Source organism: Oncorhynchus gorbuscha, linkage group LG05 (genome assembly GCF_021184085.1).
Source record: "Oncorhynchus gorbuscha isolate QuinsamMale2020 ecotype Even-year linkage group LG05, OgorEven_v1.0, whole genome shotgun sequence".
NCBI lineage: Eukaryota > Metazoa > Chordata > Actinopteri > Salmoniformes > Salmonidae > Oncorhynchus > Oncorhynchus gorbuscha.
This window is the reverse complement of record NC_060177.1, coordinates 37,049,026-37,120,857: the sequence shown is the minus strand read 5'-3', so window position 1 is coordinate 37,120,857 and position 71,832 is coordinate 37,049,026. Positions and strand designations below refer to the sequence as shown.

The 71,832-nt window shown below is 42.1% G+C and overlaps 3 protein-coding genes across 7 annotated transcripts in view; 2 read left to right on the top strand and 1 right to left on the bottom strand.

Annotated features, from left to right (window-relative positions):
* Positions 1-11,502, top strand: part of LOC124035914 (transcription factor E2F8-like) — an 11,806-nt gene extending 304 nt beyond the window's left edge. For 2 of the 3 annotated variants that reach the window (XM_046349799.1, XM_046349801.1), the window contains 14 exons: positions 1-20; positions 1,086-1,161; positions 1,392-1,640; positions 1,734-1,887; positions 2,149-2,463; positions 2,669-2,830; positions 3,066-3,203; positions 3,485-3,679; positions 3,783-3,870; positions 3,999-4,503; positions 4,665-4,934; positions 9,309-9,435; positions 9,591-9,943; positions 10,219-11,502. The exon at positions 1-20 is cut by the window's left edge. In XM_046349799.1, coding sequence (XP_046205755.1) covers positions 1,093-1,161; positions 1,392-1,640; positions 1,734-1,887; positions 2,149-2,463; positions 2,669-2,830; positions 3,066-3,203; positions 3,485-3,679; positions 3,783-3,870; positions 3,999-4,503; positions 4,665-4,934; positions 9,309-9,435; positions 9,591-9,943; positions 10,219-10,392 — 2,799 coding nt within the window. In that variant the 5' untranslated portion in view covers positions 1-20; positions 1,086-1,092 and the 3' untranslated portion in view covers positions 10,393-11,502. Of the gene's footprint in view, positions 21-410; positions 840-1,085; positions 1,162-1,391; positions 1,641-1,733; positions 1,888-2,148; positions 2,464-2,668; positions 2,831-3,065; positions 3,204-3,484; positions 3,680-3,782; positions 3,871-3,998; positions 4,504-4,664; positions 4,935-9,308; positions 9,436-9,590; positions 9,944-10,218 lie in introns of those variants that run through there. The other variant, XM_046349802.1, reaches the window with a different exon arrangement.
* A 455-nt stretch (positions 11,503-11,957) lies between these two features.
* On the top strand, positions 11,958-21,756 carry csrp3 (cysteine and glycine-rich protein 3 (cardiac LIM protein)). Its single transcript, XM_046348530.1, has 6 exons — positions 11,958-12,074; positions 13,073-13,204; positions 15,807-15,978; positions 16,222-16,351; positions 16,452-16,545; positions 21,581-21,756. Exons 2-6 carry the CDS (start codon positions 13,093-13,095, stop codon positions 21,652-21,654), a joined length of 582 nt encoding a protein of 193 aa, XP_046204486.1. The 5' UTR covers positions 11,958-12,074; positions 13,073-13,092; the 3' UTR covers positions 21,655-21,756.
* Positions 21,757-26,440: 4,684 nt separating this feature from the next.
* Positions 26,441-55,359, bottom strand: LOC124035913 (putative palmitoyltransferase ZDHHC13). 3 transcript variants are annotated; one of them, XM_046349796.1, is made up of 17 exons: positions 55,049-55,359; positions 47,237-47,448; positions 34,508-34,630; positions 34,037-34,114; positions 33,090-33,234; positions 32,870-32,934; positions 32,537-32,699; positions 32,159-32,284; positions 31,731-31,864; positions 30,942-31,042; positions 30,179-30,303; positions 29,918-29,980; positions 29,608-29,701; positions 29,245-29,328; positions 28,981-29,138; positions 28,266-28,363; positions 26,441-27,940 (listed from the first exon to the last, which is right to left on the bottom strand). In XM_046349796.1, the coding sequence occupies exons 1-17, from the start codon at positions 55,070-55,072 to the stop codon at positions 27,805-27,807; spliced, it is 1,929 nt and encodes a 642-aa protein (XP_046205752.1). In that variant the 5' UTR covers positions 55,073-55,359; the 3' UTR covers positions 26,441-27,804. The 3 variants fall into 3 exon arrangements, with proteins under 3 accessions (XP_046205752.1, XP_046205754.1, XP_046205753.1); XM_046349798.1 differs by lacking the exons at positions 47,237-47,448; positions 55,049-55,359 and adding an exon at positions 36,333-36,367; XM_046349797.1 differs by lacking the exons at positions 47,237-47,448; positions 55,049-55,359 and adding an exon at positions 34,908-35,032.
* Positions 55,360-71,832: the final 16,473 nt, after the last annotated feature.

The window sequence follows — 71,832 nt, the reverse complement described above, 5'->3', positions numbered from 1 at the left end:
AAATGTAACCAGTGCTATAGGTAAGTAACTACATATATTTGTGGTCTTTATGGGACTGATCGCCAGTCAGATCTTCACCTTCAGCTAGATAGCTACTGTACTTTACACCATTTGTTGGGAATCATAGTTAACCCACGCCTTACTGTACGTGGCTTGCTGGTCAGCTAGCTATTGCTATCCATATTGCATGGGATCTCGTAAAATGTATGTGCATTTGTAGTTTCTATCATATTTAATACACCTCTTGTGATGTATTAAGGCGCGTATGTGTGACTTAGCAACAACAAAAAAAGTAGTGGTTTTTTGAAGACGTAGCTAGCGAGCCAGCTGATTAGAAACCGGTGCGGTGGTGACATTAACCCGCGCAATAGCTCATTAGCTGGCTAACAAACGAGTTGGAAAGCGATACAATTTTTATTCTGCCAGCCTTTATTAACTTATAACGCTAATTTAAAAAAATTAAAAAATACACTCGTTTATTCATGCGGGCTTGCTTTCGTGCACTAGAAGTCATGTCAAATATCACAAGTTATCCGTGCGTTTCACATTTCAATGTTCCGGGTTGTGTCATTTGGAATGTGTCTGGAACTTCCGCGCCAATATTTTTTTTATTTTAAATTTACCTGCGCGGGACGGTCCGAATTTCCTTGAGGTCATCTCCCGCTTCATTCTTACTGGTTGCTTGTCGCAAATAGGCGTGTTCGTTGAAACAGTTTCGCTTGCTCATTCGATAGTTTAGTGCATGTCATTTACTGCCAAGCATTAACTGTGATATTTTTGGTTCGATTCGATTTTTAAGATTCGTGTAGGTAGTCGAACAAGAGGAACGGTATTATTTGGTAAATGTGATTTTGAATTAGAGGCGTAGCTGCTAGCTATATCATTAGTGTATGTTAACGCTGAATACATGTAATGCGGTTAGGAAACGGGAACTAAAACCTTGAACAGTTTGTGAAACTTAGATTTAAGTGAATCAAATACATTGATCCGCTTGCTAATGTTAACTGTTATTAGTCTAACTAGCTAGACACTGTTTTTTTGTTATATAATATCAGTCTTACATCCTGTGTTTGATTGAAATTTAGGTGGAAAATGTCGAGCACTTTACCCGAATCACAGAATCTGAGCCATAAAACACAAGCCACCACCTCTAATCACAAGGTTAGTCATTTCTAGCTAATTTACATGTTTCTGTTGTTTAAAAAAAATCCAGGTTACTGTTGTTTAAAAATAAAAACAGGTTACTATCTTAGTGTTTATATAGTAGTTCATGTGCTGTATAGCAGATTATGTTTAAGGTATGTTCAAGGGCATTTGACTGACTGTTACATAAACTAACTCTAACCATGACATCCTTAAATACTCTGCTATCTAATTACTTTGTCCAAAAGGGTAATGTCTTTGCAGAGCCACAAGTACTGACAACAACACCAAGGAAAGTATCTACCCAAGGCACTGTGCTAACAGAGATTCAAACCAACATGGGACCCCTTACGACCCCAACTAAAGGAAAGGAAACTGGACCTAGTGAGCCTTGGACTCCAACCTCCAATTTGAAAATGCTGATCAGCGCTGCCAGCCCTGAGATCAGGAACAGAGAGAAAGAGCTGTGTATGGACCCTGAGGGAGGGGATGCCATGGTAAAATAATACACACACACATGAATGAGTCTGCAGCTAAGACCTTAGAAATGTATTGATTGCCTGTTTGATCTATTTCCTTTTCACCCATAGGACCCTGAGCTTGGAGAGGAAGGGGAGAAACAGATCAGCAGAAAAGAGAAGAGTCTGGGTTTGCTCTGTCACAAGTTCCTTGCCCGCTACCCCGATTACCCCAACCCTGCACTCAACAACGACATCAGTCTGGATGATGTTGCCGCAGAGCTTAGTACGTGCTGTTTTACTTCTCTCTCTCCACTGTCTTTAATTCCCACTTCATTTTTTCTCAGAATAGTCGAGCTATATTACCCTTACATTTTCAAATGTAGTTTTTTGAAGAATGCAATAACTACAGCATGTATTCCCTAAGCTTAGGCCTATATGCCGATGCTGTAAATAAGCAGTTACAAACTATAGACAGGCCGTATACAAACAAGACCACTTTACTCCTGTTTATTGAACTCTCATTCGCTCTTCTCTGTCCGAACAGACGTGGAGCGCAGGCGCATCTATGACATCATGAATGTGCTGGAGAGCCTGCACATTGTCAGCCGGCTAGCAAAGAATCGCTACACATGGCACGGACGCGCTAACCTGCCACAGACCCTGGCCAAGTTGCGGCAGGTGGGCGAGGAGCACCGCTACGGGCAACAGATGCAGCAGATCCGCCAGCGCAGCCTGGAAAGGGAGTTTGACTCGGACGGCGACGAGAAGGAGAATGAGGAGGTGGGGGAAGTGCAGGGAGGAGGAGGGGGCCCGAAGGAGATGTTCTTTGTGGAGCTTCCTGGGGTGGAGTTTAAAGCAGGTGAGAGGCCAGGTTGAACCTTGTTTGATTACGAGCTATTAATACAATCTTTTGTAATATGTAGCATGATTGGTCCTGTACTGTAAGGCTTTTGTAGAAGAAAAGGTTTTCCCTGTAGATATTTCTTGTTTTAGTGGGCTGAACGGAGTGACCATGGTCTTGGCTATATAATAACCTTGCTATTATTCACCTGTGTTCTCTCCAGCCTCGGTGAACAGCAGGAAGGACAAGTCTCTGAGGGTGATGAGCCAGAAGTTTGTCATGTTGTTCCTGGTGTCCACGCCTCGGGTGGTCAGTTTGGAGGTGGCTGCCAGGATCCTCATTGGAGAGGACCAGGTGGCTGATCAGGACAAGAGCAAGTTCAAGAGTGAGTGTTGAGTCCATGTGGGCAAAGCAGTCCTTCACGCCTCTGGCACATCCTGTGTTCTTTCAGCAGGTTTCTAGCTTGGACACACAAGCTTTATGGTTAAAAGTTGAGTGTGTAGTTGGCGCGATAAGTAAGATTCTGCACACCGAGATGCTCCAACCAAGTGTGTTAAGACCGTACGGTCTTTATCTGGTGATGAGTCTGTTTGGATGTGTGTGTGTCTGCGTGTTTGCAGCTAAGGTCCGCAGGCTGTATGATATAGCCAACGTGCTGCGGAGCCTGAAGCTGATAGAGAAGGTCCACGTGACCGAGGAAAGGGGGAGGAAGCCAGCCTTTGAATGGACCGGCCCTGAGGACTTCCCCAGTGTGAAGGGTAAGTACTTATCAGAACACAGTTTTCCCAATAATACTTCACTTGAAGGGGTTACCATACATAATAACACTATCACAAGGCTTTTTATAGGCATCACATGTCCTTGATTTCTACATTATATACAAGTACCATGTGCCATTGAAGCTATGCTGAACCTTTGCTATACAACCTAGTGGTTTATATGAGCTTTAAGTCAGAACCATTTAATCTGTAATGGTGCCCAACCTGCCTCTCCCAGTTCACCAGACTAAATCTTGTCTTTTGTTTCAATTCAAACATAGAGACCGCTGACACTACAGCCACTGCCAAGAGGACACTTGAGTCTCGTACCTCCATAGACAACTGTGCCAAAAATCTATTTTCCTCTCCGGGGAGCAAACACAGCTTCACCCGCCACCCCTCCCTCATCAAACTGGCCAAGAGCATCCAGGAAGACCGACGCAAGATCAACTCGGCCCCCACCAGCCCTGTCAAGAGTAAGTCATGGGAGATATCTAGACATTAGTCTGGAAGATGTAGTGTTCAGATGTTTTTACGTGAGAGTTGGGTGTCTAGATTAGCTTCTGTTTTTCTTTTCAGATGATTCCTCGAGCAGCGAGTTCTTTCCCACCAAAATGGCCCAACTAGCGGCAATCTGTAAGATCCAGCTTGACCAGCAATCAAACAAGTAAGTGCTGCCTGATTCTCATTGCAATATCGTATCCTTTAGTCTTCTAAATAAACCAGAAGTATTCTACATTTCCTTAACATCAACTCAGACCGTCAGATGTTACAATGAGTCTTGTCTTGTTCTAGAGTTGTTGACAGGACACCTAAGCCTGCAGTTACTGTGACTGAGGCAGTGCCAGATCATGAACAGAAAGCTGCTAAAAAGCCAGGAGCTCCCCAGCCACCAGTATTAATACCCACAGAACCCCGTGCCAGCACTGTCCACCTCACCCCACAGGCACAGTTCACCCCCCAACCTACTGGGGCAATGTCCTTCCACCCTGCCCAGTGTTCACCCCTCATCCCTGTGCTGCTGCCCCAACTCCAGGGAGGTGGACCCTACGCCATCTATATGCACCACTCCTTCAGGCCACACCCCCTAATCAGGCCTCAGCCAACCAGCCTCGCTGTGCGCTCCATGACCTTCGAGGATAAGACGGGGCGGAGCCCGAGTGATGCCACAGTGCACGGCCACTCGCCTGCTACGAACAACCTGTCAACCAGCAGCCCCTCGGCACTAAAACGTGTGTGTTCAAAGAGACCCTCTGAGGAAAGCCCCTCCAAGGCCAAGAAGATTGACCCCAGCACCAGGGTAAGACCTGTTCTTTACACTGTACCTACTTTGACCAGAATGTGAGGTGACATGTCACTAGCAGAGAACTTTGGCAATGTCATACAAATAAAGAAGCATGTTAAATAGTAATAGCAAAGGTCATACGAAGCTAACCCACCTCTTTCTCTCCTCTCCTCCAGGACACGTCTCCTAAGCTGTGTGAGATCCTCCAGGCTCGTCTGAAGGCGCGTCGCGGGGGACTCCACTCCAACCGTCCCTCGCCCAGGGCCCTCCACATGGACCCTGAGTTTGTCAACACACCTGGGAGCTCCGTGGCCGCCGCAGCCAATCAGACACTGGAGCAGAACCTGGAGACCTTCCTGGAGGAGAAGGTCGTGACCTCAGACAGCGAGGCAGGGCTCACGCCAGTCAGAGCTGTTCCACTGACCCCCCACCACCTACACACAGAGGTAAACACACAAGACATATACACAAAGTAAAACGACACACACACACATAGCTAAAAGACCGATACTGGTGTTAACCGAAAACACTTGGCTTTAGATGCTGTGTGTGAATAGTATCTTTGGATGATGTGCATCTTTCCCTTTTCAAGAAGATTGGATAGGTATCCAGATACATGGGCTCTAAAACAGGACAGATACATTTTACTTTGAAATGATTCGGTTTGATTAGGGAACGATTCTATGCACAACCTTTTGTTGCACGAACACATTCATATAATAAAAAATATACACTGTTCAAAAAAAATAAAGGGAACACTAAAACAACACAATGTAACTCCAAGTCAATCACACTTCTGTGAAATCAAACTGCCCACTTAGGAATCAACACTGATTTACAATACATTTCACATGCTGTTGTGCAAATGGAATAGACAACAGGTGGAAATTATAGGCAATTAGCAAGGTGGTGACCACTTCTCAGTTCCTATGCTTCCTGGCTGATGTTTTGGTCACTTTTGAATGCTGGCGGTGCTTTCACTCTAGTGGTAGCATGAGACTGAGTCTACAACCCACAAGTGGCTCAGGTAGTGGAGCTCATCCAGGATGGGACATCAATGCGAGCTGTGGCAAGAAGGTTTGCTGTGTCTGTCAGCGTAGTGTCCAGAGCATGGAGGTGGTACCAGGAGACAGGCCAGTACATCAGGAGACGTGGAGGAGGCTGTAGGAGGGCAACAACCCAGCAGCAGGACCGCTACCTCCACCTTTGCAAGGAGGAGCACTGCCAGAGCCCTGCAAAATGACCTCCAGCAGGCCACAAATGTGCATGTGTCTGCTCAAACGGTCAGAAACAGACACCATGAGGGCCCAATGTCCACAGGTGGGGATTGTGCTTACAGCCCAACACCGTGCAGGACGTTTGGCATTTGCCAGAGAACACCAAGATTGGCAAATTCGCCACTGGCGCCCTGTGCTCTTCACAGATGAAAGCAGGTTCACACTGAGCACATGTGACAGAGTCTGGAGACGCCGTGGAGAACGTTCTGCTGCCTGCAACATCCTCCAGCATGACCGGTTTGGCGGTGGGTCAGTCATGGTGTGGTGTGGCATTTCTTTGGGGGGCCGCACAGCCCTCCATGTGCTCACCAGAGGTAGCCTGACTGCCATTGGGTACCGAGATGAGATCCTCAGACCCCTTGTGAGACTATATGCTGGTGCGGTTGGCCCTGGTTTCCTCCTAATGCAAGACATTGCTAGACCTCATGTGGCTGGAGTGTGTCAGCAGTCCCTGCAAGAGGAAGGCATTGATGCTATGGTCTGGCCCGCCTGTTCCCCAGACCTGAATCCAATTGAGCACATCTGGGGCATCATGTCTCGCTCCATCCACCAACGCCACATTGCACCACAGACTGTCCAGGAGTTGGCGGATGCTTTAGTCCAGGTCTGGGAGGAGATCCTTCAGGAGACCATCCGCCATCTCATCAGGAGTATAGCCAGGCGTTGTAGGGAGGTCATACAGGCACGTGGAGACCACACACACTACTGAGCCTCATTTTGACTTGTTTTAAGGACATTACATCAAAGTTGGATCAGCCTGTAGTGTGGTTTTCCACTTTAATTTTGAGTGTGACTCCAAATCCAGACCTCTATGGGTTGATAAATTTGATTCCCATTGAAAAATTTTGTGTGATTTTTGTTGTCAGCGCATTCAACTATGTAAAGAAAAAAGTATTTAATAAGAATATTTCATTCATTCAGATCTAGGATGTTATTTTAGTGTTCCCTTTATACACTTGAGCAGTGTATATATTTGTCACCTGCGCCGAATACACCGGGTGTAGTTTTTACCGTGAAATGCTTGCTTACGAGCCCTTCCCAACGATGCAAAGTTTAAAACTAGTAACACGGGAAATAAAATGCACAAGAATGGAGCTATATAGACGGTACCAGATCAATGTGCAGGGGTAATTGATATATATGTACATGAAGGCAGGGTGAAGTGACAAGGCATCAGGATAGATAATAAGAGTAAAATGAAGAACAGAGTAGCAGCAGAATATAATGAGTGTTTGTGTCGGTTTTGCCTTTCAGTGCAGTGTGTGTGTATATATAGGCTAGTGTGTACAGTTGAAGTCAGAAGTTTACATACACTTAGGTTGGAGTCGTTAACTTGTTTTTCAACCACTCCACAAATTTCTTGTTAACAAACTATAGTTTTGGCAAGTCGGTTCGGACATCTACTTTGTGCATGACACAAGTCACTTTTCCAACAATTGTTTACAGACAGATTATTTCACTTATAATTCACTGTATCACAATTTCAGTGGGTCAGAAGTTTACATACACTAAGTTGACTGTGCCTTTAAACAGCTTGGAAAATTCCAGAAAATTATGTCATGGCATTAGAAGCTTCTGATAGGCTAATTGACATCATTTAAGTCAATTGGAGGTGTACCTGTGGATGTATTTCAAGGCCTACCTTCAAACTCAGTGCCCCTTTGCTTGACATCATGGGAAAATCAAAAGTAATCAGCCAAGACTTCAGAAAAGAAAATGTAGACCTCCACAAGTCTGGTTCATCCTTGGAAGAAATTTCCAAACGCCTGAAGGTCCCACGTTCATCTCTACAAACAATAGTATGCCAGTATAAACACCATGGGACCACGCAGCTGTCATACTGCTCAGGAAAGAGACTCGTTCTGTCTCTTAGAGATGAATGAACATTGGTGTGAAAAGTGCAAATCAATCCCAGAACAACAGAAAAGGACCGTGTGAAAATGCTGGAGGAAACGGGTACAAAAATATCTATATCCATAATAAAACGAGTCCTATATCGACATAAGCTGAAAGGCCACTCAGTAAGGAAGAAGCCACTGCTCCAAAACCGCCATTAAGCCAGACTATGGTTTGCAACTGCACATGGGGACAAAGATTGTACTTTTTGGAGAAATGTCCTCTGGTCTGATGAAACAAAAATAGAACTGTTTGGACATAATGACCATCGTTATGTTCGGAGGTTAAAGGAGGAGGCTTGCAAGCTGAAAAACACCAATCCCAACCTTGAAGCACTGGGGTGGCAGCATCATGTTGTGGGGGTGCTTTGCTGCAGGAGGGACTGGTGCACTTCACAAAATAGATGGCATCATGAGGAATTGAAAATTATGTGGATAATTTGAAGGAACCTTTCAAGACATCAGTCAGGAAGTTAAAGCTTGGTCGCAAATGGGTCTTCCAAATGGACAATTACCCCAAGCATACTTCCAAAGTTGTGAAAAAAATGGCTTAAGGACAACAAAGTAAAGGTATTGGAGTGGCCATCACAAAGCCTTGACCTCAAACCTATAGAACATTTGTGGGCAGAACTGAATAGGTGTGTGTGAGCATGGATGCCTACAAACCTGACTCGGTTACACCAGCTCTGTCAGACAGAATGGGCCAAAATTCACCCAACCTATTGTGGTAAGTTTGCTACCTAAAATGTTTGACCTAAGTTATACAATGTAAAGGCAATGCTACCAAACACTAGTTGAGTGTATGTAAACTTTTGACCCACAGGAAATGTGATGAAAGAAATAAAAGCTGAAATTAATCATTCTCTCTACTATTCTGACATTTCTCTTAAAATAAAGTGGTGATCCTAACTGACCTAACTCAGGGAATGTATCAATATATATTGTTTACAGATTAGCTATGACATAGCCAATGAATACATTTCACAACTTTGGAATGTATTTCACCCCCGAGCAACTCTATTTGGAAGGTGTTCCTAATGTTTGGCATACAGATTGTTAAAAGCAAACCTACCAAACCTATTGCTGATGGTGAACCTGAATAATCCAAATGACATCTATTGTACTCTCCTTTCAGCAGGAAAAGCCAGGTGAGAGTTGTCTCTGGTAGTTTACTTTAGTTCTAGTAAAACACTATTCAACAGTGCACCGGTAACAACCTAGCAAATCACATAGGTTGTCACAATCTTAATATCACGCGAGCCATTTTAGTATTTCAATGCTGAAGGTGCCACACAGATTTGCAAGTGACCCAGCACGTGAAGCACGTTTGACGAGGCTACTGATATTGCCTGGAGTTGTTGGGCATGCAAAATGACTTGTCGATCGATGACTGTCAGTTAGATGCAGTTCAACACAAAAGAGAAGAGTGATTTTCGGGAGGTAGAAAGAGCCCCCAACAATTATGAACCAGTGATTTTGTAACGTTTGAATCGATTTTTCTGACCAATGCATGCTACATTTGGATTGGTTTGCGGTCTGCGTACCGACGCACATTTATTCTTAAGCATTTGAATCTGGGACCGATGTATATCTGTGCATCGTTACATCCATAATGCTGTGTTAATGGCTCTCTCTGTGTGTGTTCCAGACTCTGATCCCCACTGGCTACCTGATCCCCATCTCCCAGCAGTCCCCCTTCAGCTACAAAGACATCCACAACCCCGAGAGCAGCAAAGCCTCCACACCCACCTACATCTACCACACACCCACTGCAGGTATACACACCTTTAACATTTATTTGCAGTCTGTACACACACTAACGCAAATTTGAACTACGTCTTTGAGTAAAGCATACTGTATCAGATGACTTAAATCTGGAAATCTGTATCTTATGACTAATTAACATGTCTTTCCCCTCTCTCCTTCCCAGGCTCTAGACCTCCCCCGATCCAGGAGTTGACCCCCACCAGCTTCTCCCTCCACAGGCCTCCCCCTGCCTCGCCCTTCTCTGCCCAGGGGCACCGCTTCCACAGCCCCAGCCCTGCCATTCTCAACTTTACCCTGCAGAACCTGGGCCTCATCCCTGGGCCTGGCTCTGTACCCGCTTGCAGCCCTGGCACTGCCCAAACCCCGGAGCACCCCAGCTCCGTGCCCCTGCCTCCCCACCTGGGCCAGCATCAGAGGGGCGGCATGGTCTTCGTTAAACCCATGTCCCCCGTGCCAGTCCAACACCAGATGACCGGCCCAGACGGGCAACCACTCACGCTAATCAGCCTACAGCAGGTGAGAGGCATACTTTCATACATACATCCACACAAACACTGTTGCACAAACACTGGGTCACACATACAGCATACATACACACACACACAGCCTCAAACCCCAAGCTTAACACACACAGTCAGTCAAACCCCTCCCTAATTGATAATTGTGTGCTGCTGGTTCAGTGCTTGTGTAAATAGCCTCACAGATTATATAATATTATGTGATATTATGTGATGTTGATTGCAAACATCTGCTAACTGACTTCTCTGTTGTCTATTTCTCCTCCTCTTCAGGTGACCACGCCCAAAGGGACGGCCCTCACCCAGCACAGTTTCTTCCACACCCCTGTCTCCCTCTCCCCGCTGGCTACCGTGGTAACCACCAGCCACGGGCACACGGCGCCGACGGGCGCTAAAACCGTTTACATCCCTCAGAGGAAGCTGGAAGTCACCACTGAGGACACCTAAAGACTATGCTGCTACACAACGTGTGTGTGTGTGTTTGTACCAGCCCTTCAATGTGTGTGTCTGTGCATGTCTGCATGGTTTTCTATGGTCTGACTGTCATATTGTTAAGGCGTACTGTAGGTTGAGTGATTTTTATGTTTTAGGGTATGTGATGTCTCCAAATGATTTAATCCAAAACTAGTCCATGGGTTATTGCAGCGTTTCCCAAACTCTACCTCAGGACCCCAAGGGGAGCGTGTTTTGGGTTTTGCACTACACAGCTGATTCCAATGATCAAAAGCTTGATGATTATTTGAATCGGCTGTGTCGTGCTAGGACAAAAACCAAAACGTGCTCCCTTTAGGGTGCCATGGGACCGAGTTTCGGAAGCCCTGGTTTATTCCATTTCTACAGGGGGAAAGACAAAGTATGTGAACTCCATGCAGAAACAGCTGCGTGTCACCGTCAGCTCCAAATATAACTCTGATGGAGAGACCAGCCATGGTAAATACTCTTAACACTGGGGCTTTGAGACACAATATGCCGGATATTACTGTGTAATACTACAGCATACTTTTGATACTGGTTTATGTATGGATTTAAGATTAGGGATCACAGGTGGGTATTAAACTGGTGAGGGGTGTTTTCTGTGTCTAAATAGTGAAACGGTCTGTCTTATTTCGGTTTTGAGGGGTTGTTTGCCAAAATCTAATATGCTGGCTGAGTATTTCCACATTTCTCCAAGAGAAGATGTATTGGAGTTACATTTACATCATCAACGTGCCATAGAGAAGAACAACAACAACTTAACCTCCGTTCACCGGGATGACATTAATATGTGACGGCGGGACTTTAATGACTGAAAAGTATTGTCGATGAACTGTTTTTGTATGTGTAAAATTGGCAAGATTACAATTTTGCACGCTGTACATGTTAATGAACTGTTACCCTTAAAAAGCTGGATTGTATGTGATTCAACTGTAAGGGGTGAATGTATGCGATGGCTTCCTACCTTAGGCAAATCACGTAATTGAAATTGAATCTTAATGTATAAGGAATGGACTTTAAGCATTAAATTCAGCTCAGATGTCCTTGTATATAAAATGGTAAATAAACATATTTTTAAACCGGTTTCTGTTCATGTATTCCTTACTGTCTCCCTCGGTTGATGAATACATGGTCAACGATATGTCGCTGTCCTATAGCATTAGTCTAGAGTATGAATATGATCAAGGTGGTTTCATATCCAACAGTAAATACAGTACATGCCTTCAATTAAAAATACAAACCCGTCTAGCTCTATTTAGTTCTGTGTAGACACCCCTTTAAGATCATGTGACATTCCAGTTACCATCAGCCAGACTATTCCGCTCGGCTACTGTCACCCAGAAGTTTTGGGAAATCTCTTATCAATCATGCTTGTGTAAGACCAGAACAAATGGTGAAATCTCTGGGGCCTCAGCTCAGGGCCAGGGGTCTCTGTGGCCTGTGTTTGGGGTGGGGGGACTACTGTAGGTCTCGAGTGTTTGTCCTAAGTTATTTTAGGAGGATGTTTTAATTTGAGCGTCACCATTAAACTGGGTGATGAGAGATATGGGCTGTATTTAAGGACTCCCCTCGGTGGTGTTGGAGCGGTCGCACTCAAGATTTGAGACTGAACTGAGGGGGAAGAGATTGATGCTGATACATCCAGACTTGTGCAGGTATAGTAGTCAAATGTTTATGATTTGTGAGTGACATGTTTGATATTGATAAATGTAACCGCACACTGGTTGAATCAACGTTGTTTCGATTAAATTACTTTGATCCAACGTGGAATAGAAATGTAATTGACTGGGACCAGCTGTATTTACAGTAAAACCGATATCATATACTGGCTCGTGTCCAATCAGTGCCATACTTTTAGAATATTTGGTCCAAGGGTCCATGGATGAGACTGATGTTGAACTTGATCAAGCTATCTCTAAGTTGAATTGCATAAACATGATTTGAATTCATCCATCACGACTCACTGGATGTTGGAAATTTCCATGTGAGGTAAGTGTTAGTGACCAGGCTGCTTCAAGCGGTCCAGGGTGGATACTGGCATGTGTTCTTCCATGGTCTAAATGGGCTCTATTGCTGGAGTCTTATCGCCACATACCAGCCCTATGATGTGACGGACTACCTCTGAAATGAATGGGTGACAATAGAGGAGAGTCAGGACTGGCTGAGATACCTTATCTCTGCTAGAAGAACAGGCTCGACAACATCGCTGTCACTATACTACGATGGGTATCATCAAAGAGAATCCAAATGTAGACCCGTTTAAAAAAAAATCTCTATATAATGTAGTCTGAACCTATTGCAACGCATGCATAACCGCAGGAATAAGGGCTGCTGATGGTGCTGCAGCACCCCCTGATAAATCAGTATTAAAATAACATTATTTTAAAATAATATTTTGGGAAAAAATAATTTTCCACCAAATTAGTGATTTAGGGCTTTACTACTCCTGAGTAGATAACAATTCTCATCAGCAGAGTGGGAAGACCTCCCCCACCCCGATGACAGCACGTCCACCCCTAAACATCTTCCCACATGTTTATTTATTGACCACTATGTCATAAGTTAGAAATACACTGATGGTCTTGAGGTCACCCCAGAGTAGATTCAATCTGCAGCCATCTATTCCTCCATCTAAACACCCCTCTCGATGCAGACTCTCACCCCGAGACAAGGATGCCAAACTGGGGCGGCGGGGCCAAGTGTGCGGCCTGTGAAAAGACTGTGTACCACGCTGAGGAGATCCAATGCAACGGGAGGAGCTTCCACAAGACCTGCTTCATCTGCAGTGAGTTATCCTCAGTCACACGCCATGTAGGCCTAGACTGACAGAGAAGACAAACTGATGACACCAAGACCGGTAATAAACTCTCCTTACTTATTCATAAAACCAGGATCTGCTTAAAGAGTCGTTCCATGTCATTTCCGCAACCCATGACACCTACCATCTCATATTGTTCTAAAATTGCTTCTGTTGTAGTTAGAAACAGGAAATATTGGCATCCCTGAAACATTATGTTGAAATTGTATTTTATCTCAGAGAAATTAAGGTAATTGTTTGCACCCAAATTGGCTATTTTAAATGATAGCAAACACAGGAATACAAAGTTGAGAAGATTTGGACAAGCTGGCTTCTGGCTTCTGTTTACAGTTCTACAGTGGCCATTGAAGATAAGCATCTTATTGCAGTTCAGAAGACTAGCCCTGTCCCACCCTTCATTAGCACAAACAATAATCCTCTTCTTTTGTTTGGCTTTGAGGTTGTCTGTTTAACAACCAGCAAACCCTTCACTCCATAGGCAACCGTAATTAGAGTCAGCCAGTGTATCAGTGTTGTGGTGTTTTTAAGATGACTTATTACCCTACGATTTAAGCCCTGAATCCGGACGCCTCTTACACAGAGAGCCTCTTAGCTTTTGCAGGTTGTATCTTAGCGATCACGGTAGCAGCAAAGGGAGGGGAGAGGTGGAGACCCTATCGGGAAACACAAAATGGACCACCTAAAATGCCCATTTCAAGTAACATGTTTCAATCTCACCTAATTACCCATGAATGGCTGGGGCTGGGCTTTGAACTGGGGGCTGCCAATAGGTAGATAGCACCACTGGGAGCACTAAAAGGCCTTTGTAATTATCTGCAATTGAGGAGGGATCAGCTTCTCCATCTGCTGGGGCTGGCAAATGGGAGACTCTGTCCTACACAGTGGTGGAAAAAGAACCCAATTGTCATACTTGAGTAAGAGTAAAGATACCTTAATAGAAAATGACTCAAGTAAAAGTCACCCAGTAAGATTCTACTTGAGTAAAAGTAAAGATACCTTAATAGAAAAGTAAAAGTCACCCAGTAAGATTCTACTTGAGGAAAAGTAAAGATACCTTAATAGAAAATTAAAAGTCACCCAGTAAGATTCTACTTGAGTAAAAGTCTAAAAGGATTTGGTTTAAAATATACTTAAGTATCAAAAGTAAATGTCATTACTAAAAGTATATATCCTTTCAAATTCCTTGTATTAAGCAAACCAGACAGCAATATTTAAAAAAAAATAAATAATAATAATAAAAAAATAATAGCCAGAGGTACACCAACATTGCAACATAATTTATAAATGAATCATGTGTGTTTAGTGAGTACGCCAGATCAGAGGCAGTAGGGAAGACCATTTACATTTACATTTAAGTCATTTAGCAGACGCTCTTATCCAGAGCGACTTACAAATTGGTGCATTCACCTTATGACATCCAGTGGAACAGCCACTTTACAATAGTGCATCTACATATTTTAAGGGGGGGGTGAGAAGGATTACTTTATCCTATCCTAGGTATTCCTTAAAGAGGTGGGGTTTCAGGTGTCTCCGGAAGGTGGTGATTGACTCCGCTGTCCTGGCGTCGTGAGGGAGTTTGTTCCACCATTGGGGAGCCAGAGCAGCGAACAGTTTTGACTGGGCTGAGCGGGAACTGTACTTCCTCAGTGGTAGGAGGCGAGCAGGCCAGAGGTGGATGAACGCAGTGCCCTTATTTGGGTGTAGGGCCTGATCAGAGCCTGGAGGTACTGAGGTGCCGTTCCCCTCACAGCTCCGTAGGCAAGCACCATGGTCTTGTAGCGGATGCATTTTGGGAAGGTTGAACACCAGACGGGCTGTTCTGGATGAGTTGTAGGGGTTTAATGGCACAGGCAGGGAACCCAGCCAACAGCAATCCAGACGGGAGATGACAAGTGCCTGGATTAGGACCTGTGCCGCTCCTGTGTGAGGCAGGGTCGTACTCTGCGGAATGAACCTACAGGACCGCAGTTGACCAGGGATGTTCTGTGAATAGGACCATTTTCCTGTCCTGCTAAGCATTCAAATGGAACGAGTACTTGTGGGTGTCAAGGAAAATGTACGAAGTAAAAACTACATTTAGCAATGTAGTACAGTAAAAGTGAAAGTTGTCAAAATGATAAATAGTAAAAAGATCCCCCTAAAAACTACTCAAGTAGTACTTGAAAATATTTTTACTTAAGTAATTTGCACCACTGGTTCTACACAACCCCTCCAGACTGTAGTCTTCAAAAATAGACCCTGACCAGGGACAGCTGAAAGGGGTGTGTTGATTGACCTGGGTGGGACCATTGCTAGACCCCAGGCACATGCTTCTGTGGCCGAGTAATATGAATAATGCCATTATCCACAGCCTGATATAGTTGCTTAATAGGTATCCGGGCATGAAAAAATATATATTTTGGTATTAAAATAAAGGAACAGAATACTTAAGTGTTTTTGCTGTCCAACCTGACAAAACTGACGAAAGTTTGTCCATAGCTGTCATGGCCACAACATTCTTTCTCCTGTTAACTGTGGTTAAGTATGGACAGTGAGTCAATGTGTTGGTTTGGTTTGCTCTTCACCCCAGTGGCCTGCAGGAAAGGACTGGACAGTACAACAGTCGCAGCGCATGAGTCAGAGATCTACTGCAAGTCCTGCTACGGCAAGAAGTATGGGCCAAAAGGCTACGGGTACGGCCAGGGAGCTGGAGCCCTAAGCTCAGACCCCCCTGGACAGAACCTGGACATGCAATCTCAAGAGTAGGTCCCTCTCGTTATTCTCTCGGACCCCCCCCCCTTTAAATGTTACCAAGGAAACGAATATGGCTTTCATAAAAAGCTTCCCAGACTATAAATGTTACCAAGGAAACGAATACAGCTTTCATAAAAAGCTTCCCAGACTTGTAAATGTTACCAAGGAAACATTTTAATTGTAAATTTGGATGTTCGTCTGTGTCTCTTCAGATATTTATTGTCATTTATTCTTTCCTCTTCATTATGAAGCTCAAAGCCTCGCCCCACATCCACAAACTCCAACTCCAGTAAGTTTGCGCATAGGTTTGGAAGTTCAGATCGCTGCCAAAGATGTTCGAAGGCTGTCTACGCAGCAGAGAAGATCATGGGGGCAGGAAAGGTAAAAGTCCTCTACATAAGGCTTGCTTGCACTCTTTAGTTCACAAAATACAACGATCACCTAACTCTGATAGATGGGGTGTATGTGTTTCTTGTTGCAGCCTTGGCATAAAACCTGCTTCCGCTGTTTGCTGTGTGGGAAGAGCCTGGAGTCTACCACAGTGACAGACAAGGATGGGGAACTCTACTGTAAAGGTACATACACACAGGACCAAACAAGCTCCCACCATTTAAGCGCTGTAAAGACCACATAGCTAGCCTGCCATAGAGAGCTCCCTTTGATCAATGATACAGTCAGGCTTCAGTAGAAGGCCTTATATATTATATTATATAAGGCCTTATATAATTTAATGAGTGTGGCCTTATTTATTTTAATGAGTGTGGCCTTATTTATACTACTGCATATTGGATGACTGTCCTTCATATTCCATTCACCCAGCTCAATGTAACATCGATATGTTTAGGCTACTACATGATGCTCAAATTTTCCTTATACCCATCATACGGTTGCTACAACCTAGCCTATGAATTAAAAAGTTTACAACGTAGGTGCACAGGTCAAGAGAAATTTGAGTAATCAAGGTGGCAGACATTGACACATTCAATACCGCCTTACACACTCTTGCCTGCATCTAGCTGATCTAGGTTGGAATCATTAGACCAACATTTGCAAACAAGTTTCTTTTGGACAAATTCAGATATGCTTACAGAATCGGTGGAATGAATACACCCCTGATCTGACACAAACACAGTTCACTTTCATAGCAGCCACATAAAACAGCATGATCACTTAGCTCGTTGTAATTCCTTCTCATATCTACGAGCTCTTCTCCTCTCACCTTTTCCCTTTGCTTGTGGACTTTAGTGCACAACACATTAGTGAACAGGCAAAAAAAAAACTTTCTTCATATGATAACCGCTAACCACAGCCGACATCGTTGTCACCATATTAATGTCATAGTCAACATATCTACGAGAACGAATACATTAATAAACCCGCTACAATCATGCACTACAGTGTAGTCAGCAGCAAGCAGTATAGCAGTTACACCGGCAGCAGTAAATTATTAAAACCAAACGCTTACCTGGATTTGAAAGAGTTCCAGTGTTGGTTAGCCATTGCCAGCTAGTTAACATAGCATCCCTCTCTGTTTGAGTAGGCTAAACTAGCTAGCTGCATCTGCTAGCTAAATGTTTTATTAAACACAACTAAATATAGTTCTCGCTTTCTCTTGCTTCTTCATTTTTAAATAAATACATTTGTTCAAAACTGTTCAACTATTGTCTTTCTCTCTCTTTGAATTCACATTTTATGCACCGCAGTGCTAGCTATCTGTAGCTTATGCTTTCAGTACTAGATTCATTCTCTGATCCTTTGACTGGGTGGAGAAAAAGTCAGTTTATAAGATAGGTTGGAGGACAGCCTCCGGAAGTTGTCATAATTACTGCGTAAGTCCATAGAAAGGGATGAGAACCATGATCTAGGTTTTGAAAAGTCATTAGACCAAAAACATTTGCAATCAGTGCCTTGAGTGTACTTTGAATCAACTACTCACATTTTATGCGACTTCTTTTGGACATAATTCAGATATGCTTACAAATCGGTGGAATGAATTAATTACAAAACAATGTCTTTTAATAAATTATTTAGTGATGTGTATATACAGTGCCTTGCGAAAGTATTCAGCCCCCTTGAACTTTGCGACCTTTTGCCACATTTCAGGCTTCAAACATAAAGATATAAAACTGTATTGTTTTGTGAAGAATCAACAACAAGTGGGACACAATCATGAACTGGAGCGACATTTATTTGATATTTCAAACTTTTTTAACAAATCAAAAACTGAAAAATTAGGCGTGCAAAATTATTCAGCCCCTTTACTTTCAGTGCAGCAAACTCTCTCCAGAAGTTCAGTGAGGAACTCTGAATGATCCAATGTTGACCTAAATGACTAATGATGATAAATACAATCCACCTGTGTGGAATCAAGTCTCTGTATAAATGCACCTGCACTGTGATAGTCTCAGAGGTCCGTTAAAAGCGCAGAGAGCATCATGAAGAACAAGGAACACACCAGGCAGGTCCGAGATACTGTTGTGAAGAAGTTTAAAGACGGATTTGGATACAAAAAGATTTCCCAATCTTTAAACATCCCAAGGAGCACTGTGCAAGCGATAATATTGAAATGGAAGGAGTATCAGACCACTGCAAATCTACCAAGACCTGGCCGTCCCTCTAAACTTTCAGCCCATACAAGGAGAAGACTGATCAGAGATGCAGCCAAGAGGCCCATGATCACTCTGGATGAACTGCAGAGATCTACAGCTGAGGTGGGACACTCTGTCCATAGGACAACAATCAGTCGTATATTGCACAAATCTCTTGATTTGATATCCATAAAACGTGTCGTTTAAAGTTTGCCACAAGCCACCTGGGAGACACACCAAACATGTGGAAGAAGGTGCTCTGGTCAGATGAAACCAAAATGGAACATTTTGGCAACAATGCAAAACGTTATGTTTGGCGTAAAAGCAACACAGGTCATCACCCTGAACAAACCATCCCCACTGTCAAACATGGTGGTGGCAGCATCATGGTTTGGGCCTGCTTTTCTTCAGCAGGAACAGGGAAGATGGTTCAAATTGATGGGAAGATGGATGGAGCCAAATACAGGACCATTCTGGAAGAAAACCTGATGGAGTCTGCAAAAGACCTGAGACTGGGACGGAGATTTGTCTTCCAACAAGACAATGATCCAAAACATAAAGCAAAATCTACAATGGAATGGTTCAAAAATAAACATATCCAGGTGTTAGAATGGCCAAGTCAAAGTCCAGACCTGAATCCAATCGAGAATCTGTGGAAAGAACTGAAAACTGCTGTTCACAAATGCTCTCCATCCAACCTCACTGAGCTCGAGCTGTTTTGCAAGGAGGAATGGGAAAAAAATTCAGTCTCTCGATGTGCAAAACTGATAGAGACATACCCCAAGCGACTTACAGCTGTAATCGCAGCAAAAGGTGGCACTACAAAGTATTAACTTAAAAGGGGGCTGAATAATTTTGCACGCCCAATTTTTCAGCTTTTGATTTGTTAAAAAAGTTTGAAATATCCAATAAATGTTGTTCCACTTCATGATTGTGTCCCACTTGTTGTTGATTCTTCACAAAAAAATACAGTTTTATATCTTTATGTATGAAGCCTGAAATGTGGCAAAAGGTCGCAAAGTTCAAGGGGGCCGAATATTTTCGCAAGGCACTGTACAGTGAGGAGAACAAGTATTTGATACACTGCCGATTTTGCAGGTTTTCCTACTTACAAAGCATGTAGAGGTCTGTATTTTTTTAATCATAGGTACATTTCAACTGTGAGTAACGGAATCTAAAACAAAAATCCAGAAAATCACATTGTATGATTTTTAAGTAATTAATTTGCATTTTATTGCATGACATAAGTATTTGATCACCTACCAACCAGTAAGAATTCCCCGCTCTCACAGACCTGTTAGTTTTTCTTAAAGAATCCCTCCTGTTCTCCACTCATTACCTGTATTAACTGCACCTGTCCACATACTCAATCAAACAGACTCCAACCTCTCCACAATGGCCGAGACCAGAGACCTGTGTAAGGACATCAGGGATAAAATTGTAGACCTGTACAAGGCTGGGATGGGCTACAGGACAATAGGCAAGCAGCTTGGTGAGAAGGCAACAACTGTTGGCGCAATTATTAGAAAATGGAAGAAGTTTAAGATGACGGTCAATCACCCTCGGTCTGGGGCTCCAAGCAAGATCTCACCTCGAGGGGCATCAATGATCATGTGAAAGATGAGGGATCAGCCCAGACCTACACGGCAGGACCTGGTCAATGACCTGAAGAGAGCTGGGACCACAGTCTCAAAGAAAACCATTAGTAACACACTACGCCGTCATGGATTAAAATCCTGCAGCGCACGCAAGGTCCCCCTGCTCAAGCCAGCGCATGTCCAGGCCCGTCTGAAGTTTGCCAATGACCATCTGGATGATCCAGAGGAGGAATGGGAGAAGGTCATGTGGTCTGATGAGACACAAATAGAGCTTTTTGGTCTAAACTCCACTCGCCGTGTTTGGAGGAAGAAGAAGGATGAGTACAACCCCAAGAACACCATCCCAACCGTGAAGCATGGAGTTGGAAACATCATTCTTTGGGGATGCTTTTTTGCAAAGGGGACAGGACGACTACACCGTATTGAGGGGAGGATGGATGGGGCCATGTATCGCGATGTCTTGGCCAACAACCTCCTTCCCTCAGTAAGAGCATTGAAGATGGGTCGTGGCTGGGTCTTCCAGCATGACAACGACCCGAAACACACAGCCAGGGCAACTAAGGAGTGGCTCCGTAAGAAGCATCTCAAGATCCTGGAGTGGCCTAGCCAGTCTCCAGACCTGAACCCAATAGAAAATCTTTGGAGGGAGCTGAAAGTCCGTATTGTCCAGCGACAGCCCCGAAACCTGAAGGATCTGTAGAAGGTCTGTATGGAGGAGTGGGCCAAAATCCCTGCTGCAGTGTGTGCAAACCTGGTCAAGAACTACAGGAAACGTATGATCTCTGTAATTGCAAACAAAGGTTTCTGTACCAAATATTAAGTTCTGCTTTTCTGATGTATCAAATACTTGTCATTCAATAAAATGCAGATTAATTACTTAAAAATCATACAATGTGATTTTCTGGATTTTTGTTTTAGATTCTGTCTCTCACAGTGGAAGTGTACCTATGATAGAAATTACAGACCTCTACATGTTTTGTAAGTAGGAAAACCTGCAAAATCGGCAGTGTATCAAATACTTGTTCTCCCCAATGTATTTCGAGTTTTATCTAAAAATATAACTTTTTTAAATGTTTCACTATCTTAATTTTTATGAATTCACTGAGGATGATGGTCCTCCCCTTCCTACTCCGAGGAGCCTCCATTGATAGAAACTCAGTGACTCTCAGTCACCAGGAGCTCAGTATTGTATCTTTCGGTGTTTCATTATTTCTTAGTTGGTTTCTTCCATTTACATTTACATTTAAGTCATTTAGCAGACGCTCTTATCCAGAGCGACTTACAAATTGGTGCATTCACCTTATGACATCCAGTGGGACAGTCACTTAACAATAGTGCATCTAAAACTTAGGGGGTTTTACTTAACCTATCCTAGGTATTCCTTAAAGAGGTGGGGTTTCAGGTGTCTTCCTCTGTCTTTGCAGTTTGCTACGCCAAGAACTTCGGGCCGAAAGGAAAAGGGCTGGGGAACATGGGAATGGTGGAAGATGGAGAATGAATTCCTTGTAATAGTTTGTGTGTGTGTTCGTTTTCTTTTCTTCAAATATAGAGCATTTTGAGCACTTATTGAAAATGTGTCTTAATAAAACATTTCACCATTCACATTTCTTAAAACGTCTTTCTCTTGCCTTACAATTATGTAAAAACACTTGACAATAGTAACTACATCACAGCATTTATCAACACAAACGATTGAGAGAGTGATGTCTATCTAGCTTATATCAACTGCACATCCCTTTCTTGTGTTCAAGGCAATGGATGAAACAGCACTGCTTCATTTGCATAAAAAGGACATTGTTGATCTAAGTGTCATCATATCAAAGTGAGCTGTATGCCAAATAACCTGGACCACCACACAGGCCTGGGTACAATACAGACGGTCGACCTATGGACGGTGTATAGGATGGGTAGACCTCAAATGACATGAATCAATTATAACCAGATGCTCTTCAAAATATATTGAAACTGACACACAATAGAATATAAGCACACCTCAAAAGAAATAAGGAGGCTTCGAGGCAAAAACATTAAGCGTCAAACAAAAGCCAACAAAATATTTAGCTAATAACATAACATCGCTCCGCATGAAAAACAAATGAGCATGAAAACGAAAACAAAAGAGGGAAGGAAAACATAATTACGTCATATTTCTATTCTGTGTTAATGTGCTGCCTGGCGAAGACAGCTACACCAACATGCCTCCAGCTGTTTTTTAAATTCATTATTAATAGGATTTAATCTGCGCTCATAAATACGCCCGTGTCATTTAAATTAACAAGGCAACGCTAATTACCAAACACATTTGCGTTAATCTATCCAAACTTCCATGTCTTGGTGCCCAAGCGCAAGTTTTTTGTAATTAAAAGTACTTAAACTGCAGGAGGCTGATGAGGGTGTGTGTACATGGATTTTTTTATTACCTGTAATGTATTTTTTGTTGTTGTGTTTAATATGGAACTCCATTAGCTACTCTACTCTTCCTGGGTCCAGGCAAAATTAAGGCAGTTATACATATTTTAAAAACATTACAAAGATTACAGAAGTCACAACATATTAAGTGTGTGACCTCGAGCCCACACGCCACTACCACATATCTACAATGCAGAAATCCATGTGTACGTGTGTTATCATGCATGTGTGTATGCATGTGTATTTTGCGTATGTTATCATGTGTGTGTATGCATGTGTCTGTGCCTTTGTGTTACTTCACAGTCCCCACTGTTCCATAAGGTGTATTTTTACCTGCTTTGAAATTCTGATTCTAGTGCTTGCATCAGTTACCTGATGTGGAAGAGATGTTCCATGTAGTTATGGCCCTATGTCGTACTGTGCGCCTCCCATAGTCTGTTTTGAACTTGGGGACTGTGAAGAGACTTCTGGTGGCATGTCTTGTTGGGTATGCAAAGGTGTCTGAGCTGTGTGCTAGTATTTTAAAACAGACAGCTCTGTACCTTCAGCTTGTCAATACCTCTTACAAAAACAAGTAATGATGAAGTCAATCTCTCTGCCATGAGATTGACATGCATGTCATTAATGTTAGCTCTCTGTGTACTTTTAAGGACCAGCAGTGCTGGCCTGTTCTGAGCGAAATGCAATTTTCCCAAGTCCCTCTTTGTGGCACCTGACCACACTATTGAACAGTAGCCCAGGTGCGAAGAAAACCAGGGCCTGTAGGACCGGTCTTGTTTTTAGTGTTGTTAAGAAGGCAGAGTAGTGCTTTATTATGGACAGACTTCTCTCCATCTTAGCTACTGTTGCTTCAATATGTTTTGACCATGACAGTTTAGTCCAGCGTTACTCCAAACAGTTAGGTCACCTGAACTTGCTCAATTTCCACATGATTAATTACGAGATGTGCAGTTGAAGCCGGAAGTTTACATACACCTTAGCCAAATACATTTAAACTCAGTTGAACAATTCCTGCCATTTAATCAGAGTAAAAAATTCCCATGTCTTAGGTCAGTTAGGATCACCACTTTATTTTAAGAATGTGAAATGTCAGAATAATAGTAGAGAGAATGATTTATTTCAGCTTTTATTTCATTCATCACATTCCCAGTGGGTGAGAAGTTTACATACACTCAATTAGTATTTGGTAGCATTGCCTTTAAATTGTTTAACTTCAGTCAAACGTTTCAGGGAGCCCTCCACAAGCTTCCCACAATAAGTTGGGTGAATTTTGGCCCATTCCTTCTGACAGAGCTGTTGTAACTGAGTCAGGTTTGTAGGCCTCTTTGCTCGCACATGCTTTTTCAGTTCTGCCCACAAATGTTCTATGGGTTTGAGGTCAGGGTGTTGTGATGGCCATTCCAGTGCCTTGACTTTGTTGTCCTTAATTATGCCATTTTGCCACAAAATTTGGAAATATGCTTTGGGTCATTGTCCATTTGGAAGACCCATTTGCAACAAAGCTTTAACTTCCTGACGTCTTGAGATGTTGCTTCAAATATCCACATAATTTTCAATTCCTCATGACGCCATCTATTTTGTGAAGTGCACCAGTCCCTCCTGCAGCAAAGCACCCCCACAACATGATGCTGCCACTCCCATGCTTCACGGTTGGGATGGTGTTCTTCGGATATAGACACTTTTGTACCTGTTTCCTCCAGCATCTTCACAAGGTCCTTTACTGTTGTTCTGGGATTGATTTACACTTTTCGCACCAAAGTACGTTCATCTCTAGGAGTCAGAACGCATCTCCTTCCTGAGCGGTATGACGGCTGCGTGGTCCTATAGTGTTTATACTTGAGTACTATTGTTTGTACAGATGAACGTGGTACCTTCAGGCGTTTGGAAATTGCTCCCAAGGATGAACCAGACTTGTGAAGGTCATTTGATTTTCCCATGATGTCAAGCAAAGAGGCACTGAGTTTGAAGGTAGGCCTTGAAGTACATCCACATGTACACCTCCAATTGACTCAAATTATGTCAATTAACCTATCAGAAGCTTCTAAAGTCATGACATTATTTTCTGCAATTACCTAAGCTATTTAAAGGCACAATCAACTTAGTGTATGCAAACTTCTGACCCACTGGAATTGTGATACAGTGAACTATAAGTGAAATAAACAATTGTTGGGAAAATGACTTGTGTCGTGCACAAAGTTGATGTCCTAACCGACTTACCAAAACTATAGTTTGTCAACAAGAAATTTGTGGAGTTTTAATTACTCCAACCTAAGTGCATGTAAACTTCTGACTTCAACTGTAGTTGAGGTTTAGTGAATGATTTGTCCCAAATACCATGCTTTTCATTTTGGAAATATTTAGTACTAACTTATTCCTTGCTACCCCATTCCAAAACCAACTGCAGCTCTTTGTTAAGTGTTGTAGTCATTTCAGTATACTGTAGTAGTTCACGTGTGGCCTTACTCAAAGCATGTCGTTAGTAAAGATCAAAAAATCAAGGGTCCTAAACAGTTACCCTCGGGAATTCCTGCTTCTGTCTGGACTATGTTTGAGAGGATTGCATTAAAGAACACCCTCTGTGTTCTGTTAGACAAGTAGCTCTTTATCCACATTATAACAGGGGGTGCAAAAGCCATAACACAAACGTTTTTCCAGCAGCAGACTGTGATCGATAACGTCAAAAGATGCACTGAAGTCTAACAAGACAGCCCCACAATCATTTTATCATCAATTTCTCTCAGCCAATCATCAGTCATTTGTGTAAGTGCTGTGCTTGTTGAATGTCCTTCCCTATTAGCGTGCTGGAAGTCTGCTGTCAATTTGTTTACTGTAAAATAGCTATAATGATGTATCTGGTCAAAAACCATTTTTTCCAGAAGTTTACTAAGAGTTGGTAACAGACTGATTGGTCGGCTATTTGAGCCAGTAAAGTTTTTTTTACTATTCTTGGGTAGCGGAATGACTTTATCTTCCCTCCAGGCCTGAGGGCACACACTTTCTAGTAGTTTTAAATTAAAGATGTGGCAAATAGCAGTGGCAATATCGTCAGCTATTATACTCAATCATTTTCCATTCAGATTGTCAGACCCCGGTGGCTTGTCATTGGTGATGGACAACAATTTTTTCACCTCTTCTACACTGACTTTACATAATTCAAAAGTACAATTCTTATCTTTCATAATTTGGTCTGTTGCACTTGGATGTGTAGCATCAGTGTTTGTTGCTGGCATGTCATCCCTAAGTTTGCTTATCTTGCCAATGAAAAAAAAGAATTCAAGTAGTTCGCTCACTGATATTGCCATCTGATTCAATGAGTGATGGAGCCGAGTTGGCTTTTTTACCCAAGGTGCACCAAAGCGTTTTACTATCATTTTTTATATCACTTATATTTGTTTCAGAGAATAGCTTAATCACAATTTCTTAATGTGCAGTAATTTTGCCAATCAGTTGGGCTGCCAGACTTAATTGCCATACCTTTTGCCTCATCCCTCAACCATACAATTTTTCAATTCAAGGGGATTTAACAGTCATTTTCTTAATGGGGGCTTACTAGTAACTGGAATAATTCATTTCATAAATGTGTCAAGTGCAGCGTCTGGTTGCGCCTCATTACACACCACAAGACCAGCAGATATTCTTTAAATCAACAACATATGAACCACTGCAAAACTTCTTGTATGACCTCTTATAAAACTATAAAGAAATGATGTCTTGAATGGCGTCTTTCTTTGGCTTCAATTTAAAGAGGTCTCAGTATACCTCATTTGTTTCATTAAAATGTCTCTAGTGGTCTGGATAACAAAGTCAATTGGGAGCCTGATTTAGTACAGGATTACCCCCAAGACAAATACCAACTTATCAATTATAACAAAAGGTAAACAAGAGGATCATTAGGTTTACTATGTCTTCACTGGGCTATGCAGGATCGATTGAAACATGAAGATGCCAATCTCTCCCGAAACAGTCGTGAGCTTTGATTTATGTACCCACAGAGTATCTAAACTCAAAAGGCTTTCTGACACCATCGTAAAAAAACAAACAAAAAAAACTTGCGTGGCTTTGTTGGAACATCCAGTGCAGTGAGTTACAATGGCACATTACTTCACGTGGTTAATGCAGAAAACAAAAACAACTAAAAAAAGCAATGGAAACAATGAATCAAATGCATACCGTGACATTTTCACAAGAACATATCACTTGATTTCTAGCTGTGGGAATGATATTCCATGAGAACACAACTTGCCTCAGCATGACTTTGGCGCTATACATTAGTTTACACAATGCTCCTAAAATAACGAAAACATCACTAATGGAGGAATAGGTATTTGGTTACGATAACACAAGACAGTTGGTCATTAATCGAAATGACTGGAAATCTCAGACTGTTGCTTTAAGGCTGAGAGAGAAGAGCATAGTGGATAGGATCGTGGATTGTTGAGTTATGGGAGATATGAGTCCAGATTCCTTGCCTTCTCCCAATAGTGAGCACTAGTTCACCCTTAAATGGATGTAAAAACACTCCATTTGTGTAACAACTGCCAACAGTCCACCATATTTCTTCCACCTGTCCATTCCTTCTAAATCCACGAGGGGGAGTGAACGAGCGCACACTTATGGGAGAGGGAATCGGAAACGGCTATGGACTTGGGTGCGTGTCCACTGTCAAGAGAGTGGCTGGATAGAAAAATCGGCATATTTAGAGGTACAGTACTACAAGACCAGTATTAGAACAAACTGCTCTAGAGAATGCACTGTATGCTCCAATCAAAAGAGTTCAGTGACTGACAAACCAATGTGAGGCTTTGCTTAAACTGTCTACAGTGTCGGTCCTTCAAATCTAAAAACTCACTTACAGCCTCTTGCGAACACTGTAAAAGACAAAAAATAAAATAAAATAAAAACATTGATAAAAAGACAACTATTTATATTAAAAAGAAAACAATGACTAACTTAATATACAATTTAAGCCATAAAGGCGAATTCAATTTGGCACAAATGATACATTTCAGATTAAAACATTTTCCCCTCATGAATATATACCAGCGTAAGGCAGCAGCAGTCTGTAGCAAAAGAAACAGATAAAATAAAGTCAGTACAACTTCCTCCATGCCATTTCCCTTTATAGTGGTGTTTCTGCACAGGCTGTCCAAAACATAGAAAATATATATTTTCTTAAATAAGCTTAATCCGTTTGGTCCAGAACGATAGTGGATCCAGGTCCTAGCTGCCCCCTGTGGTGTCAGACGATGTCGGGCTGGCCGAACATGTGGTCTCGGCCGGGTGGGTACTGCTGGGTCCAGTCGACCATGGCGGGCTTGAACAGCCCACAGCAACGCAGCTGGAAGAACGACACAAGGTTCCGCACCACACCCAAACTATGGAGGGAGAGAGAGAAATGAGAGTAACGGAGAAAGAGAGAAGCACTGGCCCACAATAGTAAATAGGTGTGAGGACATTTGTCTGTTTATTGCTTTTAGTCACCAACTAAACGGAATCGGCAGGCTAGCCTGATGAAGGTTAGCCTATCTTGTCTCGCCATCTCGTCTCAAGAAGGTCCACAATGGAAATAAGTCCCAGACTTTGTGTGTTATCCTCGATTATTTTACTCACACGTATGGCTTTTTCAAGTTTCACGTGTGCTTGTTTTTTGTGTTTTTTTTTTAAATGGTGAAATTAATCAACTAAAAGAAGACAACTTACTTGTAAGGGTTCTGTCTGAGAGAGATGGATTGTGGGAGTTTCCTCTGACGAAGCACCAGGTTTGCCATCTCTGCGTTTGTCAGGCTGTAGAACGCAATCTGTTCGGACACACAGATTCTAACTAAAACGACACTACGCCTCCAAATTGTCACATTGGCTTAAGAGTCCCTGTCGTTAAAAAAAAAAAGTATGATAATATAACGATAACTAATGCCTCCGTTGAATATTTCCTCAAAAAGACAACAGAAATAGCAGCTCTCCTCCCAGCCCGGCATCATTAAGGCAGTGAGCAGCATGGGGGACTGCCCCAGGGGAGACACTGCAGCAAGACCGCGTCAACACATCAATCATGAATAACACAAGCAGCATTTGATTCGGAGCAAATCAAAAGAAAGACACAGCGAAAACGTTGGCAGCTCGAGCAAAACGAGGAAATCAAATAGGGTTTATAGGTCGAGTGCACATAGTAATAAATGCGGTAGTTTTCTATCAGCGCGTTTCAAGACGTTATTCAAATACAACATGCCTACAGTTGTAGACGTGACGGTAGCATTGTAGCGTCATAGAGCTACTACACACACACACACACACACACACACACACACACACACACACACACACACACACACACACACACACACACACACACACACACACACACACACACACACACACACACACACACACACACACACACACACACACACACAGTTACCTGGTAGAGCTGTATGACCAGTAGTATGGAAGCCCAGGAGGTATGGAAGAAAGCTAGACAGAAGACACCCAGTACCCAGGAAGAACAGCCCACCAGGGCAGAGATGGCACCCCACACACCCTCCTCCTGGTAGTGCAGCGGACAGTGCTTTGACCAGTCTGGCAACACACACGAGAATGTCAGGCAGGAAGACAAGTACATGCGTTAAGAATGTACACAAATAAAGTGCATTTGTCTGTGTGATTAATTGAGGCAGTCACTCACACACGAGACATCCGTAGAACATCCACGCTCCCATCAGGCAGAGATAGAGGAGGAAGAGAACAAAGAAGTGGTGATTCCTGGCACCTGAAGAAGTTAAGAAGAATGGGTGGGAGAAAGAGAAGACCCAAAACTTTTGTCATTAAAACGCAAAACTCTGGCGCTGACAAGGCGGCAAATGCCGGCTGTGTATTTGTGTCGGCTAAACTTATAGGCGAATGCTGTGTTTCCAAGTGTTCAAATACTAGTCGACTGCCACGACAACGATTGCGTTCCACTACGCAACCCTATTAGTGCGTACTGAGGTTTCGTGTAGATTATCCTACAAACTGTATGTATAATTTAGGGTAGACAGAAATATATCACCGATGCAGCCATTGATCCAGATGGAGTGATGGTCCTGTTTCGCCACGCAGGCGTCACAGGAGAAGCAGTGACTGGCCCTCATAGGCTTCTTCATCTGCAGAACCGAAACACACACAAACAACAAAAAAAAAACAAAAAAAATCAACCAATCAGCATTTCTTCATATCACCACATTTCCTAACACGTGAAAGCTTGAGCAAAACATATTTGTTAATTGGGAGGTCATGAGTATCCCTCCATCTCGCTAATAGCGATGGTTGAGTAAACACGTTGGAATGGAACTGGCCTACTTGTGGTCCTTGTGACTTACCATACAGGAAGTGCAGAAGATACTGGGGTCCAAGCAGCCCGCCTCTGCCAGCAACACCACATTCTGGAGGCGACACAGAAGACCAACACGATCCATCACATCCATGTCATTTAAGTAGATTGGCAGCCATGTCACATGCCAACGTCCCCTCCAGCCAGACCAGGGTAAATGTTGACCTGTCCATAATGGTTTTCTACCAGTCTTTTAAAAACAAAAACAACAGTGATAGAACAACGCCTCTCCCGATGTCCTGCTCCTTACCATCTTTTTCTCTTCCTCAGTTGCCTTGACGATGCCGGGGTCAGTCCGACAGGAGCGGAGGTAGTAGTAGAGCAGAGCCGTGGCGTTGACAGTGAACAACACCTGTACCGTGGCACTGGGACCATGTAGGGAGACGGGTTGAGGACATAACGTCGCACCACATACAGTAGGTGCATTCTAATCATACCCTGGAAGTCATCTTCTACCTGATAATTCAATTGCACCCACCCAGTGTCCCAGGACTAAATAGGTCCCTGATTGGAGGGGAAGAATGAGATGTTTTTTATTTTTTTTATTTTAAAAAACTGACTGCGGTCCAGATTAGAATTTTATGGGTATGAAACATTAACTACTTTAACACCTAATCCATGATACTGGACTGAGATGGACGTGGTACAAGGATGTGGTTACAAGAGCGTGGTGCAGCGGTAGTGCTGCAGCCTCTCAAGCACATAGCAGCATGGGTAGAAAATACCACCCAAACCCTATACTTTAGTACTGTCTGCCCTGCACCCCGCCATCTGATAAAATACGCAAGGAGAAAGGAGCTCCAGTGCTCCTTCAAAAAAAGAAGAAAAATAAAGAGATGGACTTAGTTAGGCTGGACTAGGAAGGTCTGGACTGAACTAGACGAGATTGACATGGACTAGGACAGTCAATGACAGGGGAGCTTTTTAGTGTTGATTCAGTACAGTGTTACATGCTGGGTAAGTACAGAATGTAGAGTGCTGCGCTGGGTTGGAGGCCCTGTGTTAAAGGATATCAGGCAGGAAGCACAGGCACCAGGTGACCAGCATCCAGAAGACTGATGCCATAAGAGTTGTAGCAGGAACCAGCGACTGCAGGGCCGGGCTCGCCAACTGCCTGTAAGTGTACACACACACACACACCACACTTATTATTGTACACATTATAATATTGTTTCAACTGTTTGCCCGAGTGGCGCAGCGGTCTAAGGCACTGCATCTCAGTGCAAGAGATGTCACTACAGTCCCTGGTTCGAATCCAGGCTGTATCAAATCCGGCCGCGATTGGGAATCCCATAGGGCGGCACCCAATTGGCCCAGTGTCGTCCGGGTTTGGGTTTGGCCGGGGTAGGGCCAAATAAGAATTTGTTCTTAACGGACTTGCCTAGTTAAATAAAAGGTTACCGGACTTGCCTAGTTAAATAAAAGGTTACATTTCAAATGTAAATGTTAAAAAATATCAGTCTTGTATGAAAAATGAGTTTCCCCATAAGTGCTCCTAGAAAGTACATCTACTTAATGAGCAGTCACGTCAGCAAACAACTGCCCAGGGAGATTTGACAGAACCAAGCACGGACAGTATGACTAAAAGCAGGCTACTAGAGTCAGTACGTGAGCGCCATCTTGCGGAGGTCCCTAGTAATACCAACAGAGCTCTAGACATGGGGTGCACTGCGCATCTCTCAATGCATCTCAGTTAACTAGGAGTTGAAGTACACTCATAACAGTTGACCAACCCGTACTACTGTGATGCCGCGTGATCTTGTCTACTGGATTGACCACGGGCGGCCAATGTGCATTCTCACCGTTGAGCCAGGTTGACCACAGCCATCACACAGGCCAGCAGAACCCCTTTCAGCAGCCAGGATTCTGAGCTCAAGTCGGCTATCGCTCCCACACTGCCCAGCACAGCAACGCAGAACATAAACTGAAGACACACCTAGAGAGAGACAAGAGCAGAGAGAGAAGTAAATCACTTAAATAATCTTTACTGAAGAGAAATACAAAATAGTAATTTCAACCACAATGTGAAGAAAACTGCAGCGTTGGCATCCGTTTTAAGCCAAGGTTAATCATTGTTCTCCCTCATGCTGTCGCACACGCACACACGATACTGGAAATATGGGTCAAGATCTCTCATAGGCATTTGTTGAGCATATGAAAGTGTAGTGCCCCACACCCTGTGTGTTGAAGTAACGTAGGCAGAGGAAAAGTGTGTGTGTGGTGTCCATACCCTGTACCGGTTAACTAGGCGCAGGCAACGGGAGCTGGAGCGTATCCTCTCCTGCTTGACGTGGTTGAGCATGTGGACGAGCAGGGGGCTGTGCACCTGGTGGGCCAGGTCTATGGGAGTGTCACCCTGAGGAGACAAACACAACACAGTCACAATCCTTAGTGAACCTCACACACTATAGTCCATTGTATTCACGATAGCGAATAAATACGCACATGTTAATCTTTCTAATACGCCAACACGTGTATCTCAGAGACTTCCATGTTAGTAACATCCCGAGTATGATGCAAGCATCAATTTAGTCTATGCTTTTATAATCCCCCCCCAGGAGCTCACATTTATGATAGGATTAATTAGTGTGTGTACGGGAGATCTCACGTTGGCGTTCTCGGCATCCACGCTAGCCCCGGCCTCCAGCAGGATGTGGGCGGCGTCTACGTTTCCCGCCAGCACGGCACAGTGCAGCGGAGAGTTCCTGTTCACTTTGTCCACCGCACTCACCGACGCATTGCACTTCATCAGGAAGTTAGTGGGCTCGGGCCTGCAGTCAATGATTGGTTTATTGACTTCAGATCTCCCCGCCCCTAACCATGACCTTTCTTAGTAGTACCTTACCAAAAAAAGCCTAATAGGCCAGTTATTGAGGACATATGTCATTGTAAGCATACATGGAAAAGAAACCAATAATCATTGGGTTGCAGGGAAACGTACCCAATGATTTTCTGTGCTGCCAACATCAGGGGTGTCTGCCCATTTGAGTCAGGAAGGTCAACTTCCTACAACAGCAAAAAAATTATATATAAAAAAAAAGGGCCCTGTTAGACTGAAGAGGGTGAATAAAGGAGAAAGGATGAGAAAGCACAAGAATAAAAGAGAAGGAGAGTGTGTGGCTGAGAGAGAAAAAGAGCGAGCGAAAGAGAAAGAGTCTCACTTGTCCCTTAGCCATGAGGTAGGCTGCTATGGGCATGTGTTGGAAGAGGATTGCCAGATGCAGGCTGCGGTAGCCCTCCCCGTCGGCCACAGATGGGTCGGCTCCGTACCGCAGCAGCTGGATCACCATGGAGAGGTGGCCTTGCCTGTACACAGACAACCATACATAAAGTCACCAAACCAAATATTGGCACACTTACTTCTTCAATGGAGCTGAATGTTCTGCTTTTTTCTTCTTTTCAAAAGTGGATGAATTACTATGTTAACCCTGTAAGCACCTACAACTTACCACAATGAGATAAATAGAGCACCACGGTACGAGTCACAATACCCATTAAACCTTGCAGTCGACCATTCATTTTTCCCCATAGGGGATTTTTAGAGACACTTAAAATAAGGGCCAAGTTTCGTGTAGGCTCACCCTGGCGTGACGTTTTGATAACCGTGCAAATCTCTCTAGGACGAGGTGACTTATCAATATATTCCACCTGTATTTACCCCCCAAAAATGAAATGCTGATTGGCTACTAATGTGGTTATCAAAACATCACGCCGGGGTAAGCCTACACGAAACACAGCCCTTATATTAAGCACTTCTAAAGTCCCATATGGGGAAAATGAATGGTTGGGAAAACTAATTGGAACAATTTCCCTGTTTGGCTCTATTACACAGTAAATGAGATCACTTGCCTCCGACCAAATTCATTTGAAAAATTCAGTCCAGGCCATTTTTTACTTTGAAGTGAAAAATAATCATTTCAGTTTATTGTCTTGGTCGTATGAAGTCGTAAATCAAACAAGTACACTTGTGAACGTCGCAAGTTTTCTATTTAAACTTATCCGAGAAGAAATAGTAAATCATATAAGGGTGCCAATATATTTGACCGAAACTGTAATGGTGGATAGAGAGGGAGAGAGGGGTGACCTTGCCAACCAACAAAGCAATTACCTTATGGCCCAATGCAGGGGTGTGGAGTTCAGGTCACCACCTAGCTGGTCTATGACGGCCCCTTTGGATATATAATACCTATGAAAGAGTATTGAAAGGACATGTTAAAAATACACTTACCAATGTCTTTGCACAGGAATATTCACGTTTAGCATGGGCTCCTCTTTGGGAATGACGTATGATTGTTGTTTGTAAGAAAAAAAAGTCAACATTCAAAATCTAAAACTATACAGTCCTAACCAAATAAAATAGTATCGGTCACATACAACAGTTAGAATACTGTATATACACATATTAGATGAGTAATGCAAGATGTGTAAACATGATTAAAAAGTGACTAGTGTTCCATTTATTAAAGTGGCCAATGATTTCAAGTCTCTCTGTGCTAGTGATGGATATTTAACAGTCTGATGGCCTTGAGATAGAAGCTGTGCTGCACAACCAGACATGTGTTTGATGTAGAGCCCTTACTTGACCACCTCTGCGTGGTTGTTGATGGCTGCCCAGTGTAGGAGGGAGACATTCTCCTTGTCAGGCTGCCTCACATTGTAACCAGCCTCCATCAGTTCCTTACATCGGTCCAGGATACCAAACCTAGAATCCAAGCATGGGGGTAAAAGATATTGAAAAATCGATTCACTCGCACAAAGAAAACATCTTTCTGTCCATCCCTGGAAGGTGTACTGGAATATAAACATGAATCAAAAGGAGAACCTTTTGAACAATAAACAAGGTTTCCATTTTTCCAACTTGACAGAAATCTACAACACTAGGGGTCAGTATCTAGTCCTGCTCATAAATTGATGCCATGGCTTTTTTGCATTTGGTCAGAAAAGTTATGCTAGTTATTATCATGCATGACTACAATTACATGGTCTGGTTGGAGAACAGAAATGTTGAGTTTGAGAGAGAAGTTGCTGGAGAGATTTGGTTGGTAGAGCATGGCGCTTCCAACCCCAGGGTTGTGGGTTCGATTCCCATGGGGACCAGTATGACAATGTATACACTCACTACTGTAAGTACACCAGAAAAATATAGCTGTTTTATTCTGATTTAGCTGAGAATTACATTGATAAGGCATACATCTATCCCTTTTTCCTGTGCCATCCAAATGTTGTTAGCTAGCTGGCCAGGTAAATTGACTAAAGTAGGTCGTTTGTTATCAAACCAGAAACTCGTGGCTCGCTAGTAGTTTACAACGGCCTGATGTTTACAACATGGCTTATAAAATGTGCGCCAATTCGCGTATAAAGGGAAGATGGTACAGTAGCTCTGGTAATATAGAACAACACGTTTGAGTGGTTTGGGCTAGAAAAAAAAAACAATCAGTTTTAAGTTATGTGAAAGCGCAAGCATGACTGTCACGGTGCTCCGTTTTTCCTCTTTGGCAGTGGCATTTAGAGACTGCGTGACAGCGATGTCAGTCTGGCCTGTATGTTCTTACAGGCAAACTAAAAAAAGTATCCACTTCGCTCCAATAATTAAGCAAATGGAACAGAAACCCCATCACTCTGCACACCGCAGCTTGTCATCACGGCTAAATAACATTTTAAAACTGATGGAGGCGTTCAGAAACAACGGACGGAGAGAAGCAGCTGAGTAGCCAGTGTGGTTAGGGATGGAGCTGGCGTTATATATGATGGAGAACTCATTCTGAATGACATCACGTTCTGAACTCTGTTTGATATTCTATTTGTAATACGCATAAGGTTGCATTCTGTGCTCAGGTCATTCAATTTTGATACGAGAAACACACCATAATTTGTTGGTATCAAGGGGATTCGATTAAGCCGACCCGGGTGGGCGTAGTTCGCACCGAGTGAAAAGTGGTTGCATTCGTTTTTGAAATGGGCTACCTGCCATGAGCCGGGTGCCCTGTTCGACGGCAAAGTCGGCTTAAAACAAAGGTGATGTAGGTTCTGTAGGTTCTGTGGATTCTGTGTTGTCACATGCAAAAGTGATTGCTTTTGATAAAAACACAATCTGCCTTCACAATAAAAACTACACTAAACAAAAAGATAAACGCAACATGTAAAGTCCCATGTTTCAGGCGCAGAAATAAAAGATTGCAGAAATGTTCCATACACACAATTAACTTCAGGCACAACTGTGTTTACATTTCTCCTTTGCCGAGATAATCCAGACACCTGACAGGTGTGGCATATCAAGAAGCTGATTAAACAGCATGATCATTACATGACTGCCACTAAAATGTGCAGTTTTGTCAAACACAGTTGAGGGAGCGTGCAATTGGCATGCTGATGTAACAGTATAACTTTACGTCTGTCGCCCCTACCTTGGCGCGAAACAGGGACGCTCTGCACACGTCAACAGTCACCTTCGAAGCATCGTTACCCATCGCTCCACAAAAGCCGCGGGGGGAACTACTACTTCAAGGTCTCAGAGTAAGTGACGTAACCGATTGAAACGCTATTTAACTAAGCTAGGCGTTTCAAATCTGTTACACTGACTGCAGAAATGTCCACCAGAGCTGTTGCCAGATAATTCAATGTTCATTTCTCTACCATAAGCCACCCCCAACAACATTTGAGAGAATTTGGTATAAGCTACGGACATTTTTTCGATGGCAATTTCAATGCACTGTGACAAGATCCTGAGGCCCATTGTCGTGCCATTCACCTCATGTTTCAGCATGATAATGCACAACCCCGTGTCGGAAGGATCTGTACATAATTCTTGGAAGCTGAAAATGTCCCAGTTCATCCATGGCCCGGATACTCACCAGACATGTCACCCATTGAGCATGTTTGGGATGCTCTGGATTGACGTGTACGACAGCGTGAACCAGTTGGCGCTAATATCCAGCAACTTCACAGCCATTGAAGAGGGGGACAACATTCCACAGGCCACAATCAACAGCCTGATCAACTCTACGCAAAGGAGATGTCGGCTCTTTCGACTCATTTTGTTAACTTGAGTCAGTAATACCCAGAGCACGCAGGACCCTCTGCCGATGAACTGAAAACGAGAAAGAGTCGCTCTCGTTGACCATAGCGAGCTTATTAGAGCAGTCATTTGTGACAGACTTATAAACGTCCCTTAAAACAACGTTTGTTGATTGTTAGTTATACAATTATTTCTTGATACATTTCAAACGAGATCTAGTTGTGGGCGCAAACGGACTAGATTGTGAACGACTCTTCACGGAATGCATTACTTGACAGCCATGAGGGTGATAAAGTAGCCTGACGACTCCAGCACAACTCCAAAACCGTTCAAAAAAATGCCCGGAACCAATGCCCGGTAGTGAATGAAGTCAAATGCGTCAGACGCTTCAAATTAAAAAGCACGTTTATTTTTCCTTGCGTCTGCGCAAGTTGGTAAAGTGAGCGCATAAATTGCAAAGAAAAGACAGTTTGTGCATTGTCATGTCTGGAATTGTGACATGTATAGTTAAATGTCTATTTAGTGTTGAAAAGTTTAGTTGCCAATAATACACATTTGAAAACAATAACTTTACGCCTGCCTCCGATTTTCGAGCACAGCCATATAGCCTGCAGGCTACGGCTGGGAAACTCCAGGAACTCCGTTCAAGAGAGAATACTGTTATGTAGAAAGAACGAGACTAGCTAAACTCTTTGTAACCTGCTAGGGTGTAATAGCTACAACTCTCCTCCTTACAACCTGAGCCAACATAACAGAAGGCAGTTTAGGTGGCTCTGTAGGTCATAAGGTGAGTCCAAAGGAACACACAACAATAATTCAAAGGGGCTGCATAGCAAACAACTGTTTATTATGGATTCGTATGACAATTCAATTGGCAAACGCTACGCAGTGTATGGGAATTGATGCTCTACTCTCGCACCAAAATTTACTCTGCTGACAGTGTCTTTTCCGTGGGATTTCGGCTTCACGCTAAGTTCTTCCGCTGCCGTTGTTCGTCACATACTTCTCATTGTGGAGAACAAACTAACGTCCGTGGGCGTGGCGTAGCGTTTGGCCGGAACAAGGAGTCTGGGCCTGCGGTCCAAGTGCAAAGTAGAAAGGCCTTGGCCCTAAACCCTCAGCCGTTGAACCCTCAACCACCTCCCCGGATATTGTGGTAAATGCTCTACAACAAAGCTTTGTGTCCGACAAGCTTTCTCTGCCCTGAACACCTCAAAAAAAAAGGTAATGTGGTTTGGAAGAAGAAGAATGCCCCTCTCCCCACGGGTGTGATTACTACCTCTGAGGGTTGAGAGCTTGAGGTAGTCACCTCATACAAGTACTTTGGAGTATGGCTAGATGGTACACTGTCCCTTTCTCAGCACAATCTAGACTTGGATTAATTTATCCTAATCGCTCCTCTTTCACTCCAGCTGCCAAACTAACCCTGATTCAGGTGACCATCCTACCAATGCTAGATTACAGAGAAGTAATTTATAGATTGGCAGGTAAGGGTGCTCTCCAACGGCAAGAAGTTCACCCGTCGGCCATCAGATTAGCTACAAATACTCCTTATAGGACACATCACTGCACTCTATACTCCTCTAAACTGGTAATCTCTGTAAACCGTCACAAGACCCAGTGGTTGATGCTTATTTCTAAAAGCCTCTTAGGCCTCACTGCCACTTAACTGAGATATTTACTGCAGCCATCATCCTCCACATTCAACACCCGTTCTGCCAGTCACATTCTGTTAAAGAGGTCCCCAAAGCACACACATCCCTGGGTCGCTAGTCTTTTCAGTTCGCTGCAGCTAGAGACTGGAACGAGCTGCAACAAACACCCAAACTGGACCCATTTTGTCTCCATCTCTTCATTCAAAGACTCAAAATCATGGACACTCTTACTGGCAGTTGTGGCTGCTTTGCGTGATGTATTGTTGCCTCTACCTTCTTGCCCTTTGTCTGTGCCCAATAATGTTTGTACCATATTTTGTGCTGCTACCATCTTGTGTTGTCATGTGTTGTTGCCTTGCTATGTTGTGGTCTTAGGTCTCTGTAGTGTTGTCTCGGCCTGGTGTGTGTTTTGTCCTATATTTGTAATTTTTAATCCCAGCCTGTCCCCACAGGAGGCCTTTTGGAAGGCCGTCATTGTAAATGAGAATTTGTTATTAACTGACTTGCCTAGTTAAATAAAAAGGTTGAATAAAAAGACATTTTACATCGTAATCTGAGTGTACCTTAAAATGTCCCTTGCCCAAGCGAGGGAGAGTGATGATTGCCTCTCCAATGTCCTTGATGGAAATCTTGAAGTTGAGCCTATAAAAACAACTTTAAAAACTAAAAAAAGCTATTGATGTACCTAGCAAGCACTCAGGTAGCTAGCTATAGTTACCCATAGCTGGCTAGCTAGATTCATAGTTTGGTCATTTATTCCAATACATTTCTGAATTCCCCCAAAATATGTTTATGAAGCTAGCTATCTATGTTTTATAGGCTCCTCACTAGGAGCCTCACATTGAGCGTCATTCGTTTGCCAACGCCAAAAAAATCAATGTCATCTATGTATATTTTTTAGCAAGCTAGCGTTGTAAGTTTGTCTCACATGCCGAATATGAAGCAGTGTTGATAAAATGACACTTCGCGGCCAACTGAGTTTGACACGCAACTACAATTTGCATTGAATAGTGGGTCATATCAACCCCGCAAGTGATTAAATTCCATTTGAATTGGTCACATGGGCTGGACATGCTGAGAGAGGAGTTTCGGATTGGTCTTTGGTGTATCATCAGCTTCACCACAGTCTGGAACTTCACTTCCTGATCACAGTCCACACCAAGTTTGCCCCCGACTGGTGCATTGGCCTAATCAAGCAGCGCTTCAGAAAGAGTGAACACTGTCTGAGATTGCTGGTGTTGTGAAGGAGAGCACTGTGACAGGGGTTAACATCCCACAGCTGATTGGACTGGAGGATGGTACGGTGCTGGTGGAAAGCTATGGCTGGCATCAACACCTGACTCCGTACTTCAGGCCGCTGCCACAGATCAAGCAGTACCAGCACATCAGGTGAATATCATTTTCATTGCATGACATTATTCTTCTTACCTAAACTTGGAAGGTGAATTGATGTTGTGCAGGGTAGTAAATGTCTTCAGATTTGTAGATTTTATTCCCTGTTTTACAGGTTCGCGGCTCTGGTGCCTATTGTTGACATACTGCAACAATCTCATGTGACCGTATTAAATGTCCACCACACAAATATATGCCGCATGTATCTGTTTATGCATCGTACATGTGCACCTCACTCCAGGTTTCAACTCATGGCCTCATCACATTGTATACTGTTACACACTTATGTATGGAATACTAAGTAATGTACTTTCTACTCCATACATTGTCCCGGACACCCAAAAGTACTCGTTACATTTTGACAGGAAAATTGTCCAATTCACACACATCAAGAGAACATCCCTGGTCATCCCTACTGCATCTGATCTGGCGGACCCACTAAACACAAATGCTTAGTTTGTAAATTATGTCTAAGTGCTGGAGTGTGCCCCAGTCTATCCGTCAAGAAATTTAAAAAGGAATTTGACAATTTAGTACTTTTTCCACCACTGGATGTGGCTGGGGGTTGTAGCATTTATTTCACATGACCCATTAATTTTAGACAAGTGTGTCTGAGTAAGCACCATCTAATATTTTTATCTGGACACTTTGTTAACCTGGAATTGTTCCCTTATTGTAGGCTACTACTACTTTTAGTCTTAATCTTTACTTCGCTACTCACTGTTTAGTACATGACCTTCACATGTGAATCCTTAAAGAGATGGGTGGGGATGGCTTAAGAGGGTGTGAACAATGCTTAATGGTGTAGACAAAGGAGAACTCTCCAGTAGGTACGAAAACATTCAAAGGCCCTTTTCTCAAAAGTGAGTTTACAAGTTTATCAACTTTCAAATCAGAATTACTTCCATTGTTCCTAAAAAAAAGCAGTGTATGATAGCTACAAAATGGTATGTCTCTACTTTTTTCAAATGTAAAAAAATATATATTTCAAATTTTGCTACACAAGACCTTTTTTGAGCCGGTCAGTCACATATTTGATCAAAGTTGTTCACTCGCTCCCTCGAGCTAAATCGAGGGCAATGTTTGTAAATTGGACCACCACTTAAGATGGCAAGCAAAATGTTTCTGGTTTAGACAGCGATTCCCCAGAGGGAAAGTGGCTAGCAAGAGGGCTGAGGGGGTAACGAAGGCAGAGGGGGTAAAAATAACGTGATTAGACCAAAACCCCACAAATGATTTGTTCTCGAGTTCGAGTTAGTTGAGCAGAGGCTGTGCATATTTTGGTTCTACAAAGCTGTGTCCATCATAACATTCAATAATCAATTAATTGCAGTCATTCTTGCACCATGCAATCAATTATCAGTTCTAAACCAGTGGCGACTCCTCAGAGGAAGGGGAGAACCATCTTCCTCAGCGAATTTCTTAAATATATATTTTTTAGATTTAAACTATAAATATATTCACATCACCAAATAATTTATTAAAACACTGTTTTGCAATGAAGGGCTACAGTAGCCTCAACAGCACTCTGTAGGGTAGTACCATAGGGAGAGAGCACGCTATATTTCATATTATTTTTTCCCCCTCACTTTCATTTACTTAGCTAGCGAATGCAGCCAGCTAGTTTAGCCTACTCAAACAGTTGATATTTATATCATTTAAAAGCTTACAAACAAGATTGTCAAACTATTTTACAATTTCTTAAATTATACATTTACCTCAATGTCAGTTGTAGTATCCAATAATGTGTGAACTTATATTCGCATATGTTTTAGCTTAGACCTTATTTTCCATTATTTGAGGTTTTGTGTTGTGCCCGCAATCGGTTGAGGCATCATGCTCTTTAATACAGGATGGGTGTCATGTTTTGGCTGATAAAATTGAAATTTCGACTTTCAAATGGTGTCACGATTCTTGGAGGTCGACGTCAGAGAATGTTGACTTGAATGGGAATAGGTGTTTTAAAATTATAATGTCCATCTTCCATAGGAAAGCTATTGAAATATTGAAAAAAAGAGACATGACCATTTAAAAAGTTGACATTCAACGGTGGGTGGACCGTAATTGTGGTAGTAATTAGAAGTTAAAATGTCAATCATTTAAAGAAAGTCAAGGACTGCTAAATCCTATTTAAATAGGCAGGTTTCCATTGACACAGGTTTATTCTACAAAGCAATGTGGCAAAGAAAAGCATTGCGACATGGAAACGGCAGATATAGACTACACAATGCATTTGAAACATATTCAGACCAAGACTTTTTCCACATTACAGCCTTATTCCAAAATGGATTAAATACAAATCCTCATGTGTGTAGATGAGGGAAAAAAATACAATTTAATCCATTTTAGAATAAAGGTTGTAATGTAACAAAATGTGGAAAAGGTCAAGGGGTCTGAATACTTCCCGAAGTTCCACTCAACATTTAATTCTAAATGCCTACTGCTGCTAAAGCCATTTTTCCAACTATAAAAATAATGTTTTTTTGCAGGACAAGTATTGTGCTGACTTTCAAGAATGCCTGTATTGCTTCGGGTTGCTTTTTTTGGTTGTCTGGGAAGTTTCATCGTCCAATTATTTCAGGGTGCAAAGTTTCACCATGGCATGGAGCATTGTGATACGCTAGTAGATGAGAATTATTAGAATGTCAAATATTAGTAAATGATTGCATTTTATCAATGCTGGCTTTTGCGAGCTAACAGACAAGAAATAGATACAGTGCCTTCAGAAAGTATTCATACCCCTTGACTTGGTCCACATTTTGTTGTGATACAATTTGAAATCAGGCTGTATTTTTTTTTTTCCTTTCACCCACTACACACAATACCCCACAATGACAAAGTGCAAACATGTTTTTAGTCATACCCCTGACTCAATACTTTGTAGAAACACCTTTAGCAGCGATTACAGCTGTGAATATTTCCGGGTAAGTCGAAGAGCTTTTCTCATCTGGATTGTGCAACTTTTCCCCTATATTCTTCGCAAAATTCTGTCAAATTGGTTGTTGATCATTTCTAGACAACCATTTTCAGGTCTTGACATAGATTTTAAGTCAAAACTAACTCAGTCACTCATTCACTGTCTTCTTGGTAAGTAGGCAACTGCAGCGTAGATTAGGCCTTGTGTTTTAGGTTATTGTCCTGCTGAAAGGTCAATTCATCTCCCAGTGTCTGGTGGAAGGCAGACTGAACCAGGTTTTCCTCTAGGATTTTGCATGTACTTAGCACAATACCATTTCACCCTGAACACTTCATAACTTAACTATGACAAGCATACCCATAATATGATGCAGCCACCACTATGCTTAAAAATATGGAGAATGGTACTCTGTAATGTATTGGATTTGTCCCAAACATTCATTTTATTTAGGACAAAAATATAATTGCTTTGCTACATGTTTTGCAGCATTACTTTAGTGCCTTGTTGCAAACAGGATGCATCTTTTGGAATATTTGTATTCTGTACAGGCTTCCTTCTTTTTACTCTGTCAATTAGGTTAGTATTGTGGAGTAACTACAATCTTGTTGATCCATCCTCAGTTCTCCCATCACAGCCATTAAGCGCTGTAACTGGTTTAAAGTCACAGCCTCATGGTGAAATCTCAGAGCGGTTTCCATCCACTCCCGAAACCGAGTTAGGAAGTACACCTGTATCTTCGTAGTGACTGGGTGTATTGATACACCATCCAAAGTGTAATTAATAACTCCACCATGCTCAAAGGGATATTCAATGTCTGCTTTTTATTTTTTTACCCATCTACCAATAGGTTCCCTTCTTTGCGAGGCATTGGCAAACCTCCCTGTTCTCTATGGTTGAATCAGTGTTTCAATTTCACTGCTCGACTGAGGGACCTTGCATACAATTGTGTATGTGTGTGGTACAGAGATGCGGTAGTCATTCATGTTACACCCTATTATTGCACACAGAGCGAGCCCATGGAACTTGAGTCCTGTTCAATGACTACAGCTCAGTTTAACACCATAGTGCCCTCAAAGCTCATCACTTAACTAAGGAACCTGGGACTAATTGCCTCCCAACTGGATCCTGGACTTCCTAATGGGCCGACCCCCAGGTAAGGGTAAGCAACAACACATCTGCCACGCTGATCCTTAACACGGGGTCCCTCAGGGGTGCGTGCTTATTCCCCTCCTGTACTCCCTGTTCACCCACGACTGCGTGGCCAAGCACGATTCCAACACCATCATTAAGTTTGCCGACAACAACAGTAGTAGGCCTGATCACAAACAATGATGAGACAGCCTATAGGGAGGAGGTCAGAGACCTGGCAGTGTGGTGCCAGGTCAACAACCTCTATCTCAACGTGATCAAGACAAAAGGAGCTGATCGTGAACTACAGGAAAAGGAGGGCTGAACAGGCCCCCATTAACATCAATGGGGCTGTAGTGGAGCAGGTCGAGAGCTTAAAAGTTCCTTGGTGTCCACATCACCAAAAAATGATCACGGTCCAAACACACCAAGAGTAGTAAAGAGGGCACAGCAACGCCTATTCTCCCTCAGGAGACTGAAAAGATTTGGCATGGGTCCTCAGATCCTCAAACGGTTCTACAGCTACCCAGACTATTTGCATTGACCCCCCCACTACTCACAGCAGTTTATCTATGCAGTCACTTTACTCCCTACCTACACATACATATTACCTCAATTACCTTGACTCTGTACCGGTACCCCCTGTATATAGCCTCATTACCGTAATTTCTGGACTATTAAGCGCACCTGAATATAAGCCGCACCCACTGAATAAAAAAATATATATGTATTTTGTACATAAATAAGCCGCACGTCTATAAGCCGCAGGTGCCTACTGGTACATTGAAACAAATGAACTTTACACAGCCTTTAAACTAAACACGGCCTGTAACAAAAAAAAGCCCCAAAAAATAGCAGTAAACAGTAGCCTACCAAGAAAGTCATTGGTCACTATCTTCCTCCTCCTGTGCACTGAAACCACTGAAGTCATCTCCTTCGGTGTCGGAGTTGAATAGCCTCAGAATTGCTTCATCTGATGTTGGATCGTTTTACATTTACATTTACATTTAAGTCATTTAGCAGACGCTCTTATCCAGAGTTTATTGTCGCTCTACCCCGCTGAGCTCATGCTGCCCCTTCAACACGCAGCAGTCCAGCCTTTCGAAACCCGTTGATGATAGTGGATTTTTTGACAATGCTCCAAGCTGTCAGGACCCACTGGCAGGCCTGACCATAAGATGCTCTTCGCATGCGGCCCGTTTTAGTGAAGGATTTCTCCCCACTTGTCATCCAAGCCTCCCACTGAACACGGAGCGCCACCTTGATGGGAAGTTTGAGCGTGCTCGATTTACGTCACATGATGTGACGGTGCTCAGTTCTTTAGCGACATGAATCTTGTGAAAGCGGGAAAAATCCATAAATTAGCCACGTCATTGTATAAGCCGCAAGGTTCAAAGCCTGGGAAAAAAGTAGCGGTTCAGAAATTACGGTAAATGTTTTTCTTCTTCTTTTTATTACTTTATTTAGTCAATGTTTTTCTTACTTTTATTTTTCTTACAACTACATTTTTGTAAGCATTTCACAGTAAAGTCTACACCCGTTGTATTCGGCGCATGTGACCAAACATTACATATTTGTTAAGCACATTTTTTTTACTCCTGCGCTTATTTAGGCTTGCCATAACAAAGGGGTTGAATACTGAATCAAGACCTTTCAGATTTTCATTTGTTATTAATTTGCACAAAATTATAAAAAGACAATACCACTGACATTATGGGGTATTGTGTGTAGGCCAGTGACAAAACATCTCAATGTAATTCATTTTAAATTCAGGCTGTAACCCCAAAAATGTTTTTAAAAAGTCAAGGGGTATGAATACTTTCTGAAGGCATTGTAGATGGGAGGGCATGCAGGCGGTCGCCAATTTATTAACGCGTAATTTGCCTAAATGAGTCATGGAAACACTTCAACCACTCCATTTTTATTCAACATTGTAGGTTTTTTCAAAATATATATATATTTTTTGTAAGTGTGAAGAGATTACGGTCAACTGTTTTAATCAACAGTCAATTTCCTGCTAGGGTGCATTTCCATTCATCACATCTATGCGAGCTTTCTAAATGTCAACAAAAAAAAATGTGCACTGCACAAGTTAATGGAAACCGTTAATGATTGAAATGACACCCACCCTGTATTCAAGAGCATGCATCTCAACACACAACACACAAACCTCAGATGAGGTGTTTACGCATGTTCACACATTTTTATATAATTTATCTTAAGGTTAATGGCACAATTGTTAATTTTTTGGGTCATTTATCTTAAAATAATGACAGCCCTGTTTGTAGACTTTTAAATTATAATCAGACTATATTTTCCAGTGATGAAGACATGGATGTCTCATGGTATGCTGGGGTATGCAAAATGGGTCAACTTTGAGCACCTTGATCTCCGGAATGTTTTGGCCTTCAGGGCTAAAAAGTCAGTTTCTGACCACTTCTTCCATGGGCAAACATGTATGGCAAGTTATGTTTTAAATAAAAAAACAAAAAGGTATGCTGTAAAAAAATGATTGAATTAAAAAAATGGATTTACCCCATAGTTAATCCCGCATTTCCTCCAATGCATATAAGTGTTCTGTGGGTTATTACACAGATGTGAAGTAAACTGAGGAAAAATGAAGTTAGCTGAGGCAAGCGGGTGGTAATGTTAGTTTGCCAACTTAAATGCTAACATAGTTAGCTAGATAAAGTCAGCTAGATAGCTAATATCAGGTAGCTAACGTTAATAACTTGTGTGTAATTTGCGCTATTGAAACATACATTACTGTATGTATCATTTCGAATACAGGTTGCATTCCAAAATTACCGGTAAGGAAACACATTTGTTGCGTGCAGTGCGTGATGACACAACCACCAGAGAAGGTAGTGATCACACAGGGAGAAGATCTGTTTGTGCGCGCCACCCCACCGCCCAAATTTGACGGATTCACGTGGATGAATATCGCTGGAAGAGTGACGTGTTCACATCCCTGAAAGCTATTCAGTCCTCAGAATTGCCATTTAGCCTGAAGGCAAAGTAGTAAGCATAACAATCTGATCCCTACTGCTTTATGGATCTCCAGAGGGCGATTTCAAATTAAAATCTATTACCCATAAAGTGCACTAATTCTGACCTGAGGTATGGAGCTGGGAGCACAACAATTGTAATGTGTGGCCATTAATAGGGCTTCGTATGAGACACAACAGAGGTGAATCTTACTGTGTTGCCTTGACAATGTCCCAGCTGCTGCTGTCATCCATATGCGAACGTTTCTTGGGCTGCTGAGTGGGGTCTATCATCTGGCCAGCTCTTGGGCCAAACTGGCCATGGAAAGCAGGCATGAATCCGTGTGCCATCCTACTGCCATGATCCCCGAATCCATGCACATGCGAGTGACCCCCGTGGCCATGGCAACTGTCATGGTTGTGACCCTGTAAAAAACACAAAAAGAGAGAATGGGCACATTATCAACTATGGATGGGAATTCTCAATTCTGGTGAGTTTGCCTGACTTGCAAATAGACGGTATGCAGTGATTGACATTAAGGGTTGGCCTACTGCCTGGGGAAATTGAACTGAGCAGTCACGTAAATTGAGCCTGCTCTGAGGTTGACCCATTGGGCAGGTGATAAAACGACAAAATCGTGAAAACATCCAAACTGCAAAGAATTCCAGTAGCCTGATCTTTCGGGTTCCTCCCTATTGTTTACGTGAAAGACAGACAATTTATGGCATTAAGGCAATACCATGGTAACCAAATTACACTGAGACTCAAAAAAATGTATGCCAAACAAACATTGAAATCTCAGAATAGGCTCCGAATTAAGATTCAACGATGTTTGCAGAATGAAATGGGGCGTCAGCTGTGATATGACACATTAACTTTTAAAATAAAATATATTTTTGGTTATTTAACTACAGTAAGTGAAGTGGATTTACACTTTGTAACGGAATTGCGGTAACGGAATTTAATCATGGGTCCCTGATCTGTACTCCACAGAAATGCTTAATTATGTCACTCTTCATGGTAATGTATCCTAAATAGGTACAAAAAAAGGTAGAAATATGCAATATCCTCCTTTGCATACGTGGGTATTATTCTACACACTAGTAATTCAAAAATGTTTTTATTTATTTAACTAGGCAAGTCAGTTCGGAACAAATTCTTATTTACAATGATGGCAATTATTTTAATGAGCTTTGCCCCAAAACAAGACAAAAATAGGTTGGTCAGGACAAATCTGAACTAATCATAGACATCTATTTTTCACAAGTTTGGACATCAAAGTATAGCTCAACAAAGTATAGCTCAACAAAGTATAGCTCAACAAAGTATAGCTCAACATAGTACAGAGTTCAGTACAGTACATGAATGTACTCCACTACTGTGCTGTCCAAACTTGTGAACCCAACTGTGGTTTGACTACTATAATCTCATTGTGGCAAATTCAATTGCAGTAATTCTGTTACCGATTTGGTAGCCAATTTAGTTTGAAAAACACTTAATTCATAAACAAAATTGATATTAGTAAAAACATTGATTGATAGGTCTACTTTGTTACTTCTGCGAAATGTCGTTACCCTCCCTCATGAGGGAGAGAAATAAGGAACTATCTTAAAAGATACAATAAGTGGGTTTTTGGTTAATAGAATCTCAAGGCACAAGGCAATGTTTCTTAAACTTAAAGAAGGCAAATCATTTGATCAAAACGAAATATAAGTGTTGATATTAGTCGTGAGGGATCTTTTCTTCATTAGTATGGTGTATTTCTAATACCTTCAGACTTTTTCTGGTAGATGTTTTCTAAAAATACCTATTTTCCAGCTGTTTGACCATCTTATTCCACATTTTTAGGATAGAAAATGGTAGAAACCTGTATATATGCCTTAATTTCTCAAACATATAGACTTAGCTTTCATTTGACATGCTACTATGAACTTCACATGTTGGTCTCATGGGTCCTTTTACATGGAAATTACAATATATGTCAAATCGGGCAAGTTGAGCTCTTTTTTTTTAATACTGAGAACCAAAATAAAATTATTCCGTTAGTGATTTCTGATTCCTCCCCTGTGTGAGTGCACTGGTGAAATGCAGGCATCATGAAACTGAGTGTAAATAGCTCATTTAGATTTTCGGGCAAGTGATAATCTTCGGGCAACCAAAACATAATAAAAAAATACTCCTGACATGCCCGGTGGCATAAAGCCTTTCAGACTTTAATGTCAATCCCTGGTATGCACAATGTACCATCCTCCAAGTCACCAAACCAAGGGTTACTGCTCTCTTAGTAGCTACAATACCAAGCCAATATACTAACATGGGTTATTAACCAAACTGGGCTTTGAACCTAAACATCACTGATGAATTGGTCATCATTCAAGACATGTTTCTAACGGGACCTCTTGGCATAATGGAATACTGTACAAACTACCCCAATAGCAATATCTATAGAATGCAATATCTATAAAATAAGGCACAAACACAAACAAATATCCTCAGTTACTGTACGGAGTTGGACCACAAATAGCAGTGTAGACTCGAGTCGGATGACTTGGACTCAAGTCACAAATTTGCTGACTTGAGAGTCGACGTGATATAAAGTAACTGGAGACTCGACTTGAGACTGATGACTTGAAATTATCTGGACAGGTTTTGTAACAGTCTCTCCATGGATTGGCTAGTGAAACTCATACAGCTCTCTGATAGGAGCAGCAAACATGCTCAGGTTGGGTGAGCTAGCGCAGGGGTTCTCAAATTGGGGAGGTTTTGGGGAGTTGCGAGTGGGATAATTTTTTTTTTTTTTAATAGGCTTCATAAAGCCTACCATCTGTATTTTTGTATACATACACACACACGTATGTGGGCACCCCTTCAAATTAGTGGATTCGGCTATTTCAGACACACCCGTTGCTGACAGGTGTAAAAACAATTGGGCACACAACCATGCAATCTCCATAGACGAACATTGGCAGCAGAATGGTCTTACTGAAGAGCTCAGTGACTTTCAACGTGGCACCATCATAGGACGCCACCTTTCCAACAAGTCCATTCGTCAAATGTCTGCCCTGCTAGAACTGCCCCGGGCCAACTGTAAATGCTGTTATTGTGAAGTGGTAACATCTAGGAGCAACAACGGCTCAGCCGCGAAGTGGTAGGCCACAAGCTCACAGAACGGTACCACCGAGTGCTGAAGCGCGTAAAAATCGTTGTCCTTGGTTGCAACACCACTACAGAGTTCCAAACTGCTTCTGGAAGCAACATCAGCACAATAACTGTTTGTCGGGAGCTTCATGAAACGGGTTTCATTGCCGAGCAGCCGAACAAGCCTAAGATCACCATGTGCAATGCCAAGCGTTGGCTGGAATCGTGTAAAGCTCGCCTCCATTGGACTCTGGAGCAGTGGAAACGTGTTCTCTGGAGTGATGAATCACACTTGACCACCTAAGGAAAAAAAATGAAAGAGAATATACAATTCGAGGGAGATAGAAAGCAGTTGCTTTGCAAGCCTTAAAATGCATGATCTAAGTGATTGATAGTTGGTATTCAGCAGTCATAAAAGCATTCCCTATTACCTTTGAAGAACTACTAAAATTGTGATTTTGTTAAGACAGCAGCTCTATAGAGATGAGATGACTTGGAATGAAATAAATGTTTTAAAACAAGTATTTTATTAAAGTAATGTGAATAAGTGATAAGCAGTAACAGACAGTCACTACCATCACGAGACTTATTAATTGTATTATTCTGTCTCGTTAATACATTCAACTCACAATGCATTTCGTGGCAAAAACTAAATCGAAAACCGTGATTATTTTTTAACAACAAACAGAAACTGAACTGACCTCAGAAAGCACTAATACGCAGGTATACTCCGTAGACACACTTCTTTTGGTAGGCATTGCGTATACTCACTTCTTAATACCCACAATGTGTATCTAAGTAGGCTAGTGTAGTGGAAGTAAACACCATATCAATTAATAAGGCTGATGGAACATATCAGAATATGTAGCTTAAATGTTGAAAAAGTATTACTTCTTCGTAAGACATGACTGATAATGTGAAGTAAAAACATCCAGGTTTCAAACAATTAAGGAACAGGAAAAATATATCAATGCTATTGATAGGCCTAACAGTCTTCTGGTAGATGGATGCTATCCCAAAACCCTTCAATTAAATGTTAATAAACTCAGCAAAAAAAATAAACATCCGCTGTCAATTGCGTTCATTTTCAGCAAACTTAACATGAGTAAATATTTGTATGAACATAACAAGATTCAACAACTGAGACAAACTGAACAAGTTCAGTGACTAACAGGAATGGAATGTGTCCCTGAACAAAGGGGGGGGGTCAAAATCAAAAGTAACAATGAGTATCCTCATCGACTGCACCAATTCTTGCTGTGAGATGTTACCCCACTCTTCCCGGACATTTCTGAGGGTAATGGCCCTCCGATCCAACAGGTCTCAGACATGCTCAGTAGGATGATTCAGGCTCGTCACTGGACATGACAGAACAATGACATTCCTGTCTTGCAGGAAATCACGCACAGAATGAGCAGTATGGCTGGTGGCATTGTCATGCTGGAAGGTCATGTCAGGATGAGCCTGCAGGAAGGGTACCACATGAGGGAGGACGATGTCTTCCCAGTAATGCACAGCGTTGAGATAGCCTGCAAAGACAACAAGTTCAGTCTGATGATACTGTGACACACCACCCCAGACCATGATGGACCCTCCACCTCCAAATCGATCCCGCTCCAGAGTACAGGCCTAGGTGTAACGGCCATGCCTTCGACGATTAAACGTGAATCCGACCATCACCCCTGGTGAGACAAAACCATGACTCGTCAGTGAAGAGCACTTTTTTCCAGTCCTGCCTGGTACCAACGACGGTGGGTTTGTGCCCATAGGTGACGTTGTTGCCGGTGATGTCTGGTGAGGACCAGACAACAGGCCTACAAGCCCTCAGTCCAGCCTCTGTCAGCCTATTGCGGACAGTCTGAGCACTGGAGGAGGGATTGTGCATTCCTGGTGTAACTCGGGGAGTTGTTGTTGCCATCCTGTACCTGTCCCGCAGGTGTGATGTTTGGATGTACCGATCCTGTGCAGGTGTTGTTACTCGTGGTCTGCCACTGTGAGGACGATCAACTGTTTGTTCTGTCTCCCTGTAGCGCTGTCTTAGGCCTCTCAAATTGGACATTGTAATTTATTGCCCTGGCCACATCTGCAGTCCTCATGCCTCCTTGCAGCATGCCTAAGGAACATTCACACAGATGAGCAGGGACCCTGGGAATCTTTCTTTTGGGGGTTTTCAGAGTCGGTAGAAAGGCCACTTTAGTGTCACTAGTTTCCTTAACTGTGACCAGAATTGCCTACCGTCTGATAACTGTTATTGTCTTAACGACTGTTCCACAGGTGCATGTTCATTAATTGTTTATGGTTCATTGAACAAGCATGGGAAACAGTGTTAAAACCCTTTACAATGAAGATCTGTGAAGTTATTTGGATTTTTACAAATGATCTTTGAAAGTCAGGGTCCTGAAAATAGGACATTTCTTTTTTTGCTGAGTTTAGCTACAAAATGAGCCCATGCCTTGCAGAATGATATCATGATTATTTGCATCAATCCAGTGCCAATTTGTGATGCAAACTCCCTCTCATGTGTACTACCGAAACAATTAACCAAACAGTGCTAGGTGCCTGCAGTTTAATTAAAGGGTAACTACACTCAAATACATTTCTTAGATTTTTTTCAAGACCTCAAAAGTGTTCTCCTGATGTGGTTTAAACATTGTTGTGGATTTAGAACATTCCATTTAGTTATTTTGCTATTAAAAGTGTGTGACTGAATTTTGGGGGGAATAATCTGAAACCTGTGAATTTCAGTCTCATTTATCTATTTTAATAATATGAGAAAGTGTTGAGTATACACACTTTTCCAGGCACCACTAAACCACTGGCTCTAACATTGCACTGCCTTCAATATTATGGGATGAAGAAGTAACATAATCTGGCATGTTAATTGCAGTATTTGTGAGGAAGAAAAGGCCTCCCCAGTTGGCAATGAGCATTCCACAGGCAGGCAGCCTTCCAAAGTGATAGTGTGGTGCAGACAGACCATGCCTTCCTTCCGATCCTGCAATCTTCACTGCATACAGGTAGATGGGCCGTATGATTCTGCTTGCTCTGGACTCCAGAGAAGCGACATGGTATCCCTACTTGATATCGAATACTAACAATGACTTGCTGTACAGTTATTGGATCGGGTGCCCAATTGTAGGGAGAGGATTACCGTAAATAAATATTCAGCTCCAAAAATGGTTTGGTAATCAAAAATAGAAATGGTTTACTTTGCAAGCTCACCAGCAATGAGGCATCAAGCAGAGTATGTGAGTAGAGTTAAGCGGTCAGAAATGCCACTCAAAACTCCATTCCAATCACTTGTAACATCTGCTACATTCGTTTAAAAAAATGTTGTTTTTTTAAATAAAAATTTAAATCACCATTTAACCAACTCCCATCTATTTTTGTGGACTACCTGGACCTACCATTTGGGTTTTGAAGTATTAAAACCAGGCCATAAGACTTTAATAAAAAGTATTTTAATAAACATGAAAAGGTGACTAAGAAGCACTCATAATTATAAATATTGTAAGTATTAAACAGCATATAAACACTAAATAGGTCAGGAGCCAGAGAAGGAAGGAATATGAATTATTGAGGCTATATTTGTTTTGCCTATTTAAATTATTTCAAGGCTATAAGCCTACAAATAAATACATTGTGAAGCATTTGCGAGTGCGACACACTAGGCTGGCAGGAACATTAAGCGCTCAGCATTTAACCATTTTGTTGTATGAAATCGTGACTTTGTCTATAAATGGTGCATATAGACTGACTTTGTTTAGAATTACATAAAAATTAAAATATTAGGCTCAGCCAACAGTGCCTTTGAATTCACTTTTAGAAACATGAGTTTTGGACAGTCTGTAGATTCAGGCTCATGTGATGGTGCCTGGAGAGCAGGCCAGCAGCGGAGAAACACCTCTCACTGTTTGCAGAGCCACTGGGGATGGTGATGTGAGCGCTCCAGCTTTAGGGAAACTTGCTCTGCGCTCCAGTCAAATTGGGCTCATTACTAGCATTGGCCTAATGGTATTTTGGTATATCATTTAGAAAATAAACTTATGAAACGTGCATTTGAAATGTATTGTAAAAAAATAATAATTCAGAATTACATAATCAAAATATGTTGTAGACAACATAATGAACAGGGCTGTGTGGTAGTTTCAATAAATATTGCTTTTCCCCCCTTAATTTTAGATATAAAAAAAAATATTTAAAAAACTTGACTGGACTCTACTCTCTCTAACAATACACGATTTGGCCTTGACTCGACCTGTTCTTCCTGGGACACAGACCTAGTGACTCGAACAATAGTGACTTGATCCCACCAGTTATCAAACCTAGCTAAACTAGTTATACTGCAGCTTTGTTAGGAAGCTAGCTAACTAATACAGTTTCCCAGTTCTACGGCACACATATCCAGATATTAAAATAAATACAATTATTAACTAGGCAAGTCAATTAAGAACACATTTGTATTTACAATGACGGCCTCTTCACCGGTAAATACCCGGACGACGCTGGCCAAATTGTGCGCCGCCCTATGGGACTCCCAATCACCGCCGGTTGTGATACAGCTACCAAACCAACCTAGCTAGCTATACTAACGCCAGATGCATAGACGGTGACAGTTGTCTGAAACGTTGTTGGTAATCTGACATTACATGCCTACTGATCAGTGCCAGTTTAGTTATTTTAACGTTATTAGCAAGCTAACGTTAGCTCGCCTTGGCGTGCATGACTGCTGCCTCTTCTCAGTGGCATTTCCACCAAACTTGCTGCCAGTTCAGGAAGCAGCTAACTATCAGTCGCTACACAGGCTGGCTATTTTAGCAACGCTCTGAATAGAAAACAATGATTCCATTCCTCTTCAATCAAGAATCACTGTAAAGTTCAACTTACGCCAGTATCTCCCTTCCAATCCATTGTACAGCCAGAACTGTGACGAGACAACGAAAACGTTTTATTTTGCTGGCGATCTTCCTTCCCCTTCGACCACAATTTCCTGTATATATGGGCCACAGTATACGTCCCGCCTACAATCCCTCAGTTTTATTTTATTCATCGGACTATAGACCCCTTTCTGTGTTTGCGGCACAAGGGCGATGCGCGCAAATTGGTGGCAGAACAGGGGGAGTTCTTAGAGAAAGCCAGCAAAAGAAAAGGCTATATTTACATCCCAGACGCGACACATACATCTCGCCGACGTCCGCCTGACAGCGGTAGATCGTGTTCAATTTAACATCCGCAGGAGGGCTGCTGTGATTGTGGTACTGTAAATCGAAATGGATTGCGCGCTGCACAGGCCCACGGCCGCTCAGCATCACAGAGTCGGCGGTAGATCGCGTAGACATCGAAATTGGGAAGAGTGTCTCAATGCATAATTCCTCACGTGTGGGGGGACACGTTTCCCATATTTTAGGCATAGCCTACCCATGGACAGTCAAAACATTTTCGGGTCATGGTTGTCAATCATTTTATCAGAAAATATGTATAAATATATGCATAAAAGCGCAGGTGTCCATTCGGCAAATCATAAACCAAGTGGCCACACATCTGCGCTGTGTAGAAGATGAGAAATCCAAAGAGATGAGTTGGCAATCACAATGCTTAAACGCTTTGGTGAAGTCCAGGGGTTCTCAAACTGGATTCTCAAGCGAGAGAACACAGTCGACATCCACCAGTTGCACACATTACTCATATACTTTTAAAAATGATCATGCAAATCTTAAAATTAATAAAATATGCTGTGATGCCAAAATGCTTCAAATAAATCGATAAACGAGTAGGCTACATTCAGACACGAAATATTATGTTGCTCTCTATAAGGGGATTGGGGTATAGGTCTACATGAGGGGATTTGATAGATGAAGAAATGTAATCAATAAATGGATAGATCTGGACTAGGATTAATGAAGCAATTTTACGAAATAGGCTTGAATTACAAACTGACCCAATATAGCATGCATGCAGCCACCACCTCACATTGTCCAGTCATATAATTCCAATAAAATACAATAATGAAATAATTGAGTGTTATCTACAGGTAAATAGAAGACTATGAGAAAAATAGCAGTACAGCCATGATCAAAACTAGTGTGAGAGACTAACGACGTGACAAGGATCATAGCAGATCATAGCAAGCACCTGGTTTGCCAGTTTTGATCCCATATCTACCATGTTGCAACAGCGTGAACCCCTACACATCCACAGATACTTCAGAATTTCCTAATGGTTGTCAATATCGTCTTCAGGCTGAGAGACGATGGACGGGCAAGAGACGATGGATGTGTCGTGTCCGAGAGGTCATCTATATATAGGTGTATGCCAAATGCAAGGCATGGGATATTCAAGGAAATACTCTTGATGGACGAATTCTGAGTAGACCAGGTGTGCATTCAGTACAACTGAATAGTGTAGAGAGTTTAATTCAACGGAAACTGTACTGAACAACCACAGGACGATTGTGTATGGCGTGCTGAACATATTTTGCGATTTCGAATGACCACACCAATATTAATCAGGCCACACGTCGCCACACCCATCAAATGGGAGAAAAGCCGACCTCAAAAGCCTTTTTTTGGAAATGTGTCTCCTTTACCGCATGGCCAAGTCTGTTTCAGAAGTTTGGACAGCACAGAAGTACACAAAGTAGAGTATAAATCAGTGCAATATAGTTCTGTACAGTAGAATTTAGTACAGTGGCACACACTTAAGTAGAGCACAGTATCATTTACTGTATTATACTGTACTGTAGTTCACTACTGTATTAAAACTACTGTACTGAACTCTACTTTACTGTACCAAATTTTATTGTACAGTACTGTACTGTACTGTGCCAAACTATATTGCACTGTGCTCTACTGTGCTGTACTATGTGGCAAACTTGTGATTGTGACTTCTGATTATCTGTGATTGGTCCTGTCCAGACCAAACAAAATATGTTGTTTGGGGGCAGGGCTCAATAGAATAATAGCCAGTGTGGAGAATAACCGTAAAAGCCTTGGTTTCATGCATGTTAACATTAGAAGCCTCCTCCCGAAATTTGTTTTATTCACTGCTTTAGCACACTCTGCCAACCCTGATGTCCTAGTCGTGTCTGAATCCTGGCTTAGGAAGGCCACCAAAACCCCTGAAATTTCCATCCCTCACTATAACATTTTCTGACAAGATAGAACTACCGAAGGGAGTGGAGTTGCAATCTACTGCAGAGATAGCCAGCAGAGTTCTGTCTTACTATTCAGGTCTGTGCCCAAACAATTTGAACTTCTACTTTTAAAAATCCACCTTCCCAGAAACAAGTCTCTCACCATTGATGCTTTCTATAGACCACCTTCTGCCCCCAACTGTGCCCTGGACACCATATGTAAATTGATTGCCCCCCATCTATCTTCAGAGCTTGTGCTGTTAGGTGACCTAAACTGGGACATGCTTAACACCCCGGCCATCCTACAATCTAAGCTTGATGTCCTCAATCTCACACAAATGATCAATGAACCTACCAGGTACAACCCCAAAACCATAAACACAAGCACCCTCATAGATATTCTAACCAACCTGCCCTCCAAAAAAAAACTGCTGTCTCAGCAATGACTGCCTCATTGCTTGCGTCCGTAATGGGTCTGTGGTCAAACGACCACCTGTCATCACTGTCAAACGCTCCCTAAAACACTTCAGGCAGCAGGCCTTTCTAATTGACCTGGCCCGGGTATCCTGGAAGGATATTGACCTCATTGTGTCAGTAAAAGATGCTTGGTTATTCTTTAAAAGTGCTTGCCTCACAATCTTAAATAAGCATGCCCCATTAAAAATAAATTGAACCAGGAACAGATATAGCCCGAGGTTCACTCCAGATCTGACTGCCCTTGACCAGCACAAAAACATCCTGTGGCGTACTGCATTAGCATTGAATAGCCCACGCAATATGCAACTTTTCAAGGAAGTTAGGAACCAATATACACAGGCAGTTAGGAAAGCAAAGGCTAGCTTTTTCAAACAGAAATTTGCATCCTGTAGCACAAACTCCAAAAAGTTCTGGGACACTGTAAAGTCCATGGAGAATAAGAGCACCTCCTCCCAGCTGCCTACTGCACTGAGACTAGGAACCATTGTCACCACCGATAAATCCACGATAATTGAGAACTTCAATAAGCATTTGTCTACATGCTTTCCACCTGGCCACCCCTACCCTGGTCAACAGCCCTGCACACCTCACTTCAACTTGCCCAAGCCTCCCCATATCCAGATAGCTGATGTTCTGAAGGAGCTGCAAAATCTGGACCCCTACAAATCAGGCGGGCTAGACAATCTGGACCCTCTCTTTCTAAAATTATCAGCCGAAATGGTTGCAACCACTATTACTAGCCTGTTCAAGCTCTCTTTCGTATCGTCTGAGATCCCCAAAGATTGAAAAGCTGCCGCTGCCGCTGTCACCCCCCTCTTCAAAGGGGGAGACACTCTAGACCCAAACTGCTACATACCTACAGTTGAAGTCAGAAGTTTACATACACCCTAGCCAAATACATTTAAACTCCATTTTCACAATTCCTGACATTTATCCTAGTAAAAATTCCCTGTCTTAGGTCAGCTAGGATCACCACTTTATTTTAAGAATGTGAAATGTCAGAATAATAGTAGAGAGAATGATTTAATTCAGCTTTTGTTTCTTTCATCACATTCCCAGTGTGTGAGAAGTTTACACTCAATTACTATTTGGTAGCATTGCCTTTAAATTGTTTAACTTGGGTCAAACGTTTCGGGTAGCCTTCCACAAGCTTCCCACAATAAGTTGGGTGAATTTTGGCCCATTCCTCCTGACAGGGCTTGTGTAACTGAGTCAGGTGTGTAGGCCTCCTTGCTCGCACACGCTTTTTCAGGTCTGCCCACAAATTTTCTATGGGATTGAGGTCAGGACTTTGTGATGGGCACTCCAATCAATACCTTGACTTTGTTGTCCTTAAGCCATTTTGCCACAACTTTGGAAGTATGCTTGGGGTCATTGTCCATTTGGAAGACCCATTTGCGACCAAGCTTGAACTTCCTGACTGATGTCTTGAGATGTTGCTTCAATATATCCACATAATTGTCCTCCCTCATGATGCCATCTATTTTGTGAAGTGCACCAGTCCCTCCTGCAGCAAATCACCCCCACAACATGATGCTGCCACCCCCGTGCTTCACGGTTGGGATGGTGTTCTTCGGTTTATAAGCCTCCCCTTTTTCCTCCAAACATAACAGTGGTCATTATGGCCAAACAGTTCTATTTTTGTTTCATCAGACCAGAAGATATTTCTCCAAAAAGTACAATATCTGTCCCCGTGTGCAGTTGCAAACCGTAGTCTGGCTTTTTTATGACGGTTTTGGAGCCGTGGCTTCTTCCTTGCTGAGTGGACTTTCAGGTTATGTCGATAGAGGACTCGTTTTACTGTGGATATAGATACTTCTGTACTTGTTTCCTCCAGCATCTTCACAAGGTCCTTTGCTGTTTTTCTGGGATTGATTTACACTTTTCGCACACAAAGTACGTATACCTCTAGGAGACAGAACGCGTCTCCTTCCTGAGCGGTATGACTGCTGCGTGGTCCCATGGTGTTTATACTTGCGTACTATTGTTTGTACAAATTAATGTGGTACCTTCAGGCATTTGGACATTGCTCCCAAGGATGAACCAGACTTATGGAGGTCTACAATTGTTTTCTGAGATCTTGGCTGATTTCTTTTGATTTTCCCATGATGTCAAGCAAAGAGGCACTGAGTTTGAAGGTAGGCCTTGAAATACATCCACAGGTACACCTCCAATTCACTCAAATTATGTCAATTAGCGTATCAGAAGCTTCTAAATCCATGACATAATTTTCTGGAATTTTCCAATCTGTTGAAAGGCACAGTCAACTTAGTGTATGTAAACCTCTGACCCACTGGAATTGTGATAAAGTGAATTATAAGTGAAATAATCTGTCTGTAAATAATTATTGAAAAAATGACTTGTCATGCACAATGTAGATGTCCTAACCGACTTGCCAAAACTATAGTTTGTGAACAAGAAATTTGTGGAGGGGTTGAAAAACAAGTTTTAATGACTCCAACCTAAGTGTACGTAAACTTCTGACTTCAACTGTATTTGGAGATGGGTTCCAAGACCAGCTCCTCCCCAGAGTACATTTACATTTACATTTAAGTCATGCTACAAGACTACTGTGGAGCAGTCAGGTATTTATCCTCGCTCGGTTTCAAGTTTATTCACACACAGGGCTACTCCGTTACACATGGAACAACTTCACATGGATCCACAACCACAAGCAGCACTCTCCAGGGTCCATGCAGGCTGTCATCCATGGCCATTGGCAATCTGGTCCCTGACATGAAAGCAAAGCTGCATTGTGCCACATTCAAGTTAAGGTGGATACTTAAATTCCTGACTTTTCCTGCATGTCTTCTTTAGAGAATAGACAAAGGACAGCCCTAGCAACATTTTACTTTATGTTTATTTGATTTAGTATTGTTTTAATATATGTATTATGATAAACACTGTATTTACTTTAAGTGTATATATTCCAGAATGGATATTTATTACTTTATGTATATATCTCTGTTAACATTATGAAATGTTTAGAAAGATGTTAAGTAACAATTTCCAATGTTTCTTTAGTAACACAATTGCAACGTTGTTTGTAGACACATCACAACTCTCAAATGAACATTTCAAAATGTTCTTTTGGATATTCACAAAGTAGTCCGACATGCTGTACATTTGAGGAACTTTTTGTGAACATTACAATTACTACAATGTCACCAAAGTGTCCTGACATTCAGAACCTCCAAAGTACTTTCTGGAAACGTAAGTAATATCCATATGTAGTCAGATATACCACCACTTGCCCTACTGACAATGTTCCATTATGTCTATGTATAATTCTCATTGCAACTTTAGATGTAACTATGCATGGCTCTATACCAAACACTCTGAATTGTTATATCCCAACATTCACCTGACATTTAGAACATTGAAAGGACTAACTGGGAATGTTATGAAGATTCCCAAAATGTCACCAAAATCATCATATTGTTTAAGTAATTTTTTAACTTGCATAGACTTAAAAAAATGTTTTTATAATGTCCCCTTATGCTCAGAAAGAAAATGGGACATATAGATCAGTAAGGGACGTACTGCACAATAAATATATATTCCGAAGTCTTTTGAGTAACACTGCAATGTTGTTTGGAGAAACACCAGGGCTCTCAAAGGAACATTCCTAAATGTCCTTTTGATATCCCAAAAGTGATCTGACATTCACTGGACTCATTGGGGAATGTTATGTAGAATATTGCCAAAGTGACCTGACAATTAGCACATTTCAGGAACCTTCTGTGAACGTTACAAATACTACTAAAATGTCACCAAAGTGTCCTGAAGTCTTACTGAAAACGTAACTGATACTCATATGTAGTCAGAAATTCAAATGTTACAAGTACACCACCACTCGACTAACTGACAATGGACATCTCTTATGACATTACTAAATAACGTCATTTAGCTATTTAAGATCCATGACATTTCAACGTCATGAAAAGACTTTAGACGTAACTTTTGTCAGCTGACACCACAGCTGCGTAACAAGGCACGTTTCACAATAATGTTATCATGACTTATGTGGGGACTAAAATAACTTTGTGGTCACGTCCTCAAATGTAATTTTCTGAGCTGGGTTACTATGATATCCTGACATGTAGGGATCTGACATTCACAACATCTACTAGACTCATTGGGAACGTTATGTAAAATATTGCCATAGTGACCAGACATTCAGTACATTTTAGGAACCTTCTGTGAATGTTACAAATACTACTACAATGTCACCAAAGTGTCCTGACATTCAGAATGTCTAAAGTACTTGTTAAGAATATAACAAATGTTCCTACACACTTAGAAAGACAACACTACAAGTGTACCACCACTTGACTTACAGACGACGTTCCAAAATTTATTTGTATCATTCTGAGTGTAACGTTGTATGAAGACAAACCATAACTCTAAATCTAATGTCATGAAATGTTCCTAGTATTGTCAGGATTTGGCCAGGGTTGTTCCGGTTTTTGGTCACTAGATGCCCCCATTGTGCCTTTTGACCTTTTGTTTTCCCTTGATCCCCATTATTATTTGCACCTGTGCCTCGTTTCCCCTGATTGTATTTAAACCCTTTGTTTTACTCAGTTCTTTGCTCTGTGTTTGTATGTTAGCGCCCAGCCCTAGTACTCTGTGAACGCTTGTTGATCCCGGTGGACTCGCTTGTAGAGTTCTGTTTTTTGTTCTTGTTTGTTTGTTTTTGAGTATCTTTTGAGGCTTTTTGTGCTGTGCCTTCCACCTTGTGGATTTGCCTTTTTGTCTTGGAGGATTGCCTTTGTTCTTGTGGAATTCCTTTTGAGGTTTTGGAGTTACATGTTTTCCTGAAGAACTTCACTTTTTACTTCATTAAATACACCGTCTCAAGTACTGCTGTGTCTGCCTCATCTTCTGGGTTCTGCTGACTATTTGTGGCTCAGTTGGTTTAGTGACTGTTTTTCACTCCGGAGACCCGGGTTTGTAACCGGGTCCTGACAAGTATATCTCCAATTAACATGATATTCAGAACATTTAATGTGTTAATGTTCTCATGATGTCTGTATAGCGACCGGATATTTATAACCTCTATAATACTTATTAGAAACATTATGAATGTGCCTATAATGTCCCAAACGGGCTATGACATTCAGTACGTCTACAAGACTTAATGGGGAACGTTACAAATGTCTGTTACGTTCCTTGTTAGCTGGGTAATTTATTTGTTATTTTTGTTTTTTAATTTCATTTATTTGTTTTTTACTTTAGCTTATTTTAGTAAATACTTAACACTTTTATTCTTAACTGCATTGTTGGTTAATAATGATCCAACCCTTTTTTCCCCCGCCTGAAATGACATACTCAAATCTGGCCCTGAAGCAAGGATATGCATATTCTTGGTACCATTTGAAAGGAAACACTTTGCAGTTTGTGGAAATGTGAAAGGAATGTAGGAGAATATAACACAAATCTGGTAAAAGATAATACAAAGAAAAAAAACTTTATTTTGTATTTATTTTTGTACCATCATCTTTGAAATGCAAGAGAAAGGCCATAATCCAGCCTAGGTGCAATATACATTTTGGCCACTAGATGCAGCAGTATATGTGAACGTTTTAGACTGATACAATGAACCATTGCATTTCGGTTCAAAATGTTGTATCAAGACTGCCCAAATATGCCTAATTTGTTTATTAATAACGTTTAATGTTCAAAATTGTGCACTCTCATACAACAATAGCATGGTATTATTTCACTGTAATAGCTACTGTAAATTGGACTATGCAGTTAGATTAACAATAATTTAAGCTTTCTGCCAATATCAGATATGTCTATGTCCTGGGAAATTTTCTTGTTACTTACAACCTCATGCTAATCGCATTAGCCTATGTTAGCTCAACCGTCCCGTGGAAGGGACACTGATCACGAATAAGTTTTTAGGGCTTGTAAAGCATTTCACTGTAACCTGTTGTATTCAGCACATGTGACAATTAAAACATTTGATTTGAATACTTTTTAAATGTGATATTTCATTTTTTTTTATAAATGTGCAAATAAAATGGGGTATTGTGTGTAGATGAGGAAAAATGATTTAATCCATTTAGAAATAAGGCTGTAAGGTAACAAAGTGTGGAAAAAGTCAAGGGGTCTGAATACTTTCCAAATGCACTGTATTCCACCTACCTACACAAATTACTCATCATACAAAATACATTTGCAAGACTAGCCTCCCCCCTCTAATTACCTGGCGCCATCTGCACCTTTTATTTAAGAAACTCAATATCTTCTATATTTACGACATTAATGTACCCCCATTATGCACTTTCATCTACAAATACTCATACCTCCCAGACAGTTTACCTAAACCCTTCAATGGATTCTTCCAAGTTAATTCTTAAATCCATCTATATAACACAAGTCACGATAACCTTCACCCTCCCCACTGCCGCACCTCACATAAATCAATTCTCTATCAGATACAGAGATAGTCTGGAATTCTCATCTTCACATTGCCAAAACGTCATCATCCCTCAACAACTTCAAGGGAAGACTGGGGGTCAGACTGATGAACCAAACTACTCAGTAATCTCCTCCATATAGCCTAACTCTCACACACTCACATGCACACACCCATTTAAACAAAACAAATATACATACAGTACCAGTCAAATGTTTGGACACACCTGTTCCCAACACTCTGTATTGCAACCACTATCTACAGTCTTGAGTCATAATAATGCACTGGAAAATCAAGATCAATCACGGATTGCTCCTCCTGTTAAAAGCCAGAAAGAATGTTCTAATGCAAAAGGAAATCAGGAAAGTGAATGCTTAGTTGGAGGCTAGGGAAGGCACTAGTACTGAGTCAAATCAGTGCAATTCAGTATCTACCACAGAAGACGACAATAACTCTTATCCTCTCTGCAAGCAAATAGGATTTGACCTGGATTTGAAATCAAAGTCTACTGAAAATAAAAAACTTGACCCGCATGTGTTGACAAATGGCATAAGGTATGAAGTTCACGATTGGGCCAAAAAGTCAGATGGAGTTTACAGATATGCAGCCCTAAGTATTTTGATCTTTGTCTGGACAGTGAGCAACAGACAATAGGCTTCTCTAAGAGAGTAGTTTTAAAACTTAAAAGAGTGAGGGGTCCATTTAAGGTGTTTGTCCGCTTGGCAGAGAAGCTTTCATACCAGGAGCAAGTGTTTACATTGCCTGATACCAATAACCCCCCAAAAAGTGACCCCATGCTAGAGGTGTAGGCGTACTATCACCAGTGATGTCCAGTGAAACCGACATCGACGTTGAGGGCAGCACCATATCTCTAGTGAAAGACGAATACAACCTCAAAAAGGTGATTGATAGAAAGCGACTTGTCATCAAGAGAAAAAATGTGACACCCTGAAAGAGCACAAAGCTCATTTGAAAGAGGCAAGAGGCGAAGAAGGAGAGAGGAGTGAAACTTCAGAGAGCTTATAGGGACAACATGTTCTTGTTCAGTAGATACAAGAAGCTATCTAAGATGTCTGTGTGTAACGAGGGAGAATGTGAGAACTGAAACAGACCCCAGGTTGGTGAAGTTAAAGGAGAAAGTGTGCTTTTGGAAACAAATGTACACAGAAACTAAGGATGAATTGGACTCTTTCCTCACCCAAAAGGTACCAACACTTAAACAGGGAGAGTTAGCTGCTTGCACATACAATAAATATGTTTACAGCTTTCTACAAATTAGCTTATGACTGTAAATGCTAAAAAAATTCCAATCTAGAGTATCATGGGTCATGGGCTGCATACATGGAGTGTGTCTGAAAGTGGGCGTGTCAACAAAAGTGGGAGGATCAGCAGAAGTGGGTGGATGGAAAGTGAATCAGCTAATTTGTTGCCACTCAAGACAGTTTTGCGTCTCTGAGCTTCACTATGTGTAGATCGTTGACAACTGTAGCATTTTAGCTAAGCCTTAACTCTTTTCCTAACCTTAATAACCTCATTGTCCTAACCTGCCATGTTAATTATCCAAACCTGCTATGCATTTTAGCTAAGCCTAATCATTTTCCTAACCTTAATAACCTCATTTTCCCAACCTGCCATGTTAATTCTCCTAGCCTGCTACATTTTTCTTCTTTGGGATTTGGTTGGAGGATAGCATCCAATTTTTAGGTGCATACACCACCACCTACTGTACTGGTGTGTGAGGCAATTCATGGCCTAACTACATGAAATTCTTTGATACAGTAATACAAAATTGTGAAAAATTCAAATTGCCCTGCTAACTATTGGCCCTCTCAAAACAAATATCACAAAATAATATCAAATCAAATTGATTTATATAGCCCTTCGTACATCCGCTGATATCTCAAAGTGCTGTACAGAAACCCAGCCTAAAACCCCAAACAGCAAGCAATGCAGGTGTAGAAGCACAGTGGCTAGGAAAAACTCCCTAGAAAGGCCAAAACCTAGGAAGAAACCTAGAGAGGAACCAGGCTATGTGGGGTGGCCAGTCCTCTTCTGGCTGTGCCAGGTGGAGATTATAACAGAACATGGCCAAGATGTTCAAATGTTCATAAATGACCAGCATGGTCGAATAATAATAAGGCAGAACAGTTGAAACTGGAGCAGCAGCACACTGGAGCCAGGTGGACTGGGGATGGTCAGGGCTCAGGTCCTCCGAGGAGTCATCATGTCAGGGCTGTGCCAGGTGGAGATCAGAACATGGGATGTTCAAATGTTCATAAATCCTAGGGCTCAGAAACTGTCCTCCAGAGGGGACAGCAGAGTCATCATGTCAGAAAGTGAGAAGGAGAGAATTAGACAACGCACACTTAGATTCACACAGGACACCGAATAGGACAGGAGAAGTACTCCAGATATAACAAACTGACCCTAGCCCCCGACACATAAACTACTGCAGCATAAATACTGGAGGCTGAGACAGGAGGGGTCAGGAGACACTGTGGCCCCATCCGAGGACACCCCCGGACAGGGCCAAACAGGAAGGATATAACCCCACCCACTTTGCCAAAGCACAGCCCCCACACCACAATACACCACCCAATTCCACTATTTATTTCAATCTAGTCCTACTCCAGACCAACGGTCTGAGAGAACATAACACTACCACTCAACACCCCCTGTAGCTGTTCTGCAGTAAATCCTCTCAATCCCAAGTACTTCTCTGCCGCTGCCACCGCTACCACTATTTTCTGTGACTTTCCATCCATTCCTGCAGTACAATTGACAACCATGGCTATACACACTAAAAAAAGTCCACCTTACTAAAGAACATATTCTTCCCATCACTCTCTCCTGCCTACTCACACGAATCCTCTCAGGATCCATCACCCTCTACCCATTTTACTCTAACACTTTCTCACTGCTTTGGCATACAACACTTTCTGTAATTACTCTAACCATGGAAACCTCAAATCGGCCTTTCTCTCACCGGACACCTCCGATCTAACACACACCCCCACAACTAACACACAACTTTCTCCACAGATACCACACATTCCATTGTCTCATGCCCTCCTGCACACTTCTCACATTTAGGCATCTCCCTCCTACACATTGCTGCAACATACCCATACACTTGAAACCTAAAACCATAATATTTTCGGAACAAAAGCTCTCATGGGATAACTAACATTTCCTACCTTGACCTTATCTGGCATATAAACTCAGCATGACAGATAATGCCTTTTCATTTTCCCCACAATCTCCACCGGCTCTACGTCTCACCAAACGGCAGGTGTCGAAGACACCGGGAATCTTCAGTTTCAACTGCTCCTCCTCAACACTTAATGCCGACTCCGTTGTAACACCTCTCATGGGCGCCCTGCTCCAGAGAGCTAAGCAAGTCACAATTCTTGTCCCTAATCTCGTAATCCGGAGCAGCCACTCCCTCTGAGTGGAGGAAACACAGTAAATCATCATGAGTCTACTCCGAGTTACCTTCACCAACTCAAAGGTTCCCAATCTCTCCTCCACCCAGCCTGACACCACATATGGGCCCCCGAGTGGCGCAGTTGTCTAAGACACTGCATCTCAGTGCAAGAGGTGTCACTACAGTCCCTGGTGCGAATCCAGGCTGTATCACATCCGGCCGTGATTGGGAGTCCCATAGGGAGGTACACAATCGGCACAGCGTCGTCCGGGTTTGGCTGGGGTAGGCCGTCATTGTAAATAAGAATTTGTTCTTAACTGACTTGCCTAGTTAAATAAAGGTTTAAGAAAATATGGATCAGCCAAAATGCAAGGATCTATTCTCTCTACAAATCTTACTGGGACTGGGACTGAATCATCCTTATCATCTTCGGGATGAGGCCCGAACTCGGGGGTCCTCACCGCAGGTACTTCATCCTCACTCTCGCCAGGTTCCATCTCTGAAGTACTTGGGAGTGTATCCCTCTTTTTGCACTCAATGCCAAACTTCCTCACCATACTACTTCCCTCTACACTCAACTTCTTCTCAGCAGTCATCACTGCAACTGCCACAGTTAATTCATCCTCACTCTCGTCACGTTAAACTTCCTCCTCAATTTCTTCCAAAACCACTTAATCTTCCATTCACTCAAAACATATTCCACTTTTCTCCTTCTTTTCTTGTCCACCGTCTTCTCCTTTACCAGATATTCCAGATATGCAATCCCCTACTCCATATTTATACATAAAATGTTCCACTTTCTTCCTTTTTTTCTTGTTCACCATTTGCAGCATGTTCCAACCCGAGCAAACTCTTCTTCTTCTTTGGCAGCTGCTATGTTAGTTCTCTTAGCCTGCTATATAAACATTGAGCTGACCCCCGCTGCACCCTATGGCCAGTCTAAGCAATAATGGAACGCTGATGTTAAACCCATCGCTGTTGATCCACCCACTGATGTTACACCATTGCTGTTAATCAATCCTTTCTTTTGCAACGCCCACTTTCTGACACACTCAAGGCACGGATAGAACAATGAGCAAGATATTTCACGGGATGTATAAATGTGAAGCATCCTGTTGGCATTTCCACTCACTGCTAAATATGGTGATGAGAGGAAGCCCAGGGGCCGGCAAGTGGGAGAAGATGGAGAGAGATGAATTTGGCCTACGTTCTGAACATTTTCTCATCGATGAAACATTTGATCTCCATACAGTTTTCTGTTTCCCAAATTCTAATCTGTAACAAACAACGTGGACTGTGTTTTGTAGACTTTACCCTTTGCCAAAGTGCCGTTGTTTAGAAGGACTGCACGGGCAAATTGAGTTACTGCACACGCGCACATCAGAGTAGTCACTCCCTAACGGAAATATGCAAATAAATACTAAAATATACTAAAATATACTAAAATATCCCCAGTTATCATTTGGTCTGACACTTTGATACAGGTTATTCATATGCTGAAAATTGGTACGACACAACAAAACAAAGCCTTATTTGTGGTCCGTTAGAAGATACAAAATCAAGTGATAGGGAGATTAAAACGAATTCAACAACTGTTGGTGCTCAACTTCAAACAGCTGTAAACGTCAGGGATGCAAACTAGTCACCTTTTGGCGACCTACGTGATTCGTGTAGATCCGATGAGAAAAGTTTTATTGAGGGGGGCTTTGGATCACTATTGGCTGTAAGCGAACGAGTGATGCCGATTTAGAGCAATACTGGCTGTATCCAAGGCTCAGCCAATCGTTCACATAACAACAGAATGCAGCACGCGACTGAAGAGAGAAGAGACAACCGATTTGCTACAGTAGTTACAGCAACATCGCATGCTCTTGAAAGACAGCAGAGAGTGGAAAGGCAGTTTTCCAGTTACAGCTGCGTGTCCCCAGAACACTAGTGAAGAGGTAAGTGAGAAGCCTGGCCACGGAGATGAGGGTGAGAAGGTGATGAAGCGTACTTCATGAGCTGTAACTGAAAAACAACAGGCATTTAGAAAGTTTGAGGTGAGGGAGAAAGTAGCATTTTTAAGAGAAACACATGTCACAAATGAAGAATTTAAAAAGTAAGTGTTTATAATACCTCTTGTGGCTAAACAATGCAAGACAAAAGAAGATACTCCACCTGCAAGATCGTCAAAAATGATTGGATTCGAAAAGGATACACGAGGCAAATGATACAGTGGAGAAGATGGTTAGCAAGATCGGTTTGAAATATCTGGTCGTTGATGCAGGAACTGTATGGTCTCTGCATGCTGAAGAGACCACCTCTATCGAAACCGATGAAACAGCCAGGATAATGGACCCACTGACTTCTGATTAAAGGTATTGGGACCGGTTTCTGAAAAGAAATTTGAACAAATCCTCGCTGAATACAGATCAGACATCCTACCACTGATAGTTGAGAAACATGTTGCCTTTAGTTCCACTGAAAAGACAATGATGTCCCTTGTAAGTCAGCATTTCTGTGGCTTACATTTGATTCATGGCTTAGTTCAACCAGGAAAAAAACGACTCTTGTAATTTGGGAGAATATGATTTTAGGAGATAAAGAAGTAGGAGTCCATAGCTCCCCTAACATTGGGACAACAGAGTTTGGAACAGTCTGGAACAGTGTGTTTGGTGAATTATGTTTGTGATGCTGTGCAAGAGCTTGGATGAGCAGAGGACGGTCAGCTCGTTGCGTTCTAAACCTTTTTGACCAGACAAAAATGAGAATTTGATGAAGTTCCTTTGCCTCTATCCATTGGACACAGAATTGATGGTCTGTTTCATAATTATGCTGGGGTGTATAGCATCCAGGATGATTTGGTTGAGTTTACCAGTACGTACAGAGCTGAGAGTAGTTTGCTGCAGCAGGTTTTGCTGACTTGCTGACTTGGAGGTTCTACAGTTCAAGGCCGGATGCAGAGCTCTGGGTCTGGTTTGCAAGCTTATCATTGATCCTCTCTGGAGAGCCTTAACTTTGAAGGGAAACGCGTTGGAGACGGAAGAAATATACCAAACCCTTGTTACCAAGCTCAAGGAATGGCATGGAAGATGGGAGAGACCTTGTTGAAGGAAATGTATGCTTGTTTGATGACATTGAGGAACCCAAGAACCTTGTGTTTGACAGGCTTACCGTGTGGTCAGACACAGACTTTTTTGAGTTGACTGTTCAGATTGTTGAATATTGATGCAAGCCAGTTTTCTGATGGTATGCTGTATGATGCGTCCAGTCGATCTAGATCTCCGGTCAAAGAAAAATGATCGATTCAGGAAGGATTTGGCAATATTCAATCAATTGCAAAAAGCTAAGCCATAGGCAATAAGTATTGCCATTGGAGGCATGGACATGTGCAAGAAGAATCACACTTGGGATAGGCTGACCTTTTTGGATGAACCAAAAAATAGTGTCAATGATGAAAGCATCCCAGACAGCGTAGGAAGAAAAGGAAGGAAGGAAGAAAAGGAAGAAGTCTCACTGCCACACCTGCAGACGAATGGAAATTGTAAAGGAATAGACATTACGGACTGGATGAATTAGTCTTTATATATTTGTTTGTTATTTATTTATTTACTAATGAACTAATGATCCACAGTACAGAACATTTTAATAGCATGGCATTGCCTTGACAGCTCTTTCATAAAAATGACCATTGTCTTTCTAGCCACCTTAGCTTTTGTATTCAGACTGGTGAAAGATAAACAACAATGCAACCTCAGACAAGAGTTCAGACAAGAAGTAGATGCAAGTTTTAATATAGTTACATTATATACCTATTTTAGGATCTACCGTATAGCCTAACGATGTCCAAACGTAGTGTCAGTAACTGTTGAACGTCGAATAACGCTTGTCCATTCAGTACCACATGTAGTTGGGAATGTGAAGGGTTCCACGTGCTTACCTGTTTTTATATTGTTTTACAATCCAATATGGAGGTTTTTCACGAAATGTGCTGTCAGGAAAAGTGCTGGGGCTTAGTCTCAATAATTTGTAGATTCCCTTGGCCTTCTATTCACGTTTGATGCCTGGTCTTGTTTTTGAAAAGACTTATTGAATGGAGAAAAAAAAAGAAAATGATCATTTTGAAAGGAGACCAGTCATTATTTAGTGTTATTAGCTTATTTCTGGACATTTTTTCCCCCCCCCTCACTTTTTTGTATGACCATTGAATTTCCTACTTGAAC

Bases quoted from the DNA above. Each gene is read 5' to 3' on its own strand.
- csrp3 (XM_046348530.1), top strand. From the start codon at position 13,093: ATGCCAAACTGGGGCGGCGGGGCCAAGTGTGCGGCCTGTGAAAAGACT. The intron at 13,205-15,806 runs GTGAGTTATCCT...TCTTCACCCCAG, and splicing joins CAAGACCTGCTTCATCTGCA to TGGCCTGCAGGAAAGGACTG. The intron at 16,352-16,451 runs GTAAAAGTCCTC...TTCTTGTTGCAG, and splicing joins AGATCATGGGGGCAGGAAAG to CCTTGGCATAAAACCTGCTT.
- LOC124035913 (XM_046349796.1), bottom strand. From the start codon at position 55,072: ATGGATTGGAAGGGAGATACTGGC. The intron at 31,043-31,730 runs GTGAGAATGCAC...GTACACTTACAG, and splicing joins GTGGTCAACCTGGCTCAACG to GCAGTTGGCGAGCCCGGCCC. The intron at 29,139-29,244 runs GTGAGTGACTGC...GTGTGTTGCCAG, and splicing joins GTTCTACGGATGTCTCGTGT to ACTGGTCAAAGCACTGTCCG.